General features: G+C 34.3%; 5 protein-coding genes across 10 annotated transcripts; 3 read left to right on the top strand and 2 right to left on the bottom strand.

The window, feature by feature from the left end:
* Positions 1-23407: 23407 nt before the first annotated feature.
* On the top strand, positions 23408-25208 carry LOC115972320 (probable aquaporin TIP-type). Its single transcript, XM_031092569.1, has 3 exons — positions 23408-23599; positions 23822-24072; positions 24625-25208. Exons 1-3 carry the CDS (start codon positions 23473-23475, stop codon positions 24997-24999), a joined length of 753 nt encoding a protein of 250 aa, XP_030948429.1. The 5' UTR covers positions 23408-23472; the 3' UTR covers positions 25000-25208.
* A 13111-nt stretch (positions 25209-38319) lies between these two features.
* Positions 38320-42230, top strand: LOC115972346 (VAN3-binding protein-like). Of its 2 annotated transcripts, none has more exons than XM_031092610.1 (7): positions 38320-38406; positions 39159-39541; positions 39846-40224; positions 40711-40890; positions 41301-41350; positions 41461-41518; positions 41819-42230. In XM_031092610.1, the coding sequence occupies exons 2-7, from the start codon at positions 39278-39280 to the stop codon at positions 42055-42057; spliced, it is 1170 nt and encodes a 389-aa protein (XP_030948470.1). In that variant the 5' UTR covers positions 38320-38406; positions 39159-39277; the 3' UTR covers positions 42058-42230. The 2 variants fall into 2 exon arrangements, with proteins under 2 accessions (XP_030948470.1, XP_030948469.1); XM_031092609.1 differs by having other exon boundaries at positions 38325-38685.
* Positions 42231-43582: 1352 nt separating this feature from the next.
* LOC115972643 (formyltetrahydrofolate deformylase 1, mitochondrial) lies at positions 43583-46705 on the bottom strand. 3 transcript variants are annotated; one of them, XR_004087507.1, is made up of 8 exons: positions 46445-46699; positions 46158-46270; positions 45434-45584; positions 45163-45236; positions 44923-45082; positions 44522-44620; positions 44323-44422; positions 43583-43875 (listed from the first exon to the last, which is right to left on the bottom strand). XR_004087507.1 is itself a non-coding variant. In XM_031092977.1 (8 exons), the coding sequence occupies exons 1-8, from the start codon at positions 46592-46594 to the stop codon at positions 43729-43731; spliced, it is 981 nt and encodes a 326-aa protein (XP_030948837.1). In that variant the 5' UTR covers positions 46595-46694; the 3' UTR covers positions 43583-43728. The 3 variants fall into 3 exon arrangements, 2 of the variants coding, with proteins under 2 accessions (XP_030948837.1, XP_030948839.1); XM_031092977.1 differs by having other exon boundaries at positions 44323-44409; positions 46445-46694; XM_031092979.1 differs by lacking the exon at positions 43583-43875 and adding an exon at positions 43882-44016 and having other exon boundaries at positions 44323-44409; positions 46445-46705.
* Positions 46706-48711: 2006 nt separating this feature from the next.
* On the top strand, positions 48712-49950 carry LOC115971918. 3 transcript variants are annotated; one of them, XM_031092025.1, is made up of 3 exons: positions 48712-48966; positions 49084-49242; positions 49515-49950. In XM_031092025.1, the coding sequence occupies exons 1-2, from the start codon at positions 48961-48963 to the stop codon at positions 49234-49236; spliced, it is 159 nt and encodes a 52-aa protein (XP_030947885.1). In that variant the 5' UTR covers positions 48712-48960; the 3' UTR covers positions 49237-49242; positions 49515-49950. The 3 variants fall into 3 exon arrangements, with proteins under 3 accessions (XP_030947885.1, XP_030947884.1, XP_030947883.1); XM_031092024.1 differs by having other exon boundaries at positions 48714-48966; positions 49084-49236; XM_031092023.1 differs by having other exon boundaries at positions 48719-48966; positions 49084-49232.
* A 4286-nt stretch (positions 49951-54236) lies between these two features.
* Positions 54237-63781, bottom strand: LOC115972042 (phosphatidylserine decarboxylase proenzyme 1, mitochondrial). The gene is made up of 12 exons (XM_031092179.1): positions 63492-63781; positions 62785-62873; positions 61870-61923; positions 61662-61727; positions 60523-60583; positions 59469-59578; positions 59108-59361; positions 57422-57528; positions 56023-56090; positions 55553-55630; positions 54755-54877; positions 54237-54531 (listed from the first exon to the last, which is right to left on the bottom strand). Exons 1-12 carry the CDS (start codon positions 63649-63651, stop codon positions 54370-54372), a joined length of 1332 nt encoding a protein of 443 aa, XP_030948039.1. The 5' UTR covers positions 63652-63781; the 3' UTR covers positions 54237-54369.
* Positions 63782-71878: the final 8097 nt, after the last annotated feature.

The following is a 71878-nucleotide window of genomic DNA, read 5'->3' as shown; positions in this document are numbered from 1 at the left end:
TTATTGCAAAAAACTTACAAACTTATGTGGTAAGAATATGATTAGTGTCACTTAAACAATATAATAAATGAATGTTTGAATACATTTTTCTTGAATGATGACACATTAGTTTGTACTTTGTACGACCTATGTAGTAAAATTTGTCATATCACTAGCATCACTAAGTGAGTTAGTCATACTAAAAAGTAAAAATAATGGATTTCAAATAAAAATATATATAATATAATACATTAACTAAATTAATGGTTGATAATCTAAATATTATTTAAGTGATGTAAAAATATAAAAAGGCTCATTTGAAAATTTTGCCTTAGGTCTCAAATTATATTGAGCCATCCTAATTTCAAAACTATGGCGTCCACTCCATCATGGCTATTCTTTATTATCAAGCTAAAGCACTAGTTGGTTTTTGGAATATATATGTGGGAATTGAAGAAGAAAGTTGTATAGATCACTTTTTTATGTAAAATGAAAGTTTACTATACGGAGTGCATTATATAATTTCACAGATTAAGATCTTTTAAAACTTGTAGGATAATTTCACAATGAAATTCTTAAATTCCTATACATCTATTATGAATAAGTGAGTTGGATTTTATCACATCATCAACATTTAAATAAATATTAATTAGTATAAAAAAATTATAATACTACATAAAATGTTACAACTTCTGTCACAAACGTCCATGTGACAAATTATGAGTGGTCAAGAAAAAATGACAAGTTTTGTGAAAATAACAAGTAACCAATTACAATCTGATGCATAAAATAGTTGTGTCATTTTATGTGGCATTATAACTCCTCTTTTAGTATCTATTTAAATTTCTAACGATACGTAAGATTCAACCCATTCACGCATTTCAAATTGTAATGTTCGCGGGAAAACATGTAACTCTAATCTAGAGGTAATGTGCAAAACAGCAATGCAAAAGAATTGTATATAGTTAGTTAGGCAAAGTTTGAAACAATAAAGGAAAGTAGCATCTCGAGTTTTAGAAACTCGAGATCCATTTTAGAAAAACCCCACATAGATCTCGAGTCTTTAAGACTTGAGTTTTATGCGAAAAAAATTTCACCTATAGTGGCGTTTTTAAGCCTTTCAGTGACGTTTTAAAGCCCTATAGCGGCGTTTTTCTGGAAATTTTTTTTTCATAAGTACAGATTTATGGAGTCCTATAGTGGCATTTTTAATCCCTATAGTGACGTTTTATAGACCTATAGCGGCGTTTTTATTCACTTTATGGAAATCGAGTCTTTAAAACTCGATTTTCAGCTTAATTTTTTTCCGCTTTCAACTAATCCACTTACAAATCGAGACTTAAAAACTCGATTTTTATCTTGGAACTCGAGTTTTAGACACTCGAGATGCTAGTTTTCAATATTGTTTTGAAACATGATAATTAACTAAATTTTTTAATATTTATTGTTATTTACAAAAAAAATTCCTCTAATCTATATGCCTGTCTTTGTATTCTTTTGAGTTGGCCCACTACTACCAGGTTCTTTTTTTTTTTTTTTGAGAAAAAACTACTGTTCAGCATCATTGGAGACAAGGAATAGATTTTTTAATTAACAATATGTCGTAAGACTCAACAATATCAACAACCAATATTGTTAGAGCTTTCTCTCGAAAAAAATAATAATAATATTGTTAGAGCTATTTTGATATTATTGTAGGAAGTAGGGTTTTTGTCATAAAGAGATTTAACTGAAAAATGCTGTAAAGTTATTACTCCATTTGGTAATCACATTGATTATTAGCTTTTAGGTATAAAAAAAATCACAAAAAATACATAATAAAAGCGTTTTTCATAGATAAATCCAAAATAGTGTATTGGGCCTTGGGCCTTGTCCGAGGACATAGATAAATCCGAGAAGGAATGAATAGTTACTAAGGAGTTCCTAGTTAAAGTCTCATAAGTGGGGGATGAATGGAAGGATATCCGAGGATGAATACCTCTTCGGATACAACGAATGTAGTCCAAGTATGTACTAAATGTGCCCTATGAACGTATGAGAAGGAAGGAAACTCAATATATCTAAGGAAAAGCTGTTACCATCGCATTAAATGAATTGCAGCTACTTTTCTGGCCGCATTTATGTGGAGAAGACTTCTGAACAGTGCTGCCTTGGCTACCACAACTCACAGAAGGCTGAAAGGGGTATCTGATGGGACGGGTACTCAAGTAGGGACTCAGATGATTAACAAGTGTAAGATCAAGATAATCCAAAAGAAGCTATATAATGTGAGAGACCCTCCATGAGAAGGGGATCGGAAAAGGAGGGAGAAAAAAATAGTAAAACAATCTAAATCATTCTGATATTCTAAAGTGATCATTATATCCAGATTTAACCTCCTCAGGCTGAAAGTTTATTGATATCAGCATCTTTTATTTGTGTTTGAACGTTATGCAATTCAATACTAGCCGTTGTCTAATTCATTAGAATTTAGTTCTTTGACCAATTCTCTATAAATTCATTGTATTAGGCTCATTGGATCAAGAATCCATACATTTTGGGCTTGGGCCTCAAACTGTACCCTACAATTATTATTAACATTATTATTATTATTAGGAGTGAGATATTACAAATTAGGGTTATGCTAACAAGTGTCCTTAGGGTAATGGTTAACAATCTATTTTAGGAAAGTTTTGACACAACTTTTATGGGAAATGAAAAAAACTGTCAAAACGTTAATTGTTTTTTTTTTTTTTTCTTTTTTCATAAAAACTTTCTTTAAATAGATTATTAATCATTGTCTTAAGGACATCCGTTAGCATTTCCCAACAAATTATACTAAATAGAGCTTACAAATTGATGTGTCACTAATTACAAAAAAACAAATTCAAACACTCATTTATTAGGTAATTAAAAGTCCACCAATCATGCTTATCGTCACCTTAGTTTGTACTTTATATAGTAAAATTTGTAATAATTTTAATATTGTCTTGTTATCTCACTCTCTTATAAAATGGATATGAATTGGATGTCATAACATAAAGTTGGAAATTTCAAATTTAGATTAAAGTCATTTTCCAACTTTAAGGGGGTTTTTAGAACTCTTTAAAATTGTATTCCATATCATATGATTGGATGACAGAACATAATTAAAATCACTAGGAAAGGAGAATCATTGGTGTCTGCCTGTCTGGTGAATCAGTTAAATCATAAGATCCTACGATTCAACACTAATTCTGATATTTTAGTTAACAATAGCACTAATGTAATTTAATGTTGTAGGGTATACACATGTGAATAGAAGCAGTGCCAACTTGATACAATTTGAGCCTTGAAGTGATATTTGCTTAAAATAACACTATTATTAGAGGTGGCAATTCATGTTCGCATGTCAGGTTGAGTTGTGAGTATTATGTTATATGGATTAAACTGGTAACCCATCATGACACATTTAACTTGTTTAATTAGTAGATCATATTAGGGTCGACACAAATGACCTGTTTATTAATAGGTCACAACGAACCTAAATAACCTGTTTAATTAATAAGTCATAGTTAACCCGAATAACTTGTTATCAATTTCCATATATCTAAAATTATAGTACAACCATAAATCAAGTAATAAACATTCAAATAATAACAAAAGCAAATAATTCTTTCCTTCCTTCAAAATAGAATTACTAGTCCAAAAGGTTCCAACCTCGATACTATCAAATTCAATAATATGTCAAAGTTCCATAATAATAAATAAATAAATAACCAAAATTATTACAAAGCATCCAAGTGCCATATCAAAAACTAAAAGACATCTCCAAGCCTAATACTCTACTTTGAAAGTGCTATAAGCCTGTTCTAATACTAATAAATATAAGCCAATGATTTATTTTTCTACTAATAAACAGTCACATTCCATCTATAATCCAATGATTTACTGGTAATGAACTTTTAGTGTCTAACAAGTCTGCCAAACAATAACATCTATAAACTATTATATTCCGAATATGCATGAATATGTTTTATATAATATTGGTCAACCATACCACCATGCATCATTCAACTCAATTTATTCCATTTAAATTCTCTAAAATATGGTGCATGGGACGGCCAGGGATTTGAGGGGAAGAGAGAGTAGGGGGTTGAGAGACATGGAACAATTAGGATTTTAATTTTAAATAGCATAGAATCTATAGATGAAAGAGGAGCGAGAGTTTAGAGGAGAATAAAAAGAGTCATAGAGTAATGTTGTGAAATTTTAAAGTACTTGCAAGTGTATGAACCATACCGAAATATAAGTTGAAAAGAACGAGGTCGAACCCATAGGGACTTGTATAAACGTAGGAAAATTAATTAAATCTTAACCAAATTAATCCTAATCTAAGCTTAATAAAAATTGGTTGTTTTGAAATTAAATAAAGCTAAACAAATAATTAAAAACAAAGCAAAGATGTGATATAAAGCAATAAAGAGATATAACAATCTAGAAAAATGAATTAAGGTTTTGGAATCCGCATTATTAATTCATATCAGCATTGTGGGAGGTCTGAGGACTGAAGAGGACTAGAACACAGTGTATCCTGCATAATCCCACCCGAAGAAGCATATTAGCTCTGAGGACTTTGCTGACCCGAAGATGAGAGAGAAGACGGTGTAGCTAGTGTCTCATGAAAGTCCAAGGAGAAGAGCAAGGATCATAATAGGGGTGAAGATGGTGGGAGGAAGCTTCCTAAAAAGGTATACCTCCCCCCTCTGCATTGAACGCCTAGCACCAATCTTATCAGCTGCATTTAATGAGTAAATGACCCCTAAATAGTAACTTCACACCTAGCAACCATTTCCACTACCTTTAATAGAGTGTTGATGGGACAAGTATCCTTGGAAACGCCTGGAAGCATACAAATGGAGGGCTAGGATACAAAGAAGAGGGATATAAAAGAAGTGGACTCTCCCAAAAATGAAGGGCGGACATCCTTGTTCTAAAAAGAGAAAAAAGAGAAAGTGAACGGTTCTTTATCTAGTGTAGAATTCAAACTCTATATATAAGAAACTAATCCTCGAACCTGCCTGAGGAGAACTGTTTTTTCTCATTGTCTACTTGTGTTATTCCTTTCTATTATCCTAGCCTCTTCGGTCTTTGACTTGAATTCAAATTAGAACTGCACTTGAATTGTTTGCTCACTCTCTAAAGAAATTCTATTGTTGGGCTTGAATCTAAAGGACAAGGAAACACTATTCTAAGTGGGCTTGAGCTTTTATTTTTTGAGTACTTACAAGCATATATTCATGATCATTAATTTTTCCCAACCATTGCATTATAATCTAAAAATCAATCTTGCTATCATAGAAAATATTATCATTAAAACTTATGTTTAAAAATCTAAAGCATACTCCCTCGCTTCCTAGGTATAGAATCAAATCATCAATTGTATTCGTAACCAAACATATCACAAAAGATATTCAATTTTAAAATCAAACAATTATAAAACCAAGCATTTGATTAATTGAGATAAATCCAAAATCATGAGAAAAACATGATTGAACTTATATTAAGAATCCTGTCTCAGTTAATTGTAATGAAGTAAGAACAATTTAAATCATTAAAGAACAACTATTGTGGGAAAAATCAAATCACATAAATAATATTGATAATCTTTAACAAGGTTTCATCCTCAACCTTAATTGAAAATTTAGCTACTCATGGTAATTGAAATAAAACACACAAAATAAATATTGAACATTAAACTAGAAAATTAAACTGCTAACTAGAATGAAAGAGAAAAGTTACAATGCTAGCATAGAGAAAGGGTGAAGAAAAAGCCACATGTGGCATTGCCCTTTTGCTCCTACATTTTAGCCTTCGCTGTTCCCTGTTTCTGCTCTCTTCTCGCCTGTGTTTTAGCTTCCTTCTCTGGTCGCCCCTCTGTTTCTATTTCCCACTATTTATACTTACATTCACCTATGTGGCTGAGACCTAAAAGCTTCTTATTAAAACCAACGTGGCCCAAGTACTCCTAGGTAGATCTTTTGGTGAACAAATCAAGAGGCCCATGCAAATTTCCAAAGCCCACCTTGTTGGACTTGCCAGCCTGTGCTTGTGTAAGTCATTCTTGGACTGCTTTTATGATGTAGGACACGATTTACTATTTAATTATTGTAATTTATTATTTTTGGTATTTTTATGTAAAAAAACGTTATTTTAGGTTTAGGTGATTTATTTTCTTATTTTTAGGTGCTTTTAATGTTTTTTAGGTCAAATTTGGTTATTGTTAGGGTTAAGTATTAATTGGGAGTTATTTTAGAATATATTTTCTTGTTTGTCAAGTTTTATGGAGCCATTAAATAGACTCCTAAGTCTGTACACGTTTTTTTTAACAATTATTCAATCAATAAAATTTAGACTTTTGTCTTTCAATTTTCTGGTGGATTCCAGACCCTTTCTCCTTGTGGATTCAAAGAACCCTCATGGATTTGAGGTTATTTTTAGAAGCAAATGTGTTTTGTTTTTTGTTTTCTAAAGGTAGACGTGTTTTGCTTTTTGACGCTTTTGCATCTCGCATCAGTTGGTATCAGAGCCTTGACTTATCAAGTATTATGTGACGTACAACTTAGCAAGTATTATGTGTCGTACAACTAACACTCACAAATATCTTTGTTAGGATGCTGTCGTTGGATCATAGAAACAATAGGGAAAACTGTTGCAGAGACATAACTCACAGGTAACCTATTGGTAAGCAAATTTCATATAGACCTTATGTTGAGGTCCAAAATGTTACAAGTGTTGAAATCCAAAATTAATGGGCCCTCAAGGATAGGAAAGGCCCAATTCTTGAGCCAAGGCCCATTTAAAATGGGTAAAGGAAAGCCCAAGCTCATGAACAGGTAAGCCTTAGGCCTTAGAGAAGGAAGAAAATGGAGAGGAAGTTTGGCAAAGCCTCTATGAGAAGAATTCCTAAGGAGCCTAGAAAGAGACTAGACCAGGATACCTAGAAGCTGCTAGAACTAAGGGGGGGATCATTGGGAAATGCAGGAAAGAATCAGCTGGGAGTTAAATAGCTCAAAGAAACATACTCATGGACACAAGGAACGAAGAGAGACATGTCCCATTAGCTGCTTGCAACTCACAAGAAAAAGCTTTGGAAACAGATGATGACTTAGGAACTAGCACCTGATGAAGGGAAGCCTGGTACCTCGAGAAGAGTAGCAAGGTGAACCATAAAGGAAGGTGGCTGGAGATCTTTTAGCTTGACAGGGGGGGAATTTGCCTATTTAGAGAAAAAAGACAAAGGCTGAGGCAACCAAAAGGGGTTCTGAAAAAGCCTTTCTAGAATCCTTGGTAAAAGAGATTAAAAGTTAGCTCCCAAGACCCCCCAAAAGAGGAAGGTCAGCTGGGGACTTTTGGAAGGGAAAACTCAAAAGAAGAATGTAGTGAGAAAATGAGGAAAGGACCAACCACCAATGTTACGTCAGCAACATTGGTTCTAGTACTCAGGGCAGCAAATGGAGAGAATCAATGGCACACCAAAAACCCTAGAAAGGTACTATAAAAAGGGGATCAAGCCCTCAGGAAAATTCATTTCAGCAACAATTAATTAGGGCAAAAAGAAGCATTAGAGAGAGTCACTAAACCTTAGAAAATAGAGAAAATAGAGAAAACACTGTAAGGGATCCTATGATAAGTACTTGAGGATACACTTGAATTCAAACGGATTCAAACTTCACAAATCTTAAAAGCTTACAAAGAGCTATCTAAGTCTGTGAATTTTAAACTTATTTGAACCTCATGGCATATCCCAGTGGGAAATAGGATTCAATGTACTAAAAACTCAATGTAATGAAATATCATTTATTTTTCTGAGGATTCCTGACATCCTTATTTGCATCTTTTAAATGATTATTTATTGTTCCTTAGCCACTTGTTTTGCAATATATATATGTTTGCACGTATTAATGTGTATGTGTTGTAGGGCCCATGTTTTGTGCACAAATTGGTTCGTAATCAGCTCATTATAGTTGCGGTGAACCAAGCCCAGTCCACAAACAAACAAATATAAAACTCTTTGGGGGCCCAAGATCCTTGTCACTATTTGGGCCTAGGTACTGACCAAAAGAGGAACCCACACCTTATAAGAGAATTGCAAGTTTTAATAGTTATTTTTTAAAAGAATATTTTCTTGATTGGTTACTTGATCACGAGGATTTATTTGACTATGAAAATATTTTTTATGAGAGAAAAGTTGGACTTGCTTTGTATAAACTTAGTAAGTATGCCTTATGTTGGTGGGAATGAGTACAACCTGATAGAATTTGACAGGTAAAAACAAAAATTTGTTCATGGCTAAGGATGAAAAAGATGCTTGCTATCAAATTTTATCCTTTGGATTGTGAAGAAATCTTGTCATATACAATACAAGATTATTATTGGCCAAGAAGTTCACACTTGAATTATTTTAAAGAGTCATATATTTCACCACTAAGAGAAGAATTACATGTTGAAGAAAATACTTTTCTTGAAGAATATGTAGAAGTCAAAGAAGAAAATATAGAGATTTTTGAGGAAATTAATGAAGACCTTGTTATAGAAGAAGAACCTGAAATCAAGATTGTGGAAGAGATTAATGAAGACCCTATTATAGAGAAAGATCTTGAGGTTAAGAAAGTAGAGACCATTAAAGAAGAAATTATAGAGGAAGTTGTCAACGATCTCGATGAAGTCAAGTTCGATGATTGCAACGTTCAAGCTCCTATTATTTTGGTGGGAGACACCGAAACAAAGTTCATTGATTTTATTGGGGTTGATAGATTTGATTCAATTGACAACTCTTATTTGGTAAATCTCTACAATTACATGAAGACAAATGAAAAAGAAATTCAAGTTGATTTGTTTATTTCATTGATGAGTTGCAAGTATGGAAAGAAGAACAAGGGGCTCAAGCATTCGAAATATTTGTTTATTTGGAACAGAAGATTTCAGATTTCAAAGGGGAACTTGAGGATGAGTTTGTTTCAAATGAAGGGGTCTGATGTAGGACACGATTTACTATTTAATTATTGTCATTTATTATTTTTGGTATTTTTATGTAAAAAAACGTTATTTTAGGTTTAGGTGACTTATTTCCTTGTTTTTAGGTGCTTATTTCAAATTTGGTTCTTGTTATGGTTAAGTATCAATTGAAAGTTATTTTATAATATATTTTATTGTCTGTCAAGTTTTATGGAGCCCTTAAATAGACTCCTAAGTCTGTACACGTTTTTTAACAATTATTCAATTGATAAAATTCAGACTTTTGTCTTTCTATTTTCTGGTGGATTTCAGACCCTTTCTTCTTGTGGATTCAAGTAACCCTTGTAGATTCGAGGTTATTTCAGAAGCAGCTTTATTTTGTTTTTTGTTTTCTAGAGGTATATGTGTTCTGCTTCTTGACGCTTCCGCATCCCGCATCATTTTATCATTTTCTTTTATTTTTGCTTGCTTCACTTCACGCCTAGGCTAAATCTCTCAAATTGGCCCATTATGTAGCATGTCCACCTAAATAGCCTTTAATATCTATAAGACAAAGATAACTTATAATCAATCACAAAATAGCATAAAAGTAAGGCTAAATATATAGATATGAGAGTACTTTATTATCTATATTTCATGCACATCAAGTAAAGATTGATAATAAAAATGAAGAGACAAAGTCGCAGATAAGGATGGCAATTTTGCCCCACTCCACTTAACCTATCTCTCCCCACTTCGCCTTGCACGGGTTTTCCCCGCCCCACAAAAGGTGGTGGGGTAGGGATGGGACAAGATTTTTGCCTCACACCACGGGACAGTGCGGGAATGAGTTTAGACTTTTTAGACCCGCCTCGCCCCTCTCCATCCCCACCTCCACCTCGCCCCATGTTGCTAAGGGGTTATAATTGTAAATTTTTTATACCCTAATACCCTACTATTTAAACAAATATATCAATATTATATTATTCTACCAAATGTGGTTCTTTGCCTTTATTTTGTTATGTGTTATACTATGAGATTTTTTTTTTGATTGTCTTGTTAAACACTTGGATATATTATTCAATTTTTTTCGAAAAAATTAATTTGATTTGATGGGATAAACTTAGTTGTAATTTCAAGTATATTTTTATTAATGTAATAGGTTTCATTAAAAAAAATTGTACTAGTTGTAGGGCAAATTAACAAAAAGTATAGTTTTATGAGGTGAGGCGGGGCTTCGTGGGGCCCCAAAGGGTAGGGATGGGGTGAGAAAATTTTCCTCGTCATGCAGGGCGGGGCGGGAATGAGGTAAGACAAAACCATGCGAGGCGGGGATGAAGACCCCATCCTTAGTCACAGAGAGTGAGAGAGGTGTGAGGTCTAGTTGTGAGGGAGGACAATAAGTGAATAATAGCTATGCTTATATACCTATGTTTATAAGGGTAAAATGGTGAAATTACCTTTATATATAAGCTAATCGGGTCAAACATGTTCACATGTTGAACATGAACATGATCCGTTTAGTAAACGGGTCAGTCATGTTAAGCTGAATATGACCGAACCAATTTAGCCTCAACTTATGACTTATTTATAAACAAGTTTGTCGTGTCGGGTTCGCGGGTCGTGTTGGATTCTGTCACCTCTAACCATTATCCTATATTTGGAAGGCAATATTACATATATTTTATGTTTAATTCCACATAAATATGTGAGTTTGAAATATTTTTATGAAATATACTCATTACGTGTACTTTTCTCTTTTATGAGATTAAAACTAATCAACTAATCATGTAGACATGCAACTAAGAGAATCTAAGGGTCAAGATCAATTGGGGCATGAATTTTTAATTATTAAATAAGTAAAAAAAACGTCTGAAAATAAAAAGGCAAGAAAAAAAAAATTTTGTTTAAACCAAAATTTGAAAAATTCTGATTCAAAAACATCTTGTGTTGTCTTAGTATTTTTGCCATAAATTTTTGTACAGATATTCAATTGACTTGATTCTTATGGCCACGGAAAGAAGACTCAAAGATTTACAACTTTTCAGTTCACCATAAATTTGGAAAAAAATATTTTGGAAGTCAAACGTGGGCTAGAAGCTAATCATGTTGATATGCAACTAAGAGAATCTAAGGGTCAAGATCAATTGGGGCATGGGTTTTTAATTATTTAATAAGTAAAAAATGTGTGAAAATAAGAAGGCAAGAAAAAAATTTGTTTAAACCAAATTTTGAAAAATCCTGGTACAGAAACATCTTGTGTTGTCTTAGTATTTCTGCCATAAGTTTTTGTACAGGCATTCAATTTACTAGATTCTTGCGGCCATGGAAAGAAGACTCAAAGATCTACAACATTTCAATTCACCATAAATTTGGAAAAAAAAGCATTTTGGAGGTCAAACGTGGGCTAGAAGCTAATCATGTAGAAATGCAATTAAGAGAATCTAAGGTCAAGATTAATGGGGGCATGGATTTTTAATTATTTAATAAGTAAAAAACGTGTGAAAATAATAAGACAAGAAAAAAAATTCGTTAAAGCCAAAATTTGAAAAATCCTAATATAGAAACATCCTGTGCTGTCTAGTATTTTTGCCATAACTTTTTGTATAGCTATTCAATTGACTTGATTCTTATGGCCACAGAAAGAAGACTCAAAGATCTACAACTTTTTAGTTCACCATAAATTTGGGGAAAAAAATTTTGGAGGTCAAATGTGGGCTGGAAGCTGACAATAGAATGTTTTTTGAAATTTATGGTGTGTTTGGATGACATGATTTGGGCATTTGGATTTGGATTTGGGTGATTAAGGGGATGTTTGGTTTAAGAATTTTCATCACCCAATTCTCACTTATCATCAGTCAATTCCCAAATTTCTTGGGCTCCACCTTAAGGATGCTTGTTTGGTTTTTATCTTTTATTTTTTATTTTTCTTTATTTATTTATTTATTATAAATCTCAAATCTCATGACTCATTACTCAAAAAAGTGAGTTAGAGTCATGAAAACTAAAAACAACTTTTAGGAGTTTTCAAAAACTGAAAATTGAGTTATGGGATATGGAGTATGAGATATGAGTTATGGGTGATGAGTTATGAGTGATGGGTTAACTAAACAGGCCCTAAAATCCAAATATCTTGTTTGGCAAGTTTGAAAAATGTCAAGGATTTGAATTTGAAAAATCCACCAAGAATTTTAAACCATTAAAATGAGTTAAAAATAATCCAAGTTCATATGATAAAATATTAATTGGATCTTTGAATCCCTATTGTTTTTCTTCATTAATTTCTCTTAAATTTATTATGCTACTTTCAATTTTAGTTTTAATATTATCTTGCTCCATCTTTATGTGGAAAAATAAACAAACAACTATTTTTAATTTTTGCTTAATAATAGAGGTTTTTACATTAGTGTCAATCATTCTATGAGGATCAACCTCAGACTCACCAAGATATTATTACTTGCGAATAATATATACTTGGCTACCATTTTTTTCCCAATCAAACTAATTATTAGCCTAAAATTTGTGGGTCATTTTTTCTAAGAAAGGCATAAGTAATGGCCTAAGTCGCATTGTCTAAGAGCTAGAACTGAGAGGAAGTCCCACATTTAGGGGGGAAAAATAGAACTTGAGATATTAATATAAAATAATTTGAACAGAATTCATAAGTTTAAACTTTTGGGTTAAATAATGGTTTTGTATGTTATATTAAAGCATTAATTAAGCTTTCCCAATGTGTTATCTCTCAAATATGTGGTATTAGAACTAATGGAAGGTGGAAAGATTGTCAACATAGTCTTAGAAAGGACTAATGCGTGTACTTGGAGTAGTATAGTATTGATAATGGTGCTAAATCAAAGGATTACAAGCTAAGAGCACTCACATCAAGGGTTTTAAAAAATTTAACATTTAGCATCTAAAAAATCAATTTTATAATATTTAGCATATTACTTTACAATACACTTACCACTCCATTTAAATATTCTTTCTTTATTCATTTTTTATAATTTTTTTATTCTTCCTCTTTGTCTCTCTCTCTTCTCAACCCAACAATCTTGCTAGCCACCACCACCAGTATAACAAAACCCAACAATCAACAGCCACCTCACCCAACAGCCAACAACCACCACACTACCATTAGCTACCATGCCTAAAACTCAAACACTACCAACAACCACGACAAACCCAACCACAAACCACCATAGCACAACCATAGCCACCATCACTGGCACTCACAACCTTTGCAAGTTGGGACCCCTACCACCCAAAACCAAATCACAAACTCACTAAACCCACAACCACCACAAATCACAAACCCACGTTAGAAATCACAAACGCAAAATCAAAAAGAGCATATTTTTTTGACATTTTTTTACCTAAAATCAAATCACAAAACCCACCCAAACCCAGCCATACTCGCTGAACCATTGCAACCTAGCCACCCTAATCAACAGCAGAGACCTATGAACCACAAAATCGACCTCATCTTCTTCACCGATTGCTCCGAACCACAATCCACACCGGTTGCTGGAGTCAAATCATAGCTCAGTGAGAAAGAAGGAGATGAAGAGAGGCTGGATTCAGATCGTAGCTCAGTGAGAAAGAGGGAGACAGAGAGGCAGACAGAAATAGAGAAAAGATAGAGAGAGTGAGAGATCAGAAAGAAAGATAGAGAAAATAATTAAAAAAACATAGCACCTTACTACAGTGAGCTGCTAGAGATGGCACAGCTCACTGTAGCTGGGTGTAAAAAATTATAACATTTGACATGTTTGATGTAGTGTGTTTTTTGTGTGTTAGTTATTATTAATAGCATTTTTAGCATTATAGCATTTTTGACGTGAATGCTCTAATGTGAGGTTTTTATAGATGAACATGAGGAGTTGGCATGTGGTCCTCATGATGGTATACAAGGGCTCATGGATGATGCCTGGGGGTTAACATGTGGTTCCATGTTATGTTCATACTATTTGATTATTGCATAATGTTTTAAAGCTCAAATATCACCATCTCTTTGTATAACATGTGGTTCCATGTTATGTTCTCTGTGTATTTGTCATTACACTCATGGAACGCTCTCTCTCTCGCGAGGAAAAGGAGGAACTTGTATGTAGCACAAAAAAAGTCAAGAACGTAAGCCATGTGGGCTTTGGTGAAGGCCATAGCAACTGCGATGGAGGATCATGGAACTCAAATGCTTTGTTTAGAGATAAACTGTTAGGAGAGATTCCATGGGCGTTCTCACAAGCTTTCAGCTTCGAGGATGGAATGGATGATGATGCTGAGTCGGATGAGGAGGTAGAAACGCTTCGGCAAGGGTTGCTAGCTGTAAAATTCTCTAGGGAGTTTAAACAATGTATCTGTAAGCCTTGGGCATGCGCTTTTATTGTGAAAGTTTACGGTCGGAGTGAAGGGCTTAACTTCATTCAAGCAAGGCTACTGGCACTATGGAAACCGGCAGGGAGGCTTGATTGTGTGGATTTGGGTCACGACTTCTTCCTCACAAGGTTGTCTTTAGGTGAAGACTATGAAAATGTTTTGAGGAAAGGCCAATGGTTTATCGGAGAACATTTTCTTTCTGTTAGACCATGGGAACCGGATTTTAAGCCCGCCTAAGCAAATGTATCCTCCATTGCGGTTTGGATTAGATTAAACGAACTTCCCATTGAGTACTATAATGCAGACACACTACAGCACATTGGGAAAGCCATTAGGAATGTCCTTCGAGTAAACACCTTTACGGCATTGGAAACTAGAGGGAGGTTTGCAAGGCTCTATGTGCAAGTGGATGTGGAGAAGCCTCTGGCTACTACGATTATGATAGGGAGACTTGAGCAACATATTTGCTATGAAGGAATTCAAAAAATTTGTTTTGAATGTGGTCGATTGGGTCATAGAAAAGAGCATTGCCCTCATATTATCCGGCAAAGACTGTCGACCTCGGAGGCCAAATTGAAGGAGGTTGGTGAGGCGTGCTCTGGTTCATGCGTTGCTCATGCCCCTAACATATCAAGGAGCGGGGAGGGGACTAGTGGTGTAGTACATGATGCAGAGAAAAGTACAGACCAAGTGGATGTGTGTGAGGGTGTGTACGGGCCTTGGATTATGGTAGCTCGTAGGAAGAATGCGACAAAGCCGTTGAGGAGTGGTGGTACCTCGCATCGTCAGAGTAGTGGAGTCAGTTGCAAAAATACTGAATATGTGGAAAAGGGGAGCTTGGATCGGGCTGCTGTGTTGGATGGGTTAAATAGGGAAGCAAAGAGAAAGTTGTCTCCTCCAAAGTTTTTAGATAAGGCCCAAATAGCCTCTGTGGTTCAGGGCATTAGGCAAGAGGGTAAGTACCAGGCCTAATCAGGCCCAACGCTAATGTTGGAAAATGGTGATATAAGCAACTCTTTATCTCAGCCCAGTTCAGCTCCAAATTCTCTGAGGTTATCTTCGGTAAAAGGAAAAAAAAGGGCAGCTCGTAATAGGATCTCTTTTGGAGATCAAAGCAGTGTCGTTGGGGTGCTAAACTCAAATCGTGCCGGCCTTAATCAAGCTTAGGTGAGTGTCGATCTGGTGGGGAAGGATGGTCCACGTTGTTGCTGGGATGGGCAGTGCCATTCTGGTGGTGCTGATGGTATGCTTTTCACTGCCGGCACGACTTCATCGAAGGGTGAATCTGGAGAGTTGGGTTTTTGTCCTGGCCAAGGTGAGAGCACGGCCAACCCAAGTCTTGGGGTTTTTCAGCCTTTTAATCAGGGAAACATGGAGGGTGAGCCGTCTTTTATTAGAGAAGATGATGATCAAAGGGTGGCTGCCAATCTCAGTTCTGATTTGGGTAGAGGCATTGATTACATGGGGGTGCTTCCTGGCGGAGAGGCCATCGTCAGTGGAGAAATGCAAGCGAATAGGGGAGCTTATGCCTCAGATAGCTTAAGTCCCTATGCTATGCAGTGTGAAGCTAAGGAAGGTTGGGAAGTAGATGGGATGGAGCTTGAAGTAAGAGGAGTGTGTGAGGATCCTTAGTGCTAATTGTCCTTTTTCCTACTTAAAGTATCTGATGAATTTTATTATTTGGAATTGCAGAGGTGCTTTGAAGCCCTCCTTTAAGAAGCGTGTAAATGAATTGGTGCAATGTCACAATCCAGCTATTCTGGTTGTTATGGAAACTCGTGTTAGGGGAGATAGAGCTAGGGAGATCACAGATTCGTTGCCTTTTAATGGAGCTTTTCATAGTGAAACCATTGGCTATGCAGGGGGTCTTTGGGTTTTGTGGAATGCTGATAGGGTTGAAATAACTTTGCTCTCAAGGGTTGAACAAGAAATTCATGCGGAGGTAAAGGTACGTTTTACAAATGATAGTTGGTTATTATCTGCTGTGTATGCTAATCCTAGATGTGCTGAAAGGTAAGTTTTGTGGAAAAATCTGATGAGTGTTACTATTTGCATAACATGCTCTGGGTGATAGCAGGAGATTTTAATGAACCCCTCCTTAGTGAGGATAAATTTGGGGGCAGGTCGGTGAGTGTCAATAGGTCTCTCCTTTTTAAGGAATGTTTGGATAGGTGTAATATGATGGATATTGGGTTTACGGGACCCCATTTCACTTGGACCAATAGAAGGGAGATTCAAGCCTTGATTCAGGAGAGAATTGATAGGTATTTTGTGAATCTGAGCTGGTGTGTGATTTACCCTGATGCTAGAGTAACTCATTTGACTTGGTGTCATTCGGACCACTGTCCAGTGCTTTTGGAGATGCAGCCGAGAACCCAAAATGGGAGGATTAAACCTTTTCGGTTTTAGACTGGTTGGTTGTTGGATCCTTCTTTTTTCCCAATTGCGCATCAAGCGTGGGAGAGGAATAATAGGCTGGTTGATGCTATTAATGCCTTTACGTAGAAAGCTAAGGAGTGGAATAAAAATCAGTTTGGGAATATTTTCACTAGAAAAAAGAATTTGATGGCAAAGCTGAATGGTATTCAAAGAGCTCTTGCTTTGAGGCCATTAGATTTTCTTGTGAAGTTGGAAAATGAGCTTCTAAAGGAGCTGGACCTTGTGCTAAACCAGGAGGAGGAGTTGTGGGCTTTGAAGTCAAGGGTGAATTGGATGATTCAGGATGACCGCAATACAAATTTTTACCATGTTTCAACTTTGGTTAGAAGGAAGAGGAACCAAATCATGGCTATAAAAAATGCAGTGGGGGATTGGATTCATGAGGAGGGAGAGATAAAGGACTTTATTAGGTGTGGTTTTGAGCGGATTTTCTTGTCTTCTTTCTCTTGTGTGCCTAGAGCGGATCTCGCTATTTCTCAGTGGCAGGCTAGACTCTCGGATTTGGAGAAGGAGAGTATTAGTGGGGGGGCGTCTGTAGAAGAGATTAAGGCAGCCCTTTGGTCTTTGAAACCCTTTAAAGCCTCGGGGCCGAATGGGCTTCATGCGGGTTTCTTCCAAAAGTTTTGGCACACTGTGGGGAGTTCCGTGATTGAAGAGGTGCAAAAGATTTTTGCAGATAGAAGAGTGCCAGAGATTTTGAATTGTACACACATTGCCTTGATTCCTAAAATTCAGGGTCCTGAGACTTTAGGTAATTATAGACCTATTAGTTTGTGTAATATGGTGTATAAGGTGGTTACAAAAATCATTATGGCTAGGTTGCGGCCATACTTGGACAAACTCATTTCTCTAATGCAAACGGCTTTTGTACCGGGTAGGAAGGGGATTGATAATATTATTATTGCTCATGAGATCATTCATGGCCTTGGGAAGAAGAAGGGAAGGACTGGCCATATGGCTCTAAAGATAGATTTGGAGAAAGCTTATGATAAGCTAGAATGGAGCTTCATTAGAGATATGTTTATGCAGGCAAATCTTCTTATGGATATTATTGATATCATAATGAGTTGTGTGTCAACAGTGTCTACTTCTATTTTATTCAATGGAAAAGCCTTTGATCCGATCTTACCCTCTAGAGGTATAAGGCAGGGAGACCCGATCTCTCTGTACTTGTTCATTCTTTGTATGGACTATCTTGGGCAGCTTATTGAAGAGAAATGTAGTGGGAAACTTTGGCAGCCAGTGAAGGCATCTTAGAGTGGTCCTGCTTTCTCTCATCTATTCTTTGCAGATGATTTGACTCTCTTTGCTAAAGCAGATGGGGTTAATAGTGCAGCCATTAGAGATGTTTTGGATACTTTCTGTAGCATTTTTGGTCAATCGGTGAGTGAAGCTAAGTCGATGGTGTATTTTTCTCCAAATGTGGATAGGGATACTAGAGGGTCTCTTTATGATATATTAGGTTTTGCTTCAATGCCGTTGCTTGGGAAATACCTTGGTTTTCCGCTAAAACAACCGGGGTCTTCCTTGCATGATTATGATTTTATCTTGGATCGAGTGATGCAAAAATATCCGGGTGGAAGGCTAACCTTTTATCCTTGACTGGCCGTAGGGTGCTCATTCAATCATCATTGGCTGCTATCCCTTTGTACATTATGCGGTGCTCTTACCTTCCAAGAAGGGTATTGGATGGGCTAGATAGAGTAAATAGGAATTTCCTGTGGGGGTCTACAAAATCAGCCAAGAAGATCCATTGGGTTGGTTGGGAGAAGGTGACAAAGCCCAAGGAGGAAGGGGGTTTGGGGTTGCAAACAGCCAAAGGGAGGAATGTGGCTCTTCTAGCCAAACTTAACTGGAGGCTTTATACGGAAGGGGAGGCTCTGTGGGTGAGTGTTCTGAAGATGAAATATTGCAGCCAAAGAAGAAGAGAAGCTGTAAATGCAGATACTCTCCCTTGTTCTTCAATATGGGTAGCCATGAAGAAAGGGATGGGCACCTTTAATAAGGGAAGTAGATGGTTGGTAACAAAAAATAGTAATCTGAATATTTGGCACAACAATTGGACGAATGGGAGTCCCCTTAGGAAGCTAATTCAAGGTCCTACTTCCCAAGAAGTCAATGTTTTGGAAATTAAAGATATTATGCTTGATGCGGGCTGGGATCGGGAGAAACTTACGTTTGAATTAACTGATGAAGTCAAAGGGATGATTAGTGCTATTCCTATCTCGACTTTAGGTAGTGGCTCGGATAAATTGGCTTGGGCCAGATCTCCAAAGGGGGTTTTTGTCGTCAAAAGTGCTAATGGGATTGCTACGGAGTCTACGAATGCTAGTTGTGTTTCGGCTAGTTGGATTTGGAAGGCAGATTTGCTTCCAAAGATTAGAATGTTTATTTGGCTGTGCACCCATAACAGTATTGGTGTCAAATCTTGTTTAGGGAGAAGAGGAATGGTCCAAGATGAGGTTTGTCCTATTTGCAGCAATGGTGTTGAAACCATTTTACATGCCTTGAGAGATTACATCCACTTGAAGCAAGTGTGGAATCAGCTAGGGGTTAATGCTTCTAAATTTGATTTTTGGCACTATAACTTGAGGGATTGGTTGTCTCTTATTGCAAGATCCAATGATAAGCTGATTGAGTCGGGTCTTCCTTGGAAAGTGGTTTTTCCTTTTGCTATTTGGAACATTTGGAAGAGCAGGAATAATTTCGTTTTTAATGGGAAAACTAGGAGTCCAAATTTGGCTGTGGATATTGTGTACCAAGCTAAGGAGTATCTTTACTGTGTGACAACTCCAAGGATGGGAAACCGTAGAGTTATGAGGTGTATTCGGTGGGAGAGACCTAAGCAAGGGTGGAAGAAGCTGAACACGGATGGGTCTTGCATGAGGCTTCACAGGTTGGCTGGTTGTGGAGGATTAGTAAGGAGTGTGAATGGGCAGTGGGTTGTTCGGTTCAGCAAGCGGATTGGGATCACTTCCAATTTTGCCGCTGAGCTGTGGGGGCTGCGTGAAGGCCTTCAGCTTTGTTGCAATCTTAATATTAATTGTCTCGAGGTTGAGATGGATGCCAAGTCCATTGTTGATGTTGTAGGAAATTCATAATATGTCAATGACATCATATTCCCTATTTTGGATGACTGCAGATGTTTGATGACCAGGTTCCAACAAATCCGTATTAAGCACTACTTCCGGCAAGCAAATCAATGTGCTGATAGTTTAGCTAGGAAGAGTTTAAGGATGACTGCTGATTTCCTTATTTATGATAGTCACCTATGGACATTTTAGATGTATTTGAGGGAGACCTCCTTGTTTTGTTGGTTAGTTTTTTAATTCTAATGTCTTTTCATCAAGTAAAAAATAAAAAATAAAAAATAAAAAATAAAAAATAAACGGGCATCAAATAAATTGTTCATGAAGGAAAAATGCATAAAGATATCCACTCAAGTAAAACGATCAAATTCTAAAAGTTGAGGGCGGGAAAAGCTAGATTTTACGTGTTCGTTCACTATTGGACATATTGATTAGTCGGCATTAAACAAACTTCGATTATATATTTCCCATTAAAAAAAGAAGAAGAAGAACAAGACTAGACCCTTCCACAGTTCCACTAGACAACCCAACCATTATTATATCATCAATCCAAATTATTAAAGTTCTAAATAAATTATTTGGAGGATAACTTTGAAGCCAAACGGCCCAAACCACATTTTATTCTAGTCAAATAGTCCACACACATATATATATATATCATTGTAATTCATGGACAATTAGAGAATAACCCTTCCCAAATCCTGACAAAAGTAGAATTTACACTTTTTCTCTTAGAGCATTAGCATTGGGAAATGCTAATGCTATTCTATTTTACAATTCTAAAAACTCACTTTATCATTATACCATCTTATTTTACAATACCTCCACATCCCAAACTTCTATTTTCCTCTTTCACTCATTAAAATAATATATTTACAAAATAAAATAATATATATCAAAATTATATCTGATCTCTCTCATCTCTCTCCTCTCTTCCATTTTCAGCTCTCTTCCAGACACAGCAACCCAGAAACCTCACAGCAACCCACACAGCAACCCAGAAACCTCAGACCCGAAATCCATGGCCACCACCATCACCATGGCAACCCCCCACCTTCACCACCATGAACCCACATGACCCATAATAAAAACCCCACCCCCTTCCACCACGCCACCACCCCACGGCAACCCCAGAAACCCATGGCCACCACCATCTCCACGGCAACCCCCCACCTTCACCACCATGAACCCACATGACCCATAATAAAAACCCCACCCCCTTCCACCACGCCACCACCCCACGGCAACCCCAGAAACCCATGGCCACCACCATCTCCACGGCAACCCCAGAAACCCATGGCCACCACCATCTCCACGGCAAGCCCCCACCTTCACCACCACGAACCCACATATGAGCCATAATAAAAACCCCACCCCCTTCCACCACCACCACTACCACGGCAACCCCCAACACCACCACCATGAACCCACCAAAAAAAAATCCATCCCAAAATCAAATCAAACCAATAGCAAATTCCAAATCCACAAGATGACTCACAAAAAAAATCAAGTCAAAATTTACACAAACCCAGCTACAAACCGATCTCGCCGCTGCAAACCACACCGAAAACCCAGAAATCGCCGCTGCAAATCAAAAATACCCAGAAATCGCCACCATACCACGCCGATCGGACTTCCCAGTCTCACCTCCACGCCGGACCCACGACCCACGGCAGAAAAGCCCACCGTGAGAGAGAGACGTGATGAGAGAGAGAAGCTGTTGTGGTGAGAGAGAGACGTTATGAGAGAGAGAAGAGAGCCGTTGGGGAGAGGAATGAAAAGAGAAACAAAGGGAGAGAGAGAGTCAGAAGAAAGGAATAGAAAATTAATATAAGTTATACAATTGTGCTACAGTACTATTCTACCTTTAGAATTGTACTGTAGCACAATTCTAAATATTTTTGCAATAGTTCCTTATAGCATTCTCTGATGCAGTGGTTATTTGGTCCATTTATGCTAAAATACCCTTAGATATGGCTTTAGCATCTTCTGATGCTAATGCTCTTAGCATGATTAGTCAAGACTCAAGAAGTGTGATGGGAATTGGGAAATTTAAAATCCGTAACCATTATTCATCGAAATAAAAATCCGTGATCACTTAATTATGGTTGAACAGTGATTTTAGTTCTAGAATTTTCGTTTAAAAAAAAAATTAGAGCATGAAATAATTTTTAAATACATTTGTTATTAGTACGTCACAAATCTTTAGATTTCTGCTTCATTTAATTTGACAAAAAATATTTTCTAAAAATCACATCTTTTTTTAATATATTTTACAAAAAAATTGATTTCTTTTTAATGTATGGCAATGACACTGAAAATGAGTTAGAAATTATATTTTATTGTTTGGTTAGCTTGGAATATCTTTAATATTATTAATAATTCCAAATAATTATATGAATCAGGAGTCAAAACCTTTGTTCACAATGAAAATATTACATAAAACAACGAAAACAAATTTTATTTTCAAAGACAGATTTACTAGTTGATATTAAAAAAAAAAAAAAAAAAAAAACCAATTTAAGCCTATTACGTCATCTATATAGCCAGGGAAAAAATAGTTAGCTTTGGTTTTAAAGATGTTTGTGGGAAAGTATAATTTACTTCCCATGTCACTAAAAACCAAACCAAGACATTGATTTCAAGAGAAAATTATGAGATTGATTAACCATTAGAGATTGATTGTTAGAGAAAATTGTATATGAAAAAAAATGAGCCCTTTTGGTTTTTGACCCATGAATACAAGTGACAAAGTTGAATTGCGTAACTCTTATGTCTTATCTCTTCCATTTTCTCTATTATTCTATCAAATTTTTTTACAATGTTTTATTAAAAAAAAGGAAAAATATTTTCATCCAAGACTTATTGTTTTCTGTTGACTAGGTTGTGTTTGGATAGCTTATTTTTTACCAACTTAAGTGTCCATTTGGCACGATTAATTTTGCCAACTTATTTTACTATTTAGTTTATTTTTACTACTATTTATGAGCCTTACTGCACTTTTAAATATTATTCATTGGTCCCACTGTACTATTTTAGTTAACTTTTACCTTTATTTATAGTACTTTCAACAAAAAGTTTTTAATTTCATTAATATAAGCGGATTTTAAACAGACTCTAAGCTACAAATTTCAATTGACCAATATTTTCCACTGTACCAAACACTAGAAAATGCAAAAATGTTTTTGGAGCATCTTTTCCCCATACCAAACAAAACAAAATATAAAGTTGAATGAAGAATTCGTTAGAAAATTAAATTGGCTTAAGAGGAAAATGACATCATACCTCTTTGTTAATGTAAAGGAGCTCACTTATTAATATTCTACAAGAACATGCTTATCTCCCTACTATTTTTAAATAGTTGTCTGTTCATTAATTACTAGTTAAGTTGGTTGTCTTATGCTCATAATGTCTATAATTTATCAAGAAAAGGCGGTTGTTAGGCACCTAAACCCAATCAGACGGTGACTTAGCATTCATCCTGGTCCCATGGTCGGTGCCGGCCATGGCTCTCTCTTCCTAAACTATGTGTAGCACTTGCTGTATATAAACAATGCAATAGGAATGTGACATGACCAAGTTGTAGCAACTAGCAAAGCCACTCTATTCTCTAAGTAGTCTTTGAGCAAAAATAATGGTGAAGCTAGCTTTTGGCAGTTTTGGTGACTCTTTCAGCATTGAGTCTTTCAAGTCTTATCTATCAGAGTTTATAGCCACCCTTCTTTTTGTGTTTGCAGGAGTTGGATCCGCCATTGCTTATAGTAAGTGTGTTAATAACCATGAAATCATTGTAATGAAAATGATATACATAGAATGGAGTACATGGAAATTTTACTTAAGTGTCAAAACAAAGGTAGCAAAAAGTATTTTATTCATACGGGAAAGGTACTTAGAAGGGCAATATATGATTAATTGATCAAGTTTATAGCTAGAAATTTGGTTTTGTATGAGAATGATTTTATGGGTATTTTTGATTTGTATAGGTAAGCTCACATCGGATGCAGCCTTGGACCCCCCGGGACTTGTAGCTGTGGCTGTGGCCCATGCCTTTGCACTTTTTGTAGGGGTGTCCATTGCAGCCAATATCTCCGGTGGCCATTTGAACCCAGCTGTCACGTTTGGATTGGCCGTTGGAGGCAACATCTCCATCCTTACTGGCATTTTCTATTGGATCGCTCAATGCCTTGGCTCCATTGTTGCTTGCCTCCTACTCAAATTCGTCACAAATGGAGAGGTATATTTCTTGGGGAATAAAAGAGAGAATAAAAAAAATCATTTCACAAAAATTGGTCCAAAAAATAATCAAATTAGTTGGATTTCTATTAACATATATATATATATATATATATTTTTTTTTTCAATGTACTAGTTTTATTTATTTATTTTTATTATAGAATCTTTATAAGAATACTCTTAATAGTGGCGAAGTCAGAACTTTTTCCTAGGAGGATCAATAAATGAGACTTAAAATATATTTTTCATTTTAAAGAAAATTTAGAAGAGGAAATAGGTGATCTTTTAAAACCCGAGGAGGCCTTGGCCCCCCTCTGCCTCCCCTCCCTCCTCCAATAACTCCTAGCTCATCGAACTCGAGAATAAACAGGAAGTATCTTCCTTTCTCTTCATTTCTCATCGCCCTCTATCCAAACAAAAATGGAAAGTTGGGCAATACTACTTGAGCTATGAGGCTTGGTGATATATTAACTTAACAAAGGTCTAATATAACTGGCTATGTGTTAAACTTCCAAATTATCTTAAATATAGTTTGTGAACTTGAATTTGGCAGAGCATACCAACACATGGAGTTGCATCAGGAATGAATGCAATTGAAGGAGTGGTCATGGAGATCATCATAACCTTTGCACTAGTCTACACTGTCTATGCCACAGCTGCTGACCCCAAAAAGGGCTCAATTGGTATAATAGCACCTATTGCAATTGGGTTCATTGTTGGTGCAAACATCCTAGCTGCTGGTCCATTTAGTGGTGGGTCGATGAACCCGGCTCGTTCATTTGGCCCAGCTGTTGTTAGTGGAAACTTTTCTGAGAATTGGATCTACTGGGTTGGCCCACTAATTGGGGGAGGGTTGGCTGGGCTTGTATACGGTGACATTTTTATTGGGTCCTATGCCCCAGTCCCAGTCCCTCAAGACTATGCCTAAACAGAGTTCTTTGTGATTTGGGTCTTCCTGTGATTTGGGTTGTTTCTTTTGGGATTGTGATTTGTCAATGGCCAGCCTAAAAAGAGGTTGTACGTGTTAATAAAATTGTAAATAAGGAATCAAAAGTTGGCCTTTTGTTTTTGTTTTGTTTTAATATTCCTCTCTTGTCATTACAAGCAAAGTTGTTAAAATCGAGATTCTATATAAGATTGGCGAAGGGGATTTCATAAGATTGAATTAAGATCCTACTTTTTATTTTAAATATTACAAAAAATAGTAATGATTGTGTTTGTTAAATAATTTTTAGAATTATCCACAGAAAAAAAAATTAAAATTCAATATATTAAATTTTTGTTACTTTATATGAATATGTCCCTATTAACTAATTAAGAGATATACTTTTTTTTAAGCACAATTTATTAAAAAATTCATTAATTCGGAACAAAAAGCCAAACTACCAATACATAAGTAAAGGAAAATATTTTTAAGTTACAACTTGCAACACTATAATAAGTTAATAATAATAAGTAAAATAGCTCATGCTTCAAGTTTTCAAACTAAATTTATAAGAAGAATTGGACAAAAAACAGTTTAAAGTAAAATTTGTAAGAAAAAAGAACACCAAACAATCATTGGAATATAGCCGTGTAACCCAATTTATGATCACTTATACGTATTAATTGATCTAAATGAAGACCTACAGGAGTTACACAAACTTCCGCTTTAATTATTGACCCAATTAAATAGAAGTTCAAATTTTAAAATACCATAGATAAGGTAGGGGAAGGATTTGCTCCAAACTAAGTTGCAGCAATTCTTGCAAAATGTACACATGTCAATGCTTTAGAGAGACACCTATCTAAGACTTTTGCTTTAAAAAAACTTCTGTTAACTCACTTAACCCACTTACCCTTACCAGGTATTGACACATATGCACTTTGCAGGAATTGCTGCAACTTAGTTTGCAGCACATCTTTCCTCAATAAGATAACTTTAAAAACTCATTATAGGAAAGTAAAAAGTTATTCCAAAACAAAAGGAATAAACTTTGAAGTAAAGAGTTTTAATCACATCCATTCATAAAAAATAGCTATGATTGGAAAAAAAAAAAATGAATTTATGTAAAAAGATAAAGACGAATAAGCATAACTAAAGTACAATAGACTAAGTTGGAGGAATGCTTTTCACTTGAGCAATACCAAGCTAAATTCCTTCTTGGCAAGTTGGGTGTTTTGGATATCCACTCCAACTTGAGAGGGAGTGTTGAGGAAGATCAAATCAATATGGAAAGCGTACCAATTCCAATTGCATTAGGAAACACATCTCCATGTAATCATCAAAATCAAACTCTTAAGGAAAGCAATGGCTATATTCATCAAAGCAAATTGCGTGTGTGTAGGGATTTAGTATGTATACAAATGAACATCTATAACAGAACAAAGCAATGCAAAATAGAGATATAACATAATAACATATCATAAACGTAGGCCCTCGTGGTCAAACCTGCCAAGTTAAAAAATCCTTTCCTTCCTTTTTACACCATATCATGCCTTGAATACAAATCTATGTAACATTTTGTGTATTTCACTTTATGCTCCACCAATTGTGGTATGTCATGTGCCTATTTTTTTATTATTATTATATTTTAAACTTCAGAATAAGTAAAAAGAATATATGACAAATTGTGATTAATGGAGTATAAAGTGAAACACAAAAATGATATAGAATATTTATATTCGCCTTCTTTATAGTGTCAAAAAAAAAAATATACATATATATATATATATATATATAGTTATGAGAGAAACGCACGATCCAAAGACTACAAACAAATATAGTGGAATACGTAAAATTAGAGTTCTACCATGAGGCTTTTACTTTTTTTGGGGACCTTTGCGTGCTCTGCCTAACATGCTTACTTATATATGTTATAATATGGTCGAACATGTTATTATACGAGCTATAATTTATATATTAATGTGTATCAGCTAATTAGAGCGGTTCATGTTAACATTTTTCAGAAAGAATAATGCCTAGAAAAATGAATAGTTACTTTACTGCCTATATATAATGGTATTTTTTCCGGAAAATTTTAAATGAAGAAAAAGAAAGAAGGGAACAGGAAAGAAATGAATTTCTTTTGTGCATGGACAACATAATAAGACCAATACTGTTCTACTGTGAAAGTAATTTCTGATTGTATGAGCACTTAGAAGAGATTATTAACTATGCTTAATTAAAATTTCTCAAGAAACTGAAACTGCTAGATCAAAGTAGAATGATGCATTTCTAAAATAAGAGAAGCTCTACCTTAAGCTTTATGGTTTCCTTGAGAACTATAAGTATATGAGATTCAATTATTTTGATTCGTTGTCCACTACGATATGCTGTGGGATCCATAGTTTTTGGAGTAAGTGTTTGAAGACTGGTGGATGCAAACTTTGGACCCCTTAGTGCAAATGAGCTAAGAGTCTAAGACCTAGATTAAGCCATTAAATTGCAAATGCCATAGAATTAATACTCCTTTTAACTTGGGTTAGGATTTAACCTTAGACCCCTCATTCACAATTCTTCTCCTTTATTAATTGTCCTCGTTAAAAATTGCAAAAAGCCATTGCCTAAATTAACATGCAGATAATCCATAGTAATTTTACAAAGATTCTGTGCAACCTTCTTCTTCTTAATTCTTTTTTATTTTTTTGTTTTGAATTCAGTGGTATACACTATATTGTTCAAGTTTCAGTGTGAGTATGACTTGTGTTGCAAGAGTAGGAAAATGAAGACAACGTGTGTTGGATAAAAATCTCACTCTAATTTGGTAGGTCCAACCGTCCAATTGCAAAGAATTTCAAAGTGACACGACTTGGTAGTGGTCCTAACTCCTAATTAGTTATCACTGTCTTTGTTCTAAATGCTGTGCACTTATGGTCAGCAAAATATCATCTTTTACTTTCTTTCTTCAATCTTTTCCATTGATTTGGGTGTGGATTCTCTCTACAGCGCTTCTTTAATTTATGCAGTTGGAGCTGATGGTGAAAGGTATGGGGGGAAAACTTTTTCCACCCTAGTGGATTTCTTTTTGGAAGTCTAGGAGTTAGTGGAAGATTACAACAATATCTCACAGGCATCTACTCGTGTTGGTGCCTTCTTTTTCCTTTTTCCTTTTTGTATATGTTGTGATGTTAAATCAGGAAGCCATTGTTTGACAGATTGCATTTAGAATCTAATCTTTCTTTACCATGAAGGCACATCTGAATTCTTATTAAGGTGTTTAAATTCTTATGGTTCAACCACAATACCTGAAAACTTTTTTTGTAAATGTGCATTGGTTCTACCAAGTTCCCTCTTTAGTTACACTCAAAAAGAGTATTTTTTATGTGCACGTGTGGGAACCACAAGTGAAATCATGACCCATTTTTAATCATGAGCAACTGCTTATGATGGAGATTCCATACCTCAGTATTCATTGGTTTAAGCATAAAACTTTTGCTTTTTGGGTAAATAAACATGAAACTTTTTATCCGAATATCAGGATGAGATACCTCACTCATACATCAACATGAGATGGAAAAAGTAGTAGAATTAAAAAGAAAGATGCCTTTATGATATGTGCTATCCCACAAAATTTAGACTTGGGCAACTTTGAGTCTATGGTAGGTGAGAAGTGAAATACAACTAGGTCCTATTGATGGAATTTGTGACAAGGATATAATACACTTGAGGTGTCTAGCTATAAGAAACATACTGTGCTAAAGTAGTGTGGAATGACTATGAACATTAGCATATTTGTTACTGTCCAATGCGAAAATGGATCTCATAGAGGAAGTGATCAACCAGTACTTCAAACAAAAAACAAAAATAGAGCACATGGTATGCACTGGCAGCCTAAATTGACAACACCAATTATTTTGATAACAATCTGAAAATGATGTATTGTTACAGTTAAATGTTCGTAGATAGAATATAGGAATTAATCGTCATGCCTACTTGATTTAAATTCTCAAATTCCAAGCTATGGATCTGACATATGGCCATTGTAATGTCACAAGACTTCCAACTCACAACATTAGTAACAAGAACTGCTTAACATAAAAGCTAAAATAAATCGTTGAGCTAACTAATTGAGCTTCATAATTATGCTATAGAAAGATGTGGGTTCTGGTTAACTTAATTGATAGAATCTCTTGTTATTGAATAAGAGATTTGAGTTTAAAATTCTGCTTACACCAAAAATTAATTAGTGTCTTAACTTGATAATAAGGACAATCGTCATAGAGTGGTGGGACGTAAAAATTCGCTCAGTAGCAAAAGCAAATTATAGGGTCAAATTCTCTCTTGTTGAAGAAAGTAGCAAAAGCAAGTTATAGGGTCAACTTCTGCTACCTAGACCACACATCTCGAACCAAGCAAGGGGATTGCGTAAAGCAAGGTTAGAAGCTAGCAATTCTATTCTTCCAGCTTCAATTCATTCATATTTCACGAAGTTTCATCTTCACCTTTGATTTTAGAACATCAATTATAAATGTGACTAAACACCACAGAATTGTAAACATCAATTTCACATTAGGTCAATTTGTATCAGGTGTTTTTTGCGTGGCCGATTCCAATCTTGCCCGATGTTGATAAATGTTGCCTTTATATGTATCAATTTAATTTTATAACTCTACACTCAACTATCCATTTGAAGCCTCTCTCTCTCTCTCTCTCTCTCTCTCTCTCTCTCTCTCTTTTTAAGAATAATAATAAACTGTTTTCCTATAAATCAAGTCGAAAGAATCACCTCTGACCATAGTTGTCAATATGTGAATCGTATCATGAATCGATTTTTTATTTTTCCGTATCGTGTATCATAAGATACATAAACACTTAATAAAATTTATAAAAAATTATAGATAGATAGATAGATATATATATATATATATATATAAAGGGTATATTTATTATAAATTTTGAATATATTCAACTAATGACTAATTTATTCATCACTTATGTAATAATATTTAACAAGCTAACTAAATAAATCAAACTAGCATGTATTTATAACATACACATTCAAATTGCTTAAATTTAGAAGTGATAATATATATTAAAAATGACCCAAAAATTAATTTATTTTCATCATATTAGCTAATCAACCCCATCTAAGTCAATTCTATCAGCACGTTTATCATTTTGCAAAATTATTTCTTCATTAAAATTTTCTTCATTGTCATTAATATTTACTATCTCTTCCTGTTCTTCTTATTTTAATAATTAACAAAATTTCTTTTTGGCATTCTAGTTTCTTGGACTTATAACAATAATGAAAAAAATAAAAATAAAAATATTTTCAATTAATATCTTATTCATAGTATAGAAAATAAATTTGTAAATATTATAGTGAAGTGTGTGTACTGTGTAGTCCAAATTTTGTAGAAGAAAGAGAGGGAAAAAAACATATGAATATGTTATTTTATTAGGTTAAATTAAGTAACCTAATAATTTTGTGTTTAAAACAAGTCTAACAACTTGTTAGATTTAAATAAAAGTACAAATTTTAACAAAATCTCATTTTAAGGTATTTGTCTATGTATCGTATGACACATACGATTTTATGATACGATACGATTTATACAATACACATACTGTATCATGCGATTTATGAGCACTTACGATACGTATCGTACGATACTGACAACTATGTTTCTAACCTTATGTGTCGGCTTAAATGACTTTATATATATATATATATATATGTTACTTAGATAATTCATTACATCACTTAAACAAGTTACATGATTATTACAAAAACTAGTCGCAGACCCACGCGATGCATGAAAATAAATAATTATATTTTAGTTATGGTATAATATATAATTTGTTCTCTAAAATTTGTGGAAAATAATTTATTCTCTAAAAAAATTAAACAATTTCTAAAATTATTTTTCATTTATCTATCTCAAAAAATATATCATCATTTTATTATTTGGATATGTTTGATTGATATTATTCATTTTTTAGGCCGTCCATATTTTGATAAATTATGTTATTGTGCATTATATTTTCCTAATTTGTTTTTCCGGTATAACTAAAATGTTTGAGTTTTCTTTCTCAAAAAATAAAATTAAAAAAAAAACTATTTGAGTTTCAAATATATTATTCAAAATTTTCATTCTCTTGAAAAGAGATTATTATATTTATAATTTTTCTTATTGTAGGAGTAGCTTCAAACTATTGATTGAGTTTTGTTTACTAATATAGATACATAAGATTGGAACTGCATATTTCTTAGACATTCCTATGAGACTATACCATATTATAAATTTAATATTTAAAATAATATGTAGGAAAAAAGTAGACTTTATATCTAAAATTGAACACTTCACCTATTGAAATGAAAGAAAATAATTTGTATAATAACATAAAGAGAACATGATCTAACAAATTTTTTTGACTACATACACATTCATTTATATGCAATAGAATAACATTTAACAATCACAGAAAAGAAAAAAGATAATAACTTAAAAACACAAAACCAAATTGCATCAACCTAAAGTAAAAGTCTAAAGAACACATAAATTTATCAATCTAAAGTAGAGATACAAAAAATAGGAAATTCACACAAAAAAAAAAAAACATGAGAGAGAGAGAAAGAGAGAAAAAGTAATAACCTTTTTCATGTGGGATAATATGTAAAGATAGTAATAGATGGGGATAAGAAGAGTTAAAATAAAACGAAGAGGAAGATATAGATGAAGAGTGACATTAAAATTGAGAGTAATGCAGAGATGAAAAGTTAAAAGGGAAATTATGGTTGGAAGTAATGAAGAGAAATGAGAAATAGTTATATGATACGAGGAAATTATTGTGTACTCCCGGAGTATCATAAATACGTACTTCCTCCTCTCACATGAATGGTGGGTCTCACTAATTATGGTACTTCGTGAAAGGGAGGACTACACATTTATGGTACTTCCTGAGTACCAAATAATTTTCCATGTGATGTGGCTGCTGTTGTAGCTCAACATGAGCGTAGCAATAATAAATGTTACGCTTCAACTTTTAGATATAATATAAATTGTGTTTTCTATAAAAGAAAAATTATGTAACCAAAAAGTATATTAGATGCTCATTTAAGTTGTCACATAGTACATTGGGGGAACTTTTCTTCAAATTGAGTTGGAAGAAAATTATATATTATCTTTTAGAAGAAATCGATGTAATAGGGTGTGTTGATTAAAAGAATAAATTTGCACTTAATTGTTTGTTTAATTATGGTGGAATTTCTAAGAAGATCTATGCTCTATGGTTTAATGGTTTTCTCGCACTCATTAATATCGGATTTTTTTAAAAAAAATAACATTAATTTTCAAACAATTTTGTTAGTTAGCACGTTTTCAAAACTATCTAGGAAACTAACATCTCGAGTGTAATAGAGTCGATTTTGGGAGTGCTTGTGAACTCGATTTCAAGATCGTGACATAAAAATCGAGTGTTGCAGACTCGATTTCTCATCCATGCCTTTCTATTACACTCCGTCTCTCTCACTCACAACTAGAAACCAAAATAGAAACCCAGAAATCATGAAGACTCAGAAACCCACAAATCACAAAGACTCAAACAGAAATCCATGAAGAACAAACCTTCCACGAAGGCTAAAAAAAAAAAAAAAACCAGAGAGGTGGCAGCGATTGAACCCATGCGGAGGCTTTAGGCGGTGGCAACAGGTTTGTTGATTCTTGGGTGGGTTTCTTGATTCTTGATGTTTCTCAGATTTCGTTCTTGATGTTTCTCAGATTTCATTGGGTTTGTTGGCGGAGTGTTGATGGAGAGCATGGCTAAGAAATCGAGTCTGTAAGGCTTGATTTCAATTTAAATGAATTGAGTTCAATGGACTCAATTTTAGCACTCCAAAATCGATTCTTTTGCACTCGAGATATTAGTTTCCTAAATAGTTTTGAGAGCGTGTTAACTAACAAAATTGTTTGAAAATTGATGTTATTTTGAAAAAAAAAAAAAAAATCCCATCGATATCATACATGAAGGCACATGTTTTAGCGCTAAGACCAATTCATAAGATAGTTCCCATTTTTTTAAAAAATCATTAAATAATGTGTAATTATATATATATGTGTGTGTGTTTTATAAGATGATTATAACTTTATTTAGATTAAGATAAAAATATTATCTTTAATTAAAATTGACTCAATGAAAATAGAATTTTCCTCTATATAAGTTACATAACCATCAATACTCTTAAAATGCTGAGCCGAGCGGAAAAAGGTAACTATTTACTGTAAAATAAAATCAAAATATCCACCATTCCTTTCTACATCTTGATAGTTACATCAACTATTCAAGTACAGTGCCATTTCTTAGTCCATTGCACGTGAAGCTAAGATAGACAAGATGGGTGAGATTATGAAACCGAAAATTGTTGGAAGGCGATACTTACCCAATTAGCTTGCCTCAGCCTTACCCAATTATCAAGCATTGACAATTATCAAGCCTTACTCAATGATAGTCCAGTGTCATTATTTTTATTTGCATCCCGTGTCCGCGTCATCATTGACAATTTACCAATATTTCGTATTATATTGGTCCAACAGGAGGAATTTTCTTGTCTTTGAGAATTGAAATACATAAAATTCCTAGCACATTTGTAGTAAATTGGTGAAAATTTTTTACTAGTTACAATTTAAGTACTTTATCAATCATAAAAACTTGGGTGTAGGCAAGGTTGTCAAAATCGGGATCCTACGTAGGATTGTTGAAGATAGATGGGATTGTAAATCGTAAGATTGGATTGTGAATCGTAAGATCCTACATATTTTCAGATTTAAAGTAAAAAACACATTAATAATGACTTTGTATGTTGAATAATTACGTAAATTATAAATTTATCTATAAAAAAACTAAGATTTGCATCATATGATATAATTTGCATGTCATACATCGCTAAATCTATACTAACAAAACAAATATATTTAAGTTTTGATCCAATGTATCTAAAAAGTTCAATAAATGTTTAATTAGCAACTAAATACCAAAATATTTATCAAAACATATGGAAAATATTTTCCAAATTCTAAGTTCCAAGTTTGAAATCCAAAATAAGTTAGCAAATGGAAACTAGCAAACTATAATATAAAATCCAAAAGTAAGATGAATATTAAGGTGATGTGAACATTTAATTATTCTCATTCTAAGGTTCTTATAACCACTGTCCTAAATTCCTAATAATCATCATCCATTTCATCATCTATGTAGACATTATATATTTGTATACTAGAGTTACAAAAGACATCAAGATACAATTTCACACTCAACTATTCAAGTAATACTACTCAGCAACAATTATAGAGCATGCTCAAAAAAATCAATCAATCAATATTCAAATACAAGTATAACTGATAAAATTATATAAAAAGAAATATTTTAGTAATATTAGAACACAAATTAGTATATTGATCAAACAAATTTAACAATATTATAACTTAAAAGGCAGCAAAGCTAATATGAAATTCTTCATTTAGAAATGATAAAGCATTCATTCATTTTGATTACAAGTGAACTAGAAACTAGAAAACATTTGCTTAGGTTAACATAATTTTATAAAAATAAAATAAAAAGTCATACCATCACAACATGAATAAATAAAAACCCTTAAAGCTTCAGCAAAACAAAAAATTTATCCCATAAAAAAAAAAAAAAAAAACCAAAATTTTTTGTTTTTGGTAGGATCCTATACGATCCTACACGATCCTACCATTTTTACGATCCTAGTGCGATCCTAAACATTTTGGTGAAGTAAAATCGTAAAATCATGCGATCCTACGATCCAGATTGTGATTTTGACAACCATGGGTGTAAGGCTATAAACGAGCTAAGCTTAATCGAGTATTAAAAATTCAAGTTTGTTCATTTAATTTTTTCTTTTTTTGAACATGAGCTGAGCTTGAGTTTATCACCAAACAAAAAATTTATGTTCAAGCTTGGCTTATTTTCTTGCTGAGCAAGCTTGAGCTTAATCATGAGTTACTTGATTAACTTATTCTTTTCATATATATTGTGAAACTATGACTAAAATGTTTTACCTCTTTACAATTTTATAAAATTTTACTACTAATAGACTGTTTATATCATAATAAGCTATAAATAATAATTTAATATCATATGAACCTATTGACAAACTTCTACAATCCAATTTCAAGTCTATATAAATATATTTTTAGACAAATATACATGAGTAAATTTCAACTTATTCACTTGTGATTTGGCTGAAATTTAAGTTATCTACCTATGGTTTGAAATTTGACACTTTATCCACCTGAGGTTAGCTCAATTAGATTTCCTTAACCCACCTCTATTAAAAACATGGCTAAATATGTAATTTTGCTTCACTTTTATATTTCTCACCTCCAAAAACACAAAAAACATAAAAATACAAGATTATATAAGATCAAAAAGAATCTAACGGAACACTTGTATCATGAGATTTCAAACCACAGATAGGCAATTTAAATTTCGATCAAACCTTAGGTGAGTAAAGTGTCAAATTTTAAACCACAGGTAGGCCACTTAAATTTCAGCCAAACCACAGATAGGTAAGTTGTAATTTGCCCAATATATATGATATTATATATATTTAAATTGAACTCTCATGTTCACGAGCTTGTTCACAAATATATTATTATATTTGAGCCTGGCTTGTTTAATAATTAAGCATAAACTTAAGGTTTGAACTTGGTTTGTTTTCTTAACAAACGAATATAAATAAGCTTTTTTTCAAGCCGAACTAACAATCTTGTAAAGTTGTGATTTCCAACTAACCTTTGTTGGCTTTAATTCTATGCCAAATTGATTGTAATTTCTTCAATCATTTCCCTGTATTTAGGTGGGTTTATTTGTAAGGGATGAGTGTGAGAGATTGGTAAAGAATCAAGCTTCAAAGAAGAATCAGTACAGTTCGCGACTAGCTCACGAGAAGCTTGCGAGAAGAGTAACCCACGAAAGGTCACGTGTGAAGCACATGACTAGAAGCTGAAAAGTCATGCCAGACTGTCAAATTTGTGAGTATTTCACGAGAAATGCCATCTCACGAGGTACCAGCAAAACTATCTATTTGGCAAAAAGAAAAAAGTGTTTTACCAAATTCTTTACCCACATTATATATATCCTAATTACCCACAAAATGTAAATAATGCTTTCAAAGAGAAAATCCTAGCAAAAACACTTGAGAGTTAGAGATTGTTATACCCACAATCATCTACACATTTTCTCTTGGTTTTCCTCTACTCCTATCTCTCAATCTCTACATCCTTGAGAGGTTCTTAGCTCAAACACTTACCTTATCCAATCTGAGTGTTGAGTCAAGTTTTGGAGCATTTGGGAAGCATTGGAAGGAGCCATTAAGTGGTGGATGCAATTGGGCTAAATTGCGGGATCCAGAAAGCTAGTGAAGATAAGACTCCGAGAAGTCCATTGGTAACAGGAGTTTGGAAGGCTTAAGTACATGGGGTAAGCTAGGCTTGGAGGGTCTTTTGTTATTCATGTACTCCAATTTTATTTGCTAGTGGATCGATTTCGACTTGGAGGGTCGCAGATAGGTTTTTTACCGAGTTCTTCGATTTCCTCTTCTATAACATGTCTTGGAGTTATCTTGTGTTTGTATCTCTTTTCACTACTCTTTAAGCTTTTCTTTTACTGTTCATTGTGGTTGAATATGGCTTAGAATAGTGTTACTGGTTTATTGCGCATATTTACTTTTGTTCCGCACTTTGTTAAGTTAGAGTAAAAGCAATCTAGCCATAATATTAAAATTAGGGTTTGAACAAACATTAATATTTTCACAATAATTTGAGCTTTCAAGTCTGATTCATTTCCAGCCCTACTTGGGTGTGTTTTGATTGAGTGCAATATTCATGGTGACCCAATATATATTCAGTATTGCTTGGAATTACAAAGGAAATTAAGTAAATATTGATCTCATAATTCATAGTTTCTTGTCGGCATCGTGACAGACAAACTCTTAATAGATAAAAAATTTATGAGTTAAAACCTACTTTTGTCCAAGGCTTTTCCATCTTTCTTGCTAGATCAGTTCAGACAAGTTGAATGGATTCCATTATTTGGTGTACCAGGCTACTAGCAACTAACTTATGGACATGGTAAGGCTAAAACAAATATCAATCTTGTTTATTACCCTCCCACGAGGCACACACATATTTGTTCATCATGGTGTCTCAGATGTATGACATGTCACATGCTTTTGATCAAGTGAACCAGATTTGCAGGCCACAACATCAAGTAATAATTAGGCATTCCAGGGATACATTATCTTAGGATTTATATGCACACAAGGTGACCCACATAGAATATTACTATATTACAACTACTGATAGAGTTAATTTCATATTGGAGATCGTTCCAATTTGATCAAGAGAACAAAATATTTTGAAACCAGTGTACTGTTTCAGGATTATTGTTATACAAATATATATATATATATATATAAATATATATATTTGTATTTATTTATATAAGTATGAATTTATTAATTTTTATGTTTATCAACATAAAATTTAAAATTCATATATTTTATAAGCTTAAATATTAGTTTAATTACATTAACCAAATATTACTTAAATAATAATTTTTTTTATATAAAAAATCAAAATTTTAACATTTTTTTTATTGTACTAATTGAAACACCCGAAATATATCTGGTATAGACCTTTACAATTCGGTATTTTTTCAGTACATTTTAGAGAAGTACCAATATCGATTTATTGGCTGCTACTATATATTTTCCTTAGTACAACTGATATCGATACAATATTGACTTTCTTAGTTAAAATGGCATGGACCTAGGAAAATATTTATTCCCATTAAATTTTCCGATTTCCTCTAATTTTTAGCTGGCTATGAGTATTTTGTATCAAATGATACCAAGTCATCCGAATCAAAACCCAATAAATGAGAGATATGTATGTAAAAATAACTATTTATTTACACATATCTATCAATTGTTAGTAAATTGGTTATTTTTTACTGACATATTTCATAACTATTAGATTTTGATACAGCAGAAAGTATCATTTGATACAAACTCTGAAATACCTTCTTGGACACGGGACATAGGAAGTTTATTTGATTTTTAAATGCGACGTAGACCCTAAACGCTGCACCGTCCCACCGTCAAGTCAAGGACCATGCATTGATGCATGGCCATTGACTGGTCCAGGTTGCACCTTTTAAAACTACAGTACCAACCACCGAAAGCCACAGCGCGCTAAACCCACATAAAAAGACGACCATAGTCAGGTTCACATTTTACAATAATATTAGTATTTAATAAAATGCCTTTCTATGGAGATTAGCGCTTCCAAACACGAGTCTAAGGAACCATTCCCGCTTATTCAGGTCTATGTTCTGTGTTTGTTCCTTAAACTAAACTTATATTAATTTTTCGAGTCTCGTGAATTCCGGTTTGTCTTTGAGTCATACTGGTTCCTCTAATGAAATCACACCTGAATTCATGGGGTTCCAAAGCACTAGGTTTAGTTCTGTGTTCATGTAATCTATTCTGTCACACCTTGTCTGGGTGTCTCTTTTATATATAAGTGTAAGTGCTGCAAAGAAGGTGATGGGTTAATTGTTTCATTTCATAGTTGAGACTTTGAGACATTTTGATGTGTCAAGGTTAGTAAAGCAAGTCCCTTTTTAGGCTTATGCTTCTTTTTACTATATTTCTATTATCTGAAGTTTTTGTTAGAGAAACGTGTGCTTGGCGCTTTGTAATTGAAGTTCTAAAATCAATTTGATCGAATCTCAATTGGGTTTCCTCTTTTTGAACTAAATTCAACAGTTCTTCAATTTTGAGTTTTGGATGTGAAAATTGTATAGTTCTCTTTTTTTATATATCAATGCACGGTTAGTTTAGCATTTTGGACCACTTTTATCCCTTTTTAACAAAGTAAAACTCAAAGCAACTTTACTTCGATCAAGAAGCAAGAAAAGTATTTTCGAATTGACAGCTAAACTATGCCTGGCTTTTTTGGTTCTCTATAATACATCAGTGTACAAAATACTAATTTATTAGTTTCTGCTTCATGGGTCCTTTGTTGTCTACCCCTACCGTGATATGCTGAGCTTTGATTTGCTTGATGTCACAGGAAAAGCCAAATTTGTGAACAGTTTCATAGGACAAAGGCCTATACAAAGGAAGGGACTAGAAAAGAACTTTTTAACTGATCGTAACATTTGAAAATTTTTCTAATATCCAGAAGAAAGAATGGAAACTGGTGTTCAATCAGCTTGGAGGGGTAGCTATTTGCATGGGCTAGAAAATGTAGAGGAAGACCAAGAGCTGAAGATAGTGTCATCTAAGCCTGCGATTGCTCAACCACAAACACCACATGAGCCTATGGAATTCTTGTCAAGGTCGTGGAGTCTTTCGGCTTCAGAAATTTCAAAGGCTCTTGCTGAAAAGCAGAAAGAATTTTTCCATGACAATAACCCCAACACTTGCCCAGAAGTAGTTCTTGTACCACAACTAGTAAGTTATCCCCACATATGGATTTGTATCATTTTCCTAATTTATCTTAAAAATTTTAATATCTTTGCAATTTTCCCCATTCATCATGGTTGTTAATTTGCCAAGGTTTTGGCCAAAATAAGGGAAGACAAAGTACAGACTTTGTTCACCAAAAGGAATGGATTCTTTCCTAATTAATGGCTTGTCTTAGTAAACAAACATAACTACATATATCTATAATCATGTATAATGCTGCTTGCATTTGTGAAACATTCTCTTCATCTGCTTAAATTCTTTGTTCTAATTGCCCTGTTATTTCTTGCAGCCAGTCAAATTAATAAATCCTGTTAGTGCTCGGAGGACGGGTTCATTTGGAAAATGGTTCTACCACAAAGAGTCTAGTATCACCACAGTGAAGAAGAAAGACAAGGCACGTGTAGAAAATGCACACACACATTCCGCTGTCTCAGTCGCAGGACTAGCTGCGGCCTTGGCTGCCGTGGCTGCAGCAGAAAACTCCAGCAGCTCAGGATCGAAAATGAACATGGCTTTGGCATCAGCTACAGAACTCTTGGCATCACACTGCATTGAGTTAGCTGAATTAGCTGGAGCTGATCACGATCGTGTGGCTTCTGTTGTCAGATCAGCAGTTGATATTCGAAGTCCTGGTGATCTAATGACTCTCACAGCTGCAGCTGCAACAGGTATTTGGCATTTTGCTTAGTCTTTCTACTCTGCATGATGTATTAAAAGTATTTCCATAGAAGTCTCAAAATCATAAGTTACTCTTTCAACAAAACTTATAAAGACAATTTACCTCTTACAGATACATAGTTAATAATGGTCACAAATACTAATTTTGTGTATAATTATCGAGGGGGAGAAAAACGAAGAAATAGTTGGCAAACATCTTGGATTATTCTGTTTTGAATAATATCAAGTATCAACAAAAATTGTATCTAGGCTTTTTTGTTTCTTTTGTAAATTAAGTTCTTTAGAGAAATATATCCTTAAAGTAAAATTGAATCTCTGTGTCAATCATACTGTGGGTAGGAAAGTAACATTGCATCTCAGTCAAATCTTCCCAACTGTTGAATTAGCAACAATGAATTTGTCATTCATGGTTTCATACTGTGGTATATTTTTTGCTTAATGTTCATTTGATAAAATTTTCTTCCCTACTAAATTAGCTTTGCGGGGAGAAGCAGCTCTGAAAGCAAGATTGCCAAAAGAAGCAAAGAAGAATGCATCTATAAGTCCCTATGATAGAAGTTTGACAGAGAGCCACTGGTGGAGTGCTGCTTCTCATAGTCAAATGGTGGAACAGAGTCCTCCCTTTGTTGGAGAATTATTGCAAGTCACACAAAAAGGTAATTTGCCATAAAAAATTCAGAATCAGTTTAATATGGATCTAAAGTACTGTATACCCCATGCTATAACAGAATGCATAATCTGGATGTTATCCGAGTTTTGATAATGCTAGTTGTGTGGTTCACCAATTTCTAATTTCTATCTACATTTCTTCCTCAATCATTTCTTATTATTGGTCGAAATAATAATGGAAGAAAAGGATAAGACATTTGGACTATATCATCCACACTATTGGTTGATGACATTGAGCTCGGAACATTGAATAATATATTTCATGCTTTCTTTTGCTTTTAATAATTTCGCATGATTAAAGAATCTGTATGACTGGTTGAGCATCAATTTTTTTGGGGCGTGCCCCTGTAGCATGTTTAAGTAGCTACATTAAGTCACTTGCTATTGGAATTCACAGGAATTTTACAATGGAAGCATGTCTCTGTCTACATCAACAAGAAATCCCAGGTACAGAAAGAGGAAAAAAATAATGGAAGAGTGCCTGATTTATTATTATTATTTTTTTTAAAAAGCATTGTTTGCTCATGTCTAGCTTTCTCATATCACTCTATTTTCAGGTCATAATTAAGATCAAAAGCAAACATGTTGGAGGAGCCTTCTCCAAGAAGAATAAGTGTAAGCTTCGAGTCTCTAAACTTGGCATTGTTTCTAGTTTTCACTATTGCATATTTTCTTCACTTATTTATTTTTTAAGAAAAAACAAGATACACATGGTCTTGAATCCAAAACGTAATCTCCACTCCATTATTTATAAAGGAAGGAGGTGCCATTTGAACTAGAGCTTATTGGCCATGGTTTCTTTACAACATAGAATTCTCTAAACTTTCCCCTCTTTTGGAAGTGTTTAGCACTTTATTATATTGAAGTTTCCACACTTAGGTTCTTTCTCACTTGAATATTTTATGCTGCTTCTAGGTGTTGTTTATGGAGTTTGTGATGAGGTTGCTGCATGGCCGTATAGAAAAGAAAGGGAAATTTCAGACGAGGTCTATTTCGGCCTCAAAACTGCACAAGGTCTTCTAGAGTTCAAGTGCAAGAACAAGAATCATAAGCAGAAATGGGTTGATGAAATTCAGAATCTTCTTCGTCGAGTTAGCTGCATTGAAGCAACTGAAGGCTCTCTAGAATTTCTTAGTGCTAGTAATAGTATATGATGTATTTTGTGCATATGTAGTGAGAAGTAGGACAGATAACTTACTAGTGCCATACTCGTATTTCATGCGAGAAGATTTTCTTTTATACACATAATTTTGGAGCACGCAGCGTACTGTTCCTATGTTTTGTTTTCAGGACAAGAAATGTGAAAATTTTTACTTGAGAGTTTTCACTTTTCAAAGCCATTATGTAATTAGAAATTTATAACGGAGTGGAATATTGACTAAACAATTTAAAGTAATTAAATGTATTCACAGATCTACCACTTTAAATGATTTATCTCCAAGAAGATAGAAGAAGTTTTGCTTTCCTTATTTTCCTTATGATGTAATACTCGTACCTTACAGAATGCTATAATCATTCACAAAGGTGACGTAATTGCAATTAAGATTGTAGCCCTACATAAAATATAAGCTTTAGTGTTAATTTGAGTTAAAATAAATAGTGGTGGAAGTTTTGGGAAAATTAGATTATAATGAATCAAATGACATGGATTCCAATACTCAATTGTTTTCTCATTATGAAAAGGGGAATCTGCTGGATATGTAGTAGATAGAAGACAAATCATGTTGAATTTGGATTCTGAAACCACCGACAAGACAAAAAATAAAAAAAATAAAAATAAATAAAATAAAGGGAAAAACCCAACTTCAACGACAAACGAGGTTTTATTATTATTATTATGTAATAGTTTCCTATCAGGGAATATGTCCAAAACATATTCCCACCAATATCGTTTCTCAAAAAAAAAAAAAAAAAAAAATCCCACAAATATCAAGCTTGCAAAATAAATGGACCCCATTGGATGGGGGAAAAGTCCATAATTCTACAATACAAGACAAATTAACATCTTTTTTCTCTTGGTAATTTTACTTTTTTGAGAAGAAGTGGTAAGGGCATGGGGAGTAAGAAAGGTTTTGTAAAAATTTGACTAAAAATAATAATATAATTTTAAATGCCTTATTCAGGTTTTATTCAAGGGATGGGTGAAAAGGATGGCACTCTACCATCAGTCACATTTCTGCACAACTAAACTATCAGCATGAAGCACATGTTCAACGTCCTTGGTTTTGTTTTCAAATGAAAATTTGCTTGTTGAGATACTACTCCACTACTCGGAATTTACACTAATGCTTTCACCAGACTTGACAGGCCTATAATTCAAACAAAACTGTCTACAAAAATGAAGCTACTTCTGCACACAAATTCCCCTAGTTTAGTCTGATAATATGAACCACTGGCTGACACTGAGTGTCCTTTGTAAAGAAGGGGGGAAAATAAAATGAGAAGATATATGAACCCGAGTAATGTAGAAATTTTTCAACATTGACATATTTTTACATAGAGATTCAAAAAAGGGCAACATGAAAGTATAATGGGTGATGGTAAAAATTATGGATTCCGCATCGGGGTAATTTACTTCACTGACAAAGATACAGAGGTGGTCAGAATCTGATTCAAAGAATGCTCAAAATCTTGTAGTCTTCTACCAATGTATTCTAACTCATGTTCAACTCAGGAATGAAGTACAGGTATGAATGATTGCGCATGTTATTTGAATTCCAGAACCAAGTGAAATATATTGTGCGAACAATTCAAATGAAGAATTGAATGTATAATACATAGAGTTTGCAACCCCTCTCTAAACCACTTTATATACTTCTTTACCCTCAAAATAAAACAGTCTTCTTGCCCTCATAAGGTAACACTCGCAGCTCACAGTACGACTTTATAGCCTTTGCAAGGCATTGTTTCTCAAGGTTCTCTGATTTCTGCACAAAACTCAGCAAGTTATCTCTGTGGGAAACTCTCTCAACCTGCAAAATGGATAGAGATGTACTTTAAGCTGTTCATAATTTGAAGGAACAATCGTGTATAATTGATGAAAACTGATTGCCAACTACCAGTACTCTGTGCAACAGTCCGAAACTATTAATAACGATATCTGAAGCACAAGCCTGCACGATCTTGAAGCAAATTACAAAAATGGAGTTTGGCATATAGCGCACGCGCACACAAACATATTCAAAAAACAAGGTATTTCATAAATCATCAGTTTTATGGCTACGTCAAAGACACTGTACCCCCCCCCCCCCCCCAACAAAAAAAAAAAGTACATGCTAAGTATACATGGTCCACAATTTACGGTTAAACATGCCAGAGGTTTAAGATGGTACTGTGACAGCAAACATCAAGTTTACATCATCATAGAGTAAATGGAGAAAATTCTAAAAAACTTTTAAAATAAAATAAAATTTAATCACCATCTGTTCGATAATAGGCCCCGCATCAAGTTCTTCAGTCACAAAGTGACTTGTTGCACCAATCAATTTCACGCCTGCATCAAAAGCCTGCCAACACAATCTAGCAAATTAAGCATGAATAGGCAGTTAGGAAGAGAGCATAGAAATGATTAAAAAGGTGATAATTATATAACCCATGAAGAAGGCAGGATTGCTGAACCTGTCTAGATGGATTCCCACCCTTGAATGATGGCAACAGGCCATGGTGAATGTTAATAACATCCTTTCCATAGCTCCTTAAGAAATTACCAGATAATATCTGCAAAGGCAAATTGATGCTGTAGATCTTAAATATTGCACAGAGTAATTCCATTGATCTACAAATCTCTATAAGGTTTCTATTTCAAATAAGAGCACCAATAAGAATACAGTAGAATTCAATGGAATTTCAAGTAATCATCTGTTGACTTTGAGGATCATAGGAGGGTAAAGAAAGCCTACTCTTCAAACAATATTTGGAAATTCAAATGATAAACATCATCTACTAGCACTTTTTTCCGTTTTAATTGTCAAAATAATAGGTGATACAGTGAGAGCACAGAACAACAAAATTTGATTTACCTGCATGTACCTAGCAAGTACTAAAAAATCTGTATTCGGAACCAACTCTAGGATATCCCCTTCTCTTTTATTCTCCTTGGTTGTGCGTAAATAGTGATAAGGAATACCATGCCTTTCAAGAAAACGAATTACATGGGTGTTTGAACCTCTATCATGATTACTGTACCAAAAAAAAAAAACATAATCAACATCATCAAAATGCATAGGATACATTGAAGGGTGGAAGTCCCAAAACTTCACCTTATTACACAGGTTATATCTACTGGTAGTCTTCCGTCCTGCCATCCATGCAACAAATCAACCAGGCAATGGTCCTGCAGAAAGAAAAAGAGAGCTTAAATATGCACAAAGTTAATTCAAGTTTAAATAACATCATACACCTACTTTACCCAAAAAGTAGTACCACACTTCATGAGGCGGAGGTCATTAGCTTGAATCTCACCTTCCCTCTTCCCTTGGGGCCAAACTTACTCATCAAAATAATAGTAGTAATAATAATAACAAAATGTACCTGTTTTGAAGCAAGGACAGCAATTTTATATTTGGGGTCTTGGTCTGGCACCCGGACAACAGATCTCATTGCGTTGAACATTTTTGACAGATTATTAAAGTCTTCATCCATTTGCTCACGTGGCCATTTAACAGGATCAAAAATAAACTGACTGCCATGTTGCACACATATATATAGAAACAGAGTCAAAAATAATCCACAGGCATGTTACCTAAATATATAGCTTTATAGTTCAACAAATCAAGTATCCTTAAACATTGAACTTAATTGAAAACAACATTCAATTCTAGACAAACCACTACTTTGAGGATCCTTCCCACTATCACCCTCTGACATATGCCAAAGCAACAAAAACAAGTGTTTCAACAGCCAAATCAAAGCAATCCAGCCATCTACTCACAAATAACGAAAGCCAATTTTTCTTCTCACACGCACGCATGCATACACGATTCATTGCCTCAAAATCATCTCTTATTAAGAACCCACCTAACACTTAATGACAAAATTAAACCACTAATTAAGGCAACTCTTTGATTATCACATTTGTTGACAGCAACATTTCACTTGATTCAATTCCACCCCAAAAATTGAGAAACTAGGTTTTAGTATATAACCAACACAAACTAAATAGAACAAAGTATATCTCTTTGTTTTGCTTTCAACATTGGATTAAACAAATTAACATACACATACAAGACAGCATTCCAATGAACTAACAAAATACCTTCTAGAATAGAAGACTCGCTTGTTTTCGGGTACAAAAACATCGGCGCCGAGTATGTTGCCTCCTTTAGAAGCTATACAATCTGACAGCTTGGCAACAATCCCGACCGCATCCTATTACATAGTCAAATTCAATTCAATTCCATTCTCATCTCAGAAGCCCATTAAAATTTAACTAAACTTATCCAATAAGACAAAAAAAGAAGCTATGCTACGTTTTGGGTGCCAATGAATTATTGGAAATGGAAGTTGCAATGGCAAATGTGAATAGGGAATGAAGGGACTTACAGGGCATTGGAAGACGTGGATTCCATGGGTGAGAACGGAAGAGCTTGAGGAATCGAGGGACTGGCCAGGGAATCTCAAGGACTTGAAGGACCTATTTGCAAATCCAATAACTTGGGGGAGGCTTGTTGAAACTCTTCGTGTCAAGCTCATTCTCTCTCTCTCTCTCTCTCTCTCTCTCTACAACGTCCAACAAACTGAAACGAACACAACCCACAAAACCCACAGTGTGCTGGCGTTTTAGTTTACCTTACAATTTGAAGCTCTAGTAGTTGTAGCTATACGATGTCGTTTCAATGTTTTTTTTTGGACGTTATAGCTGTTGATCTTTGTTGGACACGTGGCTGCTGTCAACTCCAACTCCAACTCTAACTTCAACTCCAGTCTTTCTAATTTTGTTGGAGACTTGCAGTATTTAATTATTAACGAATCACAGTCGTCAAAGGTCTTCGCCTGCCTACTGCCTAGGAATATTCTCTACATCGGGCTTACCATAATTTGAGGTTTAGGGCAAATTTAAATAAAGTTTTTAATATTTAAATATCTAACTAATATTTAATTTATTTTTCTATCTCAAAAAAATATATATATATTTTTCATCAATCTTATTAATATTCTGTATTATTATTTTTAATTTAAAATTCATTATTCTGTTGGTTTAATATGTTTCATTTATTTCAATGATACTAAAGTTCCTATAAATTTTACTACATAAATCTTATAAATTAACGTGTTAATCATAAACAAATTTGATTCAAACATTCATTTTTTATATTATTTAATTTGTACCAATCATATTCTTACCACGTAAATTAATTTATTTTATTTTTTTATAATAACTTTAACATTTATCATCCACTTAATAGTGATTTGGTTTAATTAAGTTTTTATAAGTTTTTCAAAATTACTATATACATTTTTATATTTAGGTTTTATTATCTTCTTTTTTTTCCAAATTAATAATAGTTAGCTAGTCCATTTAATCAACACCCTCATAACTTTTTCTTTTTTTTTTTTTTTTTTTTTTTTTTTTTTTTTTGAGGAAGCAATTTAAGGTTTCAATTTAGTTAGATTTTTATTGACTCGATATTTTGGAGGACTTTCTTAGAGATATAAGAAAGAAAGAAAACCAGTCTCTATTTTTTTTTCTTTTGAAAAAATTAACCATCATCAAAAAACTTTGTTTTTGTACCATTTTAAGGCTTTTTTTTTTTCAATAGGGAGGCTTGGGATCTATTTATAATTTTTTGGGGGGCATAGTAGGCCATAGGCTTAGACTTAAATCCAACACCACATAAGTTGATACTTAAGCATGTTATGAATTGGGTGTGGATGGGGTATGTCCCTAGACAACTCCATATTCTTGACCCTTTCTCCCTCCAAATTCTTGGCCCCCCTCCATGGATAAGCCCAAACTACTCCATAGATCAACTTAAAAAAATTAGCAAACAATTTTTACAAAAATAAAATGAAATAATCATTAGTCCATATTCTATTTGTTTATACTTTATACTTTAGCCCCTTTCACTCAAAATCTTGGCTATGTCCTTGATGAAAGGGCTTCAATCTATTAGTTCAATGGTATTGACACTCTCTATGGTGCCCATATTTCGAATTCAAACCTCACCTCCTCTCTCTTTCTATTTACCTAACCAAAAAAGAACCAAAATGAAAGGGCCAAAGTTCTAAAATTTAGTGATATTCATATTACTCAATTCTTATCTAGACTAGAACTAAAATTCAAATTCTCTCATTCACTTATTTTAAGCCAAAAAACAAAACCAAGGTAAAAGCAAAGGAAGTAAGTTTAGCCAAGTAGTAGAGTCTAAATTTCTAATGGGATTATTAATTTGTGAGTTTCAGTTAGTTCAAATAGTAAAATTTCTAATGATTGAATAAAATATCTATAGTTCAATCTACACCTACACTAAAAACTGATTAATGTCTCATGTCTTGGTCTAATGAGAAGAGCTATCATTCGAAGCGAACGTCATAAGTTAAAACTCTCTCTAAAAAAAAAAAAAAGATTATCAATTTAGGTTGGAATCTCTCTCCTTGACTTGTTGTAAGTAAAAAATATAAAAAATAATTGGACAAAACCTGCCTTAAAAAAAATTAAATAAAAAAAATTATGGGGTTGGGCGACAATTGGCCCGAGCCGAGCCCCAAGTTGGGCTCAAATTTAAGTTGGGCTAATCACTGTCTGGTTTTCTCGAGGGTACTAAACTACTAACAGTACTAACACACTTCAAGCTCTACAGAATCAGCTACGTGGCTAAAAGTGAGTGGTGGAGAAGCCTCACTGGACCAATTTCACCGGAGAGAGAACCCAGGCCCAGGTCCCAGATCCCCTCTCTCCTACCAAAACCATCGTCTTTCCTTTCCTTTCTAGTTAGTCAATCTTCGGTAGAAGAAAGAACTATAACGAACAACTCCTCCAAATCCCTCAATCGCATATAATTTTAACTTTCAAATCAATATACAAAACACACGCGCGCGCGAGCAGCTACAATCTTAAAATGCCTGTAAGTTTATCTTTCTCTTTAAAACGATCTACCTAACCCAGATCTCTTTTCTTTCTTTTTACTTACATGGATTAATTTTGATTTTTGTGGGGGCGGTGGGGTTATGATCGTGTGCAGTTCGGGACAGTATTAGAGGTGGAACCGCCGAGCCCACTGAGATACATAATCGGAGCTGCCATCATGATGATCGGAGTGGTATTACCCGTTGGATACATGATGTTCCGTACCAAACGTGTCCCTTCCTCTTCTTCTTACTCCAAACAGACGTAGGTATAGGTGTGCCTTTTTTACTGCTTTTTAATTTTTTTTTTAACCGTAATTTCATGTTATTGAAATTGGTACATTTGAAAATCCAAAATTCAAACACTTGAATTGAATGTGACCGAATTATGGTTTTGAAATGAACAGAAATTTAAATTTGGGTTTAAAAAAAAAAAATCAACTTCACTGTGCCTAATGCAAAATCTTAATGTTAGCTTAGGTACTTTTTATCTGGGGTACTGAATTGGAATAATTTAATTAAAGGATCTTTGGTGTTGCTATTTCAGGAACAAAGTTTTGATATAGAGAGAGAGAATGAGAATTGAGAGCTTTTGGATTCGATTTGCGGGTTGTTAGTGAAGAAGGTGAAAGAGAAAAATAAAAAAAAGGATTTAACAGATCTGCAAAGTATAAATGTAAATGCAATGAAACTCCATTTCTGTTATATGGTTTGTTTAGAAAATGATATGCATGCATTTCAATTCAATATTCCTTGTTGCCTGGATTTCAATGTGAGCGGATTTGGAGTTTGACTTTGCACTTACATTTCTTTACTGGGATTAGATTTTGTCCATTTTTATGTCTTGGCATTTTTGAGTTACAATAATATTGTTGTTCTCATTAAACAAGTAGAATCATACGTTTATACTTATATCTGTTTTTAGCTAGATTGAAACTTTAATTGGATCTGCTGGCAATCATTAGAAGCCAGATTTATCTTCAGTTGTGTGCACTCTTATTTTTTATGCCTAAAGTGGATTTGCATTTTGAGGTATCTTGTGAATTCTGTTGTGTGTTAACAAAGTGCATATTGTGTGTTGAGTTAAAAATAGGTGATCAAATAAGCATGAGGAACTTTTTGTTAGGGGTTTTGTAAAGGACTTTTAAAGGGTTTTGTCATTCCAATTCATTATCTTGATGATGAACTAAAGGCTCTCAAGAAGAACACACAGAAGATGCTTATTAACTTACTTGAGTGGCCCTCATGTTTTTATGCAGGAAGATGGATCAAATTAATTGATTTTATCGTCTTGTTCCTTTTTCTTTTTTCTTTTTTGGGTAACTAGTGCTAATAACCGTTCACGGTGATGCTTTTCTGCATGCTATAATACAAATTGAGTAGATCTGTCACTTGAATAGTTTTGTGAAACACTTTAAATATCAAGGGCCATGGTGATGAAAATGGCTTTATGGAGAAATGTATTCATAAGGTTTAGGTATATTGATCTGGCACATTTGATGTAGTATGCAATTCATAGCCTAATGAAATTTAGGGCTACTATAGTTTGTGCCGGGTTCTTTTATTTCTATGAATATAAATTAAGCATATAGAGAATCAGTGATCTTCACTATTGCATGGTGTAAGTCACCCATTTGATCTGTCAACTTATTCCAAAGCTTGTGTCCCCAACTTGCCATGGTGCTGATGCCAAATTAGTTATCAGATTTTTCAAAAGTCAGCACTAGAATAAGGGTTGAGGGAGCCCTTGGAATTTAGTTAGGTGGCCAGGGGTGGGGTGGGGTGGAGTTTGGGGGTATGTCTGAAATTGGTGAGTGTAAAAAGAGTATCAAGTAAGGATTAAAGATTCACTGTCAAACAAGCTCAAAGGATTTCAGTGGAATGGGATGTTGGAATTACAGGAGGTTTATCGAGACTGTTTGATGGGTTGTACATGGCGTTAGAATAGTGTTCGACCTTGAAGAAGTTAAAAATGAAAGAGGAAAAGAGGAAGGTACCTAGGCTGTCATGTAAGTTTCTGAGCACCTATGCATGAAAGTGGGGGCAATTTCACCCTCAGCCAAAACTTCAGGGCCAGAAATTCTTATTAAACATCAATCAAATCAGGCTTTAAATCAGTCCTAAAAATGGTACTATTTTTGTTACTACTCAAGATTGGCAGCACAAATGTCAAAATGTTGGAATCATGTAGAACTCTTATGTCCAAAAATTCTGTGATGTTTATGCCAAATTCTCTATAGCTTGCAACTTGCAAGTACGATCACAACCCTGTAAGAGCATCCCCATTCGAAAATGTCATTCTATCCTATTTTACCATCCCAAAAAACTATTTTATCATTTATATCATATTATTTTACAACACACCCAATATCTCAACTTTTATTTTATATAACACATTAAAATAATATAAATTATACAATAAAATAATATAAAATTGTCTCTTACTCCTTTCTAATTTCTGTCTCTCTGTCACTCTCTCAACCACCCATTTACACAGCAACCACCCTCTCAACCACACCACCTCCACACAGCAACCTAGTCACCACCACATAGCAACCACCATGACGCCAAACCTACCACAAACCCAGCAAATATCCAACCAAAAACCAACCACAAACCCATTAAAAAATAACCAAACAAACTTGGCACCACCAAGCCACCACCATGCCCATTGCCCTCTTTCCACCGCCGCCACTACCACCAGCACAAACCCACATCAACAAACCACTGCCACAGCAACCCCCACCTCCACCATCATCAATCACCCACTACCCACCCCTTCACCACCACCACAACAACCCCCACCACCACAGCAACCCCCCACCACTACCACCACATCAGTCACAAACCCAACCCCACATACACACCCACACTCATCAAACCCATCACCGCCACAGCCATCCACCATCGAAAAACAGCAGATCGATGGAGATCAAACTAAGCACACCTACACCGGACCAAGCAAACACATTTATCAAACCACACACCGGACCAAGCACACCCATTACCCACGTCGAACCAAGCACACCCACGCCGATCTCAACCAACCACACCGTAAGAGAGGAAAAAAAACCCAACAACACTAGAAAAAACCAAGCATCGAGAGAGAGAGAGAGAGAGAGAGAGAGAGAGAGAGAGAGAGAGAGAGAGAGAATGAGGACTGAAAGGAGAGAGAGAACCAGAGAAGAGGAAGTGAAATCGAAGGAAGTGGGAGACAAGGTGTGAGATGGTATAGTGCTACAATGATATTTTGGAATTAAAATATATTATAATTTTTACAATTGTGCTACAGTTTCATCCTACATTTAGGATGGCACAGTAACACAATTGCAAAAAAATTTGCAATTCTCAGATTTTACAAGTCCAGCTACTAGGCTCTTTTTGTGCCTTGATACTAAATTTTCCCAACATTTCCCATTTACAATCTCCAATGGGAATGCTCTAATGCTTGCATGTGAATCATTGCTGATTTTTGAGTTTTTTTTTTATTTTTATTTTTTTAATGGTTAAATGAGTAGAGTGCAATTTCTGTTCAGGTAAGGATACAATGAATGATGGCATAATGAAATAATGCTAACATTATGTAACTAGTTCGGCCTCTTGATAATATAATTTGTTCCTTCGTTTTGTAAGATACACACTATCCTCCTCTATTTATTTATTTTATTTTATTTTTTTTTTTTGACGTTTGACGATTAAGTTACACCTGTTCTCATGGAAGAAGGAAATATCAAATAAGTTACAACTGTTTAGCAACATCATTTCCTTGTGTGGGGGCCGGTCAGTCACTAAAATTATTAAAGTCAAGTTAATTGGGCCTATGGCCCATCCAAGGATGCAAACCTGCTAGAGGAGGCCCGTATCAGATTGAAGGGGTAACCAAACGAAAGGAAGAGTGAATACCACAAAAGGTGAGTTTAGTGTTCGTCCGAGGACAAAATCCTTCTCGGCAATATGAGTCCGAGGACGATCAGGATACCATCTTGTTACATACTTCGAAACTACGTCACCACTAAAAGTGGGATAAGGGACCGAAGGTAAGAGAGAGAGATGGCAAACAAATATCTATGGCAACAGCTGCCTCCGCATTAATTGCCTCTTAACCAACTCTCTGACCGCATTAATGTAGAAGTGATACCTGAACAGTGATGAAGCAGCCTTACAGCTGCTAGGAGAAGGTTCCAGAAGGTGTTAGATGAGACAGAAAGAGATCCCATGAACCCAACCTACACGTGTGTGGTGAAGATGGAATGAAGAGGGCGGTATATAACATGAGAGAAAAGCATGCAGAAAGGGATCGGAACATAGAGAAAAGCACAAAGAACACTCAGGAAGAAAGCTTGAGAACCAAAGAACTATATTTGTTTCAAAGAAAAACAGATTGTTATATCGGCTTAGTCCATCTATAAACGAGAGGTTAAATCTTTTTACTTTTAAAGAAGTTAATCTAGTTCTTAAACACCCACGCTCTACAAATTTTATTGTTTGGGCCATTTGACGTACAAACCCAAGACCGGTTTGGAATCGTTACAAATTGAGTCTTTACACCTTGCTTCAGGCAAATATTCATTTGAGGATGATCTTTATAGATAGGTGGTAATATATTGTGAGAAACTGAGAATCAACTGCCAGTAGAGGCATAGGTGGACGAGCTGTTAGAGAGCATTTCAAACTTATAACAGAAGTAGCTAACGTCTTGGAAGTTGGAGGGATGATATTGACTGAAGTTAGGAAGCATAGACTAGTAAGGGAAGCAGATAGTAGAGTTTTTGCCAATGAAACTGGTGGACTATCATGACCTTTCCAATCATCATTGTAAACCAATTAACTATTCTATCTTTTCCAACCATCGTTGCAGATCCAGATATGCGGCTTCCAGTTTACAGTAGATCAAGACTAGAGCATCCAGTGGTAGTACTGCAACACGCTGCGTGGAACTAGAGTTCTTGCATCGCTAAAATGCACACATCTGACTTTAATGGTTAAGACCATTAATTTTAGATTTTGAACATTGAAGTCTGCCTTACGAGGACATTCTTGATCCACAAGATTGGAACAATAATTGATGCCTGCATCAGTTCTGCTCTGCTTGTCCCAACACCGTGTATAATTTGGTTAATTAGGGTCATAAATTTATGATACTGCACCTCTAGCTAAGGTGACCTACAATTGGGGAGGTCGAATATAGAAATTTTCACCAAGACCTACTTTTTTTTCTTTGAATAATTTAGTTAACTACTAAACAGCTCAACTTCACGCAGACATGCATACACACAATAGACAAGTTAGATCTCTGCTTGATCGTAAAGATATAATTTTTATAACAAAAATCATAAATATATAATTCTATTTCTATTAGCTTCCCGTACAGGGCTCATAAATGTAGTGCACCATAATTGTTGCTACAAATCATGCCACCTCCCCAGTGCTTCCCCAACTCGGATTCTATCTCCACGTTTGATGCTAAACTTGAACTCTGAAGAGGAATTCCCAAGTTCAACTGATTTTGATATGGGGGCTTGGAAGACAAGTACCACTGTTGATCCCATGTTGAAAGCGGCTACCTGAAAGGATTAGAGCATAAAAAACAGTAAATAAAAAATCACGAGATGATTGAAGACTTAATAATTTGTTCCATCTTTAAATATTATTAATAAATTTTGGTAGAGGAGATTCAAATTAGCGACCTCCATTTCATGAGTTTTGTTACCCAGCCAATTTTTGGTCCTTATTAAAGAAGAAGCTATCAAGCATTAAAAAATAAGAAAGAATTAGTGCATCTCTAACCTCATCCCCTTTCTTCAGCATCATACCAACACCTTCAGGTTCATAAAGGCGCTCTTCTGGAGGTTCTGAGGGCAGTAACTTCTTTCTTGGCCGATTTGTCTTAAGTTCCGGTTCAATGGAAAGCTGGCATGTACAAGTTTACACCAAAGTGAGGATTTTTAAAAAAATTTGTTTTGTTTCTTAAAAGTTACACACACATCTAGTGGGTATAGAACCCATGACCTCATGCTTCATCCCATTATCATGATGTTTGTTTAACAAAAATGGGATCATCTGGTAATTTTAGCTTTACACCTAGGCAGAAAGTGGCTCTCATCAACTATCCTATCTCATTTTCCTTAAAGGTACACTAAATGAAGATTTCCATAATTGAGCACTTTTTTGAGATAAAACACCATGCACTGCCAGCCATTGGCTTGCATTCTATTTAGTTGTCTGCATGTAGCTAAGTTTGTTGCTTGTGAGATTAAATTTCCAATGGTTTCTTCTTTCTAATTGTTAACCACAAGTGTAAAAAGGGCCTTCCAATGTGTACACAAAAGGGAACTTTATAAAAAGAACAAAGTTTGGCTCCAAGCATGTTTGGTTCCTTAGGCTTCAACCCACACTAGGAAAATGAAATGTGTCCCTGTCATGTGCAATGCACATCACTTTGAGTCATGTGCATTGCACATGACAGGGACACATGTTATCTTCCCAGTGTGGGTTGAAGACTAGACTCCAAACAAACTTTGTCCTTCTAAAAAACGAGAGAGAGAGAGAGAGATTGTATGAACTCATCATCTGCAAAGAGCCAACCTCAATTGACCCAATATTTGTAGCGCCAACTGCAGCCATCGCCATAAACCCTTCTTGCCATAGACCTTCAAGTACAACCTGGTGACGAGAATTACAGAGAATCCATGAAACCCAAACTTATTCACAAAGATAAGAAAACAATTGTTGAGCCAAACACGACAAATTAAAATTTTGATAAGTTCAGAACTTTAATAAATATTTGGAGGCAGATGGTTGATGGCAATGACAAATACAAAAAGAATCTTGGCAGGAAATCAGCAAATACTGTAGAGATATCCAATTACACAAAACAAGTTGCAGCTGCTGAATCATATCAGCAGTTGATGAACCACATGATTATTCCAAATGAGGAAAAAGGGGCAGTTTGAAAGCACATATTAACTACATAGATATTGCAAGAAGAGAGTTTTGGCATTACTGAACATTGGGAAACGTCCAACATGTTAATATAAAATGAAAATCAGAATTACCCTTTCATTCTCAACATAAAGGTTTTTGATTGTTCTTGCAGCACGTTCATTCACAGGAAATAAGCGACCTGCAAAGTAAATCAACTTATTTTACAGATAACAAGCAAAAAAGAAAATCAGATTAATCAAATATTGACAGAATAGAACTGATTGAAAGTAAAAAGATTATGTGAAATATAAATGAATAGGGAAATTTTGCAATCTACTTTTAATATTTATTTACTCTTAATGTTCCGACTGTTAGCTAATGTTGTCTCTGACAAGATATGCACATAGTTGCATACACAAGCAGTCAATTTTCCAAAGCATATGCACATAATCATTAGCTGAAAGATCTTTGTCAGCAGGGAGCACTGTGGATGGAAGGGGATCAAGACACTCATGACAAGGGATATCAAGAAAAGACATGAGCTACTCACTCTTAGATTCCAGGACTTACCAACTCAGATTTAATTTTGATTTTATCTCCAGAAAAGAAAAGATTTCTACAAGATGAACACACCACCTGAGTTTTTTTCCATCTTTGTCCTTCATATTATCGTATTCTTTTTTGACATTTTGTTTTAACTTTTAATACCATTTTGGTAGATCTCTCTATTATAAAATAATTCCGTGTTGTACAGAGCATATTAGTCAACAGAAGAGAGGCACATAACACAACATTTAGAGAGCCAACCTAAGAAGCACGGGTGTGTTTCCGGATTTGGGTGCGGGTGCGGTGGAGTGTGGCGATTAAAAAATTATTAAAAATATTTTTATTTGTATTTTCTATATATTTTTACTATTAAAATATTCTTAAAAAACACATTATATGTCCTTGGTTCACAAAACAAAGAAAGAAGAAGGCAAGAAACACAAAACACAAAAGAAGCAACAAATATTCCAAATAAAATTGAGGAAGGACAGATTTAGGATGTTTGGGTCTCATTCAAAGCCGATTTCGGCTGTTCTGGCATGATTCAAGGCCAATTTTGGCCTGTTTCGGCTGATATGATCCGATTCGGCCGATACGACCCCATTTTGGCTGAATCAGCCCAGTTCGGCAGGAATTGGCCCAAATCAAAGCCAAGTCAGTGCAAATCCGTTAAAAAAAAAAAAAAAAACCTCAAACGCGGCACCGACGCGTGGGCAACGGCGTCGCTCGTGCGTTGCCGTGTCGGACGCGGGTGTGGCACCCATTTTGCCGCATCCGTGCATCATAGGAGCCAACCACTAGAAGGAAGGGGGGGGGGGGGGGTTACACACGCACCCAATGGATCTTGAACCTATGACCTCACCCTCCACCTACAACTTAGGGGGGGGGGGGGTGTCAGTTGAGTTAGAGCTCATTGGACTAACCACAGAAAAAATATTGGCCTATGCGTTACAAATTTATAAGTTCCTCCAATAAAAGGTTTACCTGAAAAATGCCGGCGGACAAGGATGCTCCAATCAGCTGGAGAGTGTATGCGATGATAGTCTCCAGGCTTCAAGTAAATTACACAGTAAAAGAGGCCTTTCATTGGACTGCAATGACAGTTTTCAATGTATAAATTAGCTTGCATATCGTTTCACTTTGTGGAAGCAGAAAAACTTAGTTGCAGGTGGGTATAAAGTCCAATGTAGTAACTTATCCAAAGTGAAGACCAAATGACTAACCAAGTAAACTTGATAACAAAGAGAGACAGACTGCTGTACAAATATGCAGGTATGTAACACATGCAAGGAAAAGTTATGTGTTAGATCACGTTTGAAGCTAAATGTAAATTTCTTAAATTGGGAAAGGAATTGATAATTTCATTAAACCATGTTTTGCTCTCATTGAATTGGTCATGTATGACAATTAAAGAATTTTATAAAGAATGACATTTTAATTGCAAAGAGTCAGAATGTGGACTTAATCCATAGTTAACTGAAGTCGTGAGATTTCTAAATTAATCAAAAAATATCATATTCCTATACCATGAGATCTACATGAACATTTGGTGGAAGTGGCCAGAGTAGCTTCCAACAAGCAAGTGAAATGAAGTGCATAAGATGCCCTAAATCTCACGTATCTTTACTAGACTTAATAAACCCTTAATCCCAAGTAGATAAGGTTGATCTCAGATTCCACATTACATAAATTGCATATTTTATAATACTAAAAAACATGCAAAAATTTAATTGTAAGAATATGAAGATTTGACAATCCAGCTTGACTTTGTTGCCAACATCCGCACTTTGAAAAAAAACATGAAGGGATATTGATGAAATCAATTCATCATTCACATGGTCAGATGCACCCTTTAATCATTACTGAACCAAAACAGATTGTGATTGAGAACTTAAAAAATGAACATCACTCTAAACCGCTTGTTGTTTAAAGTAATTATTAAATCCCCTTCAACAATATGGACCTCAAAAGCCATTTAAGATCTAAAACATTCAAATTACATTCTACCTTTTACATGAAACCAATGTGCATTATTCCCTATGAAATCCTTAAGAATTAATTTAGTTTTCAAGAAGGCCTTGTGGAAAAGGTGTTCATGGGGAAAGCAAAGGGAAAGTAAAAAAGAAATTGCATTCTATCATAAGTTTTCTAGGAATTGTCTCAGCCCTCAATTTACTCATGATGTATTATCATCATTAACAAAAGAAAATCACAAAAATAGATAAGAATTAAAGGAAAAGAAGTTCAACCAAGAAAATATATGTTGGTGAAACACACACATTCCTGTGACACGCAAATGCACCAAAGTTCTAGTCTTATGTTTGATTCTCTCAATCAAAGAGAGCCTAGGTTGTGCTAATGTTTTCATTGAATCTTTGTCGTATTTTGTATTTCCAATGACATGAACAAGTCCAAAACTACAACAAATTTGCTTGAGATACTATGGTAATTATATTGGGGAGTTACAAAATAACACTCTATCACACACATTGCAACATAATAGATGCAGAATAAGTGACATATTCAGATGCCAATCTAGGAAAATAAATTCTGAAAGATAAATCAGTTTGTGCCTATTAGTGATAAGCATACTTATATGTGATCATGAATATCCTTATCTGCGTCATGTTATTGAGGAAAAAAATTTATTAGACATGAATATCTAATTACCGTGCCGATACAGGATCCCAAACTTTAGGAGAAGCCAATGAAATGCTCCACCATGACTTCTTACTCTTCTCTTTCACAGTACTTTCCTGTTCACTAACTTCTTCTTGCATATCCCCTTGGGCTATCATGGGAAGACAAGAGCTTGCACCAAGAAGAGAAGAAACAGAATAGGAAAACCCTTTGACTTGCTCAATCATAGCCCCTGCTCCTTTCAACTCTCCAAATCTTAAAATGGTACCGTCCACGGGACTAACCTATATTCACATGAAACACAATCATACAGGTTAAGTAACATTTAGCAATGATTTAGAGTAAAACATATTGGACATAATGGATGTCCAAGAAGCTGGTTACCAGTTACCAGACATCGTGGGTCACGGTCAATAGGCCTGGAACCTTCTTTCAATGAGCGAACAAAGAAGTGCCGTAAAGAAGCATATTCATCCAGAGGCAGGGCTGCTTCTTCTAAATCTGTAAAGCAAACCAGATCATAATTCTTATGTCTTCTTGAGTACAGGCATTAATGCATACATTCTACCAATTGTATCAAAATAAGAAGGGCTACATGTACACTACACTTCAGTAACTTCAAGTTGCACATATATTTCAACAAGTCTTTAAAGTTTCAATTGGAACAATTAAGTCTCAAAGGTTCCCTAGTGCTCCAAGTAATTTACCCTATGCTTGGATGCAGGAGATGGAGGGAAAGGAGTTGTGAAGATGGCTGGAATACGCTAAAAATAGTACATTTCGACCATCTTCCCATCTAATCTCCCTCCATATTCCTCCATCCCAAACACATCAGTAGTCTCTAAGAAGCTCTAGTAGAATTGGATGGAATTTGATTGCTTGGTCTTGGTTTTATTTGGGATTATTCTCTACTTTCCACAAAAAAAGGAACCCCGCACATTATCAAAACTAAAGACTTTCCCAAATATTTATCCCTTATGTGAAATGATAGAGACTTGACGAGTTGAAGAAGAAAGAAGAGTGTGGCAACGGTATGGTTTTTTCCACCAAAGATATAATCCTAAGCTTTCAATATTGAAACCAAAGTTAAAAGAAAAAATATTGAAGTATGACAGTGCTTCATGCTTTTGAGTTAAGATCATAATGTCTATTTTTTTTTCTTTACTTCTAAGAAAATATAAACAATTGGTGATGAAGATGTTTAATGGAAAGAACGGGGGAGTTGATAGAACCACAAAAGAAAGGAATTTTACATAATTAAAAGCTGGGAGAGACTGGATGACATTAAAAAACTAACGAAATTTCGAGCTTAATTACTCAAACCTAAACTTCAATGACTTCATCAAAATTCTAACTGAACTTGGAGGTAGTAGTGTCATAAACCTTGAGTAACAATAAAGCAGTATAACTAATTGCAATAACAAAGAAAAGTAAAACAATCATACTTGAATGGAATGCCCGAGCCCATGCTCTATATGCATAAGGACGCAGCCAGACAGGAAGTTCCTAAGAACATTTACTTCCACTAAGTAAATTCATATCAAAATAACATAATATCATAGAAATATAACATATTTATTGGAGAAACATGAGCAAAAAATTACTAAATAAAAAGACAGATGTTTCTTAAACATGTAAAGTACACCACATGTCAAGAAAGGGAAAGCAAGAGTCATAAAATCATCAGAAATAGCTAAATGAAAACAGTGATTTAACCATAAATAGGAATAAGAATTTATTGCCAACCACTTTAGCAGGAAAAACTATTGGATATCAGATAGCTATCACAGGTGAAGGGTAGAAATCTTTTTCTTTTATATAGGTAATAAAAGTTTTATTGAAAAAAAGTACATCATGTTCAGAATTGTGAACAAATTGTACAGAAGACCCTTCTTTAATCCAACAAATGAAATACTCTGATTCTGTCATATTATAGTTTAATTCTGCTGCCAGATACTCAAAAGAATTTACCAAAAACAAACTTCAAAGAATGACAAAGCCAAGTATCTGGTGCATAAGTATTCCAAGAATCAAAGATAACCAATAGCTTCAAACAGAAGATCCTTGATTCTCATAACTAATGAATTACAGGACATGGCATCTTAAAAGTATTAAGGCTATAGTGGTGTTCCTTCTGATCAAATAGTATATGTAGATCCGTCTCCAAATATAATGATCAAAATTTCCTTCAATAGGTGAGAGCATTTTACAGAAGAAACCGTACTTGAATGTAACACATCCTAAATAATTTCCCTAAAGTTGTCGTAGACAAATCCTTGAAACATATTTGTGAATTATAAAATGCCATGAAGTATAATTAGTTTGAAGACACTACTCCAATGATTTTCTCCACAACATGCATTAAAAGAGAAAAAGAATATCCAATATGGTTTTTCTGGGTTTGCTCTATGTTCTTCATGCATAGAGTAGCCTTTCGAATATATAACATTCTTACTTATCAAAAAAAAAAAAAAAAATCCAATATGGAAGAGAAAGTTAAAAATTCAGGGAATAACTTTAACTTGAAACGGTACAGGGGCATCATAACTAAGTTTTTCAGCTTACAAAATAGGAAATTACTCACCACGCCTGTCAAGAAACCCCAACATCTAGAGATAGAGCGCAGTGGTAGCAATCTCAAAAATGACGCCTAAGGTTGGCAAGTAAAAAAAAAAAGATATCAAAGTTAGACATGAAGAGTACAACATCTGTGTAGCTGAAACACATTGGCTACAAAATATGCAAAAGAATCACAAAACAAAAATATATGGGTAGGATTATAAAGATATTACTTTTACATCAGGTTGGAACTCAAATTCAATTCCTTTTTCTCGTGCCTCTTCAACCTATCACCAAGGGGGGAAAGTAGATTAAACAAATGAATGACAACCAAAAAAATTGATAGTAGGGAAAATGTAATACAAAATGCACACACACACACACACACACACACTCCATGCAGTTATCTAGTCATTGGCAAGTGTTTGTGCTTCTCTGACTCTCAAACATAACTTCTTAACATTTTACTTATATTCTATTTGGAATTTGGTTCCTACAGAGAGAGAGAGAATAAATAAACATTAAATTAAGATAATTAATTAATTTTTCTAAAGTTCCAAAACATTTATTTTTTTTCTTTTTGGTGACTAATCAGGATAAAATGAAACTTAATGTTACCGTGTAGTCTATTTGCTTCTAAGATAGATAAAAATACGTACATTCACCACATTTCCAAATCAAAATTAGTACCCCATTCTAAAACTTTAGGAAGCACACCTAACCCTAAAATATTCATTGCATATGGCCCCATTAAAATCAACACTACAAGAATACCCTTTTGGAAAATTACAACTCTCCGTATGGCAAGTGTTCTTCTATATTTCTTAGGTGGCTCTGAACCAATGAGCACTTATACTGACATTATAAAAGAGGAACTAAAACTTAGAGGATAATAACTTCCCAACTTGGTGCTCTAATTTTGGAGCTTTCAAATAATAATTTGTTCCAGTTACGAACAAAACTAGTCAGGAGTGGTGCCTGCCTGAAATGTAATTATTTTGGTGTTGTACATAATTCTAGTTGGCCCATCCATGAGGAGCACATAACTACAGCTATGAAAGCCCAAAGATGTCATTCACCCCTCCTTACATGAAACTACAAGTTACGAGTTAGGAAGTTGCGATGACGCATCTATAACCAATGTATACCTTCTTGTCATCATAAAGCCTACGGGCATGGAGAACCCCAAGCATAAGTAAGGTAGCGGCGGTTGCACCAGGCACCAAAAAAGAATCACCTGCATACACCCTCAGACTCAGTGATGAGCTTCACACACTTCTAATTAAAATAGACAATAAACTAATAAGCTAATCATCATGATCACTTAATTAATTAATAATAATGCTCTGTATTTAATTTTCTTCTTTAATACTTTTCTATCCCGTTCATGCAAATTATTACCTGAAAAAAAAAAAAAAAAAAAAAAAAAAAAAAAAAAAAAAAAAAAAAACTGACCTCTTCCTAGTTTTTGAGGATTTCACGAATTTTCTGAACTTCTTCCACTCAAATTTTACAGCAATCATAAGCATTTGCTAATAATCTTTCAGAATTAATGGTTTGCTTCCTAAGGCATCTATCAGCATTTTAAATTTGTAAAACATTTACTGCTTTTTGTAGCATAGCCTATCATTATTTTCTCAACAAAATTTTCAATACAAGTAGCTTTTGGCTTTGAACAAACACTGCTGTAGAAAATTAACAGCAGATAATGTAAAGTAAAACTACAAAGTTTCTATTTCAGTTGTTTTTTTAATTCTTGAATTTTCTAAGCAACCAAACAAATAACATGTACAGTAAGTTTCGGAAGTTTCAAGTAAATAGGCGAAGGTCGCAATCGGAGAAGTGACAGGCTGACCTCGAGAAGGGCCAGTTCCGCCATTGAATGAAGTTCGGGCTCGAGTGGTTGTTTGGAGCTTTTTGAAGAACGAAGTGAAGCAGCGACGCTGGTTGTGGAGGTATCCATGGCGTGTGCGGTAAAGAAAAATTGGGAGCCTATACGAAACCCTGAATTTCATATCTGTTTGCAGGGATAGCACTCTGGTTGGTTAGGGTTCTGTAGCCTGCGTCGTGTGTGTTTTATATTTTTTGTATCGGGGGCAAATTAAATTAAACGGCGGATATATCTGTTAGTGGTACTGGTGGGTGGTAAGGTTTTACTTGCGGAACACTTTCGGTCCTGAAATTTAAAATGACCCATCTCTGGGGGTTGTTTGGTATTATTATTTAAATAATAATTTTTAATGTTTAAATAATATTATATGTATTTTTATAAATTTTTTTACTTATACATATTCTGACAAAACAATAACATTATTAGAAATTTTTTATTAAATAGGTCCTAATTGTTTTTTTTTTTCTTATTTATTCAAATTGGGCTTCTTACTATACGGATATATAAAAGTTCCCAGTTTTTTTTCTCAAAAAAAAAACTTTTTATACCAAAATATATAAAATAAATAAATAAACTTGTAACTATAAATATATTAACATATTTTATCAAAATATATATAATTAAAAATTTTCAAAACATTTTTTTTTGGGGGGGGGGGGGGGGGGTGGTTGCCGCCCCTATTAGGATTCACCACTATTTGAGAGTATGCCTTTAAAATAACTCTTTAGTGAGGAAATTTTATCGGCAGTAACAAACAAAAAAAAAAAAAAAAAATTCTTGCTTAGGTGACTATTGTTTCCAAAACACCGTGAAAGTTTGGGATGATTTGAGAGATGATGGAGAAGGAGGAGGTATGGTGAAACTATGTAGGAAAAGGTGAGAGACTTTGATGGGGCTTAGGTATTTTCTCATCGAGCTACTAAAAACCAATCCCCCAATTTGAGGATAAAATGAGAAAGGGTAGGGGGTAGATGGTAGTAAAACACAAAAACTACCAGTCCTTTTGTTTTTTGTTTATGTGTTTTTTTGCTAGTTATTTCATTAGATGTGTTACTTAGTAAGTTTATAATAATTATAAAAAAATAAATAAAAACTTTCTTATAAACTATTAAAAATATTTGTGTTGAGAGAAAAATTTTGATATCCAAATAGAATATGAGGTAAACAAGCCAAAACTCGACGATGGGCCCTTGAAATAAAGCCCAAAGGCTTTCGGTGTTGTGTAAGTCCGCCCAAGCAAGAAATAGAGGCTGCACCCTAACAAGAAGATAACAATAAAGCATAATAAACACGTTACTGTTGTTAGTTTGTTATATTATTGGTCCTTTTACAGTATTATAGTTCAAATCAATCTTCTAGCGGTATGGTATTATCTTTAGCGGTAGGGTAATTTCATGTTAATACGTGTGTTTACATGGTAAAAATCATATATTTTCCTTATTATTATTAAGTCAACATAAGGGAAAACTTTCATAGTTTCCAAAACATTATGGCCTTCATCATAATAATACTAAACAAGGATTAAAGGCTTCATAGTTACAAATAAAAGAGGAAAAATAGGATGGAATGAAGGGAGAGAGAGATCCCAACTTAGTGCAACAAGTATTAAACTAAGATTTTGGTGAGTATGTGTGCATAAGGCATGAATGAGGTAATATGGGTTGTTTTGAGTGAGTGAGATGGGATTAACACTAAGGTTAAGGTTTTAGTGAGTAGTGGGCTAAGGGGAATAGGTTGTAAGCTTGAGGAGAGTTGAATTGCAAGCAAAATGACCAACCAATCAGAAAGTTTTAGAGGGAGTAGTTTAAGAGGAATGAGTGGTGAGTTTAAGGAGAGCTAAACCACAAACAAAATGGCAAACCAATCAAGAGTTTTAGAGGGAGTGGTTGTCCTCTTGTGGGCTGAGGTGTTAATGTTTTTATAATAGAGCTTTAGAGGAGTATTAATTAACAAGAATCCAAAAAATGTAGGACTAATCAGAGGTAGTGAATCAAAGTTAATCTTCCTGGAATTTTTGGTCAGAAGTAGGAGATTTACTTTAGGGGTTGCCTTGCTTCTTTGGGTAATGATGGAATTTTGAAGTGTTTGGGGTAATCTTGCATTAAATGCTAAGATTGTTGAGATTGTGTTCTGCCAATGGGATTAAGGCAAGTATTAAAGAAGAATCCTAGTGCTGCAACTGAGATTTAAATCCTAGAAAGTAGGATTCAACACCTTAAGCCAAGTGTCAAAGTTTAAGTCCACTTCAGAAGGTTTCGCTGGAGATCTCTTTATGCCCTCCAAACCACATGTTCACAAATTTTCCCCTTTAGGATTCATGGGCTTGGCACATGAATCATGTCTTGAACGTTTTGACATTTATAGCATCAATTTGTTAAAGTTTTGGGTAACTTGGTTTCAGCTCCTCTTTCGCTGGAGGTATAGTCTTGAGAAAGATAATGGAGTTCCATCGTCCTTTAAACTTCAGCTGATATGACAGTCTTCGGGTACTGTTCACGTCAGGTAGAGGGTGACAGAAAGCTAATGGGATAGCCCCTAATTCATCTTCAAAGACTTGGTTCTCTTGTAGGGGTCTCCAGTTGTTCTTTGGTTAAGGATGAACAAAGGTTGGTTGCCCACTTTCAAGCCTCTTGCTGGGATCTTTTGGGTTGGAACTTTGCTCCATTTCAACACTTTTAGTTAGGCCACATGGCCCTTTCTTTGCTTGGGCTTGTTTCCTACTCCACGAGATTCTTGGGCCTACAAAATGGGCATTAAAGACATTCTTTGCCATGAGTTTTTTACTCCTCGTGGGCTTTAGTTGCTAGTAGAAATAAAATGAATCCATAAGCTTTAATAAATATTTATAATAAATTTGGGTATTAATTCTCATGGGCTTTAAATAACAACCTGTATAGTTTCTCATAATTTTTACTATGGATTACTTTGTAAATGATTTTTTTTTTTTTTGGGCTTTTTTAAATAATGAGCTCCAATATTTTCTTAAGAATAATATTTATCATGGGTTTTGCAAATAAATATTATGAATGTCATGATGTAAGATAGATAGTGAACATGAGTTTATAATATGATATGAAATAAATAAATGTCATGGGTCTAAGATAAATAATCATAACTTTCCATTGGTTTTTATAAGATGATTGTCATGGGTTTTGAGAATATATAATTCATAAATTCTATGAGCTTGTAATATTACAGTAATATGTTTAAGAATTTAAAGTATTGTTCATTATTGAACTTTTTAAGTGAAATAACTATGATATAGTATTTTGCTAAGTATTAATAACTTTGGGCTTTTGATAAAATAATATTAAGTAATTAGTTTGGGCTTTTAATAGTGCCAACGTAAGTTGAACTTTTAATATTACCAATGAGAATTGGACTTTAAATATTGGGCTTTAAAGTATTGTTCATTATTAAACTTTGATATTGCCAGTGAGAGCTAGGTTTTGATATTGCCAATGAAAATTGGGATTTAAATATTACCAATGAGAATTGGGTTTTAAATATTGCCAGTGAGAACTGGGCTTTGATATTGCCAATGAGAATTGGGCTTTGATGTTGCCAATGAGAATTGGGTTTTAAATATTGCCAGCGAGAACTAGGTTTTGATATTGTCAATGAGAATTGGGCTTTGATATTGTTAATGTGAATTGGGTTTTGAATAAATAAATTGCCATGAGTTTAAACCATGAGTTTTGATTATGGATTTGAATTCCATTGATAAAATTGTTCTGCCATGAATTTAAATCATAGGCTTTTCAAATATTGCTAAGTATTAGTATTCTTGGACTTTAAATAAAATAGGATGTGTGTATTGGGTTCATAGGGCCGGTTTTGGGCTTAGCTAAATAATGATAATAAAATTGGATAAAATATGAGTTTTTTGGGCTTTTTGTGATAGTTTATATCATAACCCAATTTAGATAATGAGATATGAAATATTTGTGATAAACATAATAATAAAGCAAAAAATGTTTGGGAAAACTCAATAACTTATTAGTAGTATAAATAGGTGATACTCAAATAAAATTAGGTATATAAAAAAAAAAAGTACCCTAACAATTTGTTACACATTTACTTGACACGAAAAATATGTTAGCAATTCTCATATTTTATGGAATATTTAAAACATAATATTCCAAACAAAGTATACAACTATTTCTAAACAAAATCACCAACAATTAAAATATAATTACAACCATAAATTTTGAAGGAAAAATTAGTAAAATTGACATTCACTTAAACAAACGGATTCAAATGAGTTTCAAACTTGAATTGCTCTATTTATTAAATTGGTCAATTCGTGTCAACTTGAATTTCACATTGTTAGGGTACCTTTTGTCAGGGGCGGTTTTTAGCGCGTAGCCACGTGTCTTCCGCTAGAGGTGTGACTTCGCTAGGCCCAGATTTGTTTTAGGGAGTCCAATCTGGAACTCGACATTAGGCCGCATAAACCAATGGCTTTCGGTGCATTTTAAGCCTACAAAATAGATAAAGTCCAAAGTCTTAGAATCATGATAATGGTTAAAATATAATATGTTTAGCATAATAGTTTTGATTAAATGATTAGTTGAACATCATTGTTATGTTTATTAAGTGATATCCAATATTAGAAAGTAATTAATTAAATGTCATAAGTCCAATAATGGGATGATTCCAATAGTCCATATTCAGCTGTGGTATAATTCATGTCCAATATAATAAGGTATGTTCAACAATGGTTTATGTCCAAATAAAGTATGTCCAGCAATGTTTTATATCCAAATCATATATGTCAATCGGTGGTATATGTCCAAATAATATATGTCCAGCGGTGATTTATGTCCAAATAATATATGTCCAGCGGTGGTTCATGTCCGAATAATATATATCCAACGGTAGTAGATCAATTTATTAATATGTATGTTCATTAATGAAGTATTAGTGAGACCATGGTTTGTAAAATAGTGAGATGATATTAAAGTAACTTGTATCCAGTGGTACAATAATAATGGGTTAACATATACTTAATAATGTAATTTCAAAGATTGAGAAAACATTGACTTATCTCTTATGTTTCTAACTCTAGTGGTATAGCATCACTTTATCCCTTATATGATTTGTAGCTTCAGCCATATAGCATTAGTAAGCTGATAACATTCCAGTGGCATAATAATATGAGTACAGTGGTACAGTAATAATAAAATAAAATATATTCAATAATGTAAATATAGAAATAAAGATACAATGACTTATCTTCATAGTTTGTGACTCCAGCCGTATAATATCAATGGACTTATAATATTTCAGCAGCATGAAAAAATGAGTTAAACAATACAATATGATATTATAAGTCATTTCATGGTGACTTTATGATTGAAGGGGAAAAATGGGTGCAACTGGAGGGAGATAGAATATGTCCAACCGTGTGCATATGTTGGTTAAGTTTATCCCCTTTATCATGCACTTAAATGATTTTCTCCATGTAATACTCTTTTAGTTTTTAATCAAGTATGAATGATATTGTCTTTCATAAGAAGAGCTTTTAATTTTATAAGTTTATGCATTTCATAAGAATAGTTTTAAGTATTAGAAATGTATGTCTTCAATGAGAATGACTTTAATATGAAGTCTTTGTGCCTTTTAGGAGAAGGGCCTTAGTATAGATTTTCATATGTCTTTCATGAGAAGACTTTTGTAATATGTTCTTGGAAGAGTGTTGGGTATCTTTTAAGATATATAGAGATAGTAAGAAATATATATGTTTTGTGAGATGAGGTATTTGTAAGATAGATTAGAAACATATATGTGGGAAGTATGTACGGATAGTTTGTGAGGAATGTATTTGTAATATATATAGAAGTATGAGATAGATAATATGAAGGTTAAATATAGTAAAAGCTATTGCTAGAGTTGTTTTTTGTGTTATGACATTGGTTATGTCACTTTCAAAGAAGAGAGGTATTATAAGAGAAATAGAGAAAGAGATGGGGATGTGTTTATAAGCAGCAAAATGATGATATTTCAGAATAATGGAGTGTGGAAAATATGAGTAGTAGTGTGTAAAAAGCGTTATCTAAGAAGAGAGATTTTGTAAGAGAGATGAAGAAAGAGATGGAGATGTTTAGAGATATGATAGCATAATGAATGGAGTTTCAGAATATTGAGGATGAGAGAGGGATGGATGGTGGTTGTGTTAGTATGTAGCTTGGTCTTCTTTATATAGAGTCAAGTATGTATCTAGATTAGAATTAGTTGAAGGAAAATTTAGCAAATAAGGAAAAGTCTTTGACAAAGTAAGTGGTTTCATTAGTGGGTTTTTGTTTTTTAGCCAAAAGAAAAAAGTTTGAGACTTTAATGCTGCTGGAGCTGTTGTTACAGCTGTCAATCACAGCTGTCAGCTCTACAACATTAGCTACTAGATGACGTCATCTGAATGACATCTTCTGCTAGAGGACAATATTTGACATTAAATTCATGGTTTGGTTAAAAATGGTAAGATAACCTTTATGGGATCTTCCTATTTCTGGTATTGTAGCTGGATGCTAAGGATCTTGACTTAAAATGGTATGATTTCTTTTATAGGACTCTTACTTCTTTGGTTATGGTAGCAAGCTGCTGGGATTGGGCATTAATGGGTTGATGATGTTACTTTTGGACATGTACCAATTGCTTAAGTTGCTGCTGGAGCTACTACAGTTGCTGCTGGAGTTACTGCAGTTGCCACTGGAGCTGTTGCTGTTTCTGCTGGAGCTGTTGCAGCTTCTGCTGGAACCATTGTTGTTATTTTTGGCTAAATTTCCTCTTTTGGAAAATTATATGTTTATTCCATATATAATTTTGATAAGTAATAGACTGGTTGATTGATATTTGATGAAGTTTTTAAAGATATAATTATGGTTTTTTTGTGTTTTAACCAAATCTTGGAGAACAAGGAGAGTATTTAATGCTAGATATGAGATATTAATATAGATTTAGCCACATGTGCTTGGGATTGATTTAAATGAAAATAATAATATAATTTATATGAAATAATATAATTACATTTTTAAACTTATATTATATGATGGACATTAATTTTTAAGTAAAGAGCATGGAAAGTTTAATCATTTTAAGTGTTATGTGGTATGAGAGACTTACCAAATGTTACCTATTGCACACTGACTTGTCAGAGTTCAGGAAATTGGGGAAGATATGCCAAGCAATATAATTTCTTTTATCAACTTTGAATCACTGGAGTTTTGCTGAACATACTTCTTGGCCTTCTAAACCACGACTTTCAAAATTCCCCCGATGAAATTTATGAGCTTGGATCATAAGTTGAAAATGAGATGATGTGCCATGAACTTGAACCATGGGTTTTGATGCATTTTTGTGTAAATATGGACTCTTTTGGGCTTTAAAAGAGATTTTCCCAAAATCCATAATAATATTGATGTGGTACGGATTGCCAATGAAATAAAGCCATGTGGCATGAAAAATTTGTCCTCAACGCTTTTTTTTTTACACCTAATTTTATTTAAGTACCACATTTTTATTTTCAAATACCACTAATAAGTTATTGGGTTTTCCCAAATATTTTTTGCTCTATTATTATGTTAACCGCAAATATTTCATATCTTATTATCTAAATTGGGTCATGATATAAATTATCACAAAAAGCCCAAAAAACTCATATTTTATCCAATTTTATTATCATTATTTAACTAAGCCCAAAACCGGCCCTATGAGCCCAATACACACATCATATTCTATTTAAAGTCCAAGAATATTTATGCTTGGTAATATTAGAAAAGTCCATGATTCAAATCCATGGCAAAACAATTTTATAACTAGAATTCAAATTCATAATCAAAACCCATGATTGAAACCCATGGCAATTTTATCAATGAAATTCAAATCCATAATCAAAGCCCATGGTTTAAACCCATGGCAATTTATTTATCCAAAACCCAATTCACATTGGCAACATCAAAGTCTAATTCACATTGGCAACATCAAAACCCAATTTTCATTGGCAACATTAAAGCCCGCTTTCCATTGGTAACATCAAAACCCAGTTCTCATTGGCAATATTAAAGTCCAGTTTTTGCTGGCAATATTTAAAACCCAATTTTCATTGACAACATCAAAACCCAATTCTCATTGGCAATATCAAAACTCAGTTCTCGCTGACAATATTTAAAACTCAATTCTCATTGGCAATATCAAAAATCCAACTTACATTGGCACTATTAAAAGCTCAAGCTAATTACTTGACACTATTTTATCAAAAGCCCAAGATTATTAATACTTGGCAAAATACTATATCACAATTATTTCACTTAAAAGTCCAATAATAAACAATACTTTAGAATCTTAAACCTATT

This window comes from Quercus lobata, chromosome 12 (genome assembly GCF_001633185.2).
Source record: "Quercus lobata isolate SW786 chromosome 12, ValleyOak3.0 Primary Assembly, whole genome shotgun sequence".
Classification (NCBI taxonomy): Eukaryota; Viridiplantae; Streptophyta; class Magnoliopsida; order Fagales; family Fagaceae; genus Quercus; species Quercus lobata.
The sequence above is the reverse complement of the archived record's forward strand: the minus strand, read 5'-3'. Positions and strand labels throughout refer to the sequence as shown.

Bases quoted from the DNA above. Each gene is read 5' to 3' on its own strand.
- LOC115972320 (XM_031092569.1), top strand. From the start codon at position 23,473: ATGGTGAAGCTAGCTTTTGGCAGTTTTGGTGACTCTTTCAGCATTGAG. The intron at 23,600-23,821 runs GTAAGTGTGTTA...TGATTTGTATAG, and splicing joins TGGATCCGCCATTGCTTATA to GTAAGCTCACATCGGATGCA. The intron at 24,073-24,624 runs GTATATTTCTTG...TGAATTTGGCAG, and splicing joins AATTCGTCACAAATGGAGAG to AGCATACCAACACATGGAGT.
- LOC115972346 (XM_031092610.1), top strand. From the start codon at position 39,278: ATGGAAACTGGTGTTCAATCAGCTTGGAGGGGTAGCTATTTGCATGGG. The intron at 39,542-39,845 runs GTAAGTTATCCC...TATTTCTTGCAG, and splicing joins TAGTTCTTGTACCACAACTA to CCAGTCAAATTAATAAATCC. The intron at 41,519-41,818 runs GTAAGCTTCGAG...TGCTGCTTCTAG, and splicing joins CTTCTCCAAGAAGAATAAGT to GTGTTGTTTATGGAGTTTGT.
- LOC115972643 (XM_031092977.1), bottom strand. From the start codon at position 46,594: ATGAGCTTGACACGAAGAGTTTCAACAAGCCTCCCCCAAGTTATTGGA. The intron at 46,271-46,444 runs GTAAGTCCCTTC...ACTATGTAATAG, and splicing joins TCCACGTCTTCCAATGCCCT to GATGCGGTCGGGATTGTTGC. The intron at 45,083-45,162 runs GTGAAGTTTTGG...TTTTTGGTACAG, and splicing joins GATATAACCTGTGTAATAAG to TAATCATGATAGAGGTTCAA.
- LOC115972042 (XM_031092179.1), bottom strand. From the start codon at position 63,651: ATGAAATTCAGGGTTTCGTATAGGCTCCCAATTTTTCTTTACCGCACA. The intron at 61,924-62,784 runs GTATACATTGGT...CCTTGGTGATAG, and splicing joins GGCTTTATGATGACAAGAAG to GTTGAAGAGGCACGAGAAAA. The intron at 61,728-61,869 runs GTAATATCTTTA...TGCCAACCTTAG, and splicing joins AGTTCCAACCTGATGTAAAA to GCGTCATTTTTGAGATTGCT.